The 70992-nt window shown below is 52.3% G+C and overlaps 1 pseudogene; it reads left to right on the top strand.

Moving 5' to 3' along the window:
• The first annotated feature begins 39992 nt into the window (after nt 1–39992).
• On the top strand, nt 39993–51232 carry LOC124507281 (src substrate cortactin-like; annotated as a pseudogene).
• Nucleotides 51233–70992: the final 19760 nt, after the last annotated feature.

Below are 70992 nucleotides of genomic sequence, written 5' to 3'. Positions count from 1 at the left end.
CACACCTTTCTGGAGAAACACTGCAGGAGGTTTCCCTTGGTCCTAGCCCACACATGGTACTTACTCCTGAGGCAACCATCCTATCAGGAGATTGTGCTCGTCGCATCATTGTTTGATTTATCACATTCTCTTGTGTTAAGAAAGAACTTTGGCCTTCTCTGTATCATTCTCCATCCTGTTGCTCTTTTCCAACAAAGTTCTCCCTGTTGTCCACTCAGGGACAGTATCTCAGAGCCATTTTTTCTACTTTTAACTGGGGTGTCAGACCATATTCTTGTCACCGCGAGATCCCTTGGGCCACAGGGTCCCTCAACAATTGCCTTTCAGCACTATGTGGACAAAGGTAAGCCCAGGGGATTTCAAAGTGCTCAGCAGCAATGCTCATGTGGAGTCAGGGTCACCGATATTGGAAGGGAGCTATCCTCCCTTCTGGGATAAGAGGAATGTGGAGGTAGACATTTCTGTCCCAGCTTGATTCCATAATTTGCTGAACTGAAACACTTTGGCCCTGTTTCTAGCCATTCTGATTTCCCTGGCCATAATGATAACCATGTCTCTGGTCTCAGGCAAGGACAATGAGACTGTCCCCTGCATAGTGAGTGCTGGCGACTCCTAACCAGCTCTGAATCTGGTCTGTGCTAACCAAGAGTAATCAGTTTCTGAGATCCCAAAGGAAGGACTGCCTTCCTGAGAGTACTTGGTGTTTGGGTGGCTGATAGAAGAAATGATGGCTAGCCAACTTGTTTCCCTCCCTGGCCATTAAAGATGCTTTCACTCTGAGGAACAGTTGGTTCACCATGGGCAGTATTCTCGAGGACCTGCTTAGCACAGAAAGAGACCATTCATGAACTACTGCATGCAAGCCCTGTTCCAAACATTTGAGCTTAGCCTGCAGCACAAGCCTGTTACCTTGGAATCACTGTCTTCTCTATCCACTGATAGGATGGCAAGGGAAAACCGTGAACTCCAGAAGCTTTCCCTCACTTCTAAGGTAATAACACAGGCATCTTGCCTTTGGGTTCCCACGGTAGATGACGGAGGCTTCCCTTTGCCGTACACTTATGTGTTTCATATCCATCCATATCTTATTCCTGAGACCATCAGTTTGCCAGGGAGTTGTCCTAGTCATTGCATCCTAAGATTTATCTCATTTTCTGGACCACATGCTTCCCTGGGGAATTCCATCAGACATCTAAAGCAGTTAATATCTATGCTTCTCAAGCTGTTCCACAGAATAGAAATGGAAGGAAAACTTCCAGACTCATTCTACGAAGCCAGCGTTACTTTGATTCCCAAACCAGACAGAGACCCAGCAAAAAAAAAAAAAAAAAAAAAAAGAAAGAAAAAAAAAGACGACTACAAGACAATATGCCTGATGAATGAGAATACAAAAATTCTCAACAAGATATTGGCAAATCAAACGCACAGCATATGAAAAGAATTTTTCACCATGATCAAGTAGGATTCCTATCTGGGCTATAGGGCTGCTTCAATATTTGCAAATCAACCAATAGGATACATCACATTAAGAAAATCACAGGTAAGAACCACATGACCCTGTCAATACAGGCAGAGAAAGCATTTGAAAAAACACAGCATCCTTTCGTAATAAAAACCCTCAAGAAAGTCAGAATAGAAGGAACATATGAAAACATCATAAAAGCCACGTATGATACAAGCCCACAGCTAATATAATTCTCCTGGGGATAAACTGAAAACTTTCCCCCTGAGATCAGGAACATGACAGGCATGTCCACTGTCACCACTGTTGTTGAACATAGTTTGGCAATTCCTAGAACCAGCAATCAGACAACAAAATGAAATAAATGGCATCACAATGGCAAAGATGAAGTCAAACGTTCACTCTGCACAGACCATATTGTACTCTACCTGGAAAACCTGACAGAATCCACCAAAAGTCTCCTTGAACTGATACATCAGTTCAGCAAACTCACAGGGTACAAATCAATGTACATAAACCCATCACATTTTAATATACCAATACCAACGAAACAGAAAGAGAAGTAAAGAAACTGATCACGTTCATAGTTGCACCAGGACCATAAAATACCTATCAATAACCTAAAAATACGAATGAACCAATCCAAAGATATAAAAGTTCTGTATGCTGAAAACTACACAAGGGTTATGAAGGAAATTGAAGAAGACAAAAAGAAATGGGAAAACATTCCATGTTCATGGATTCGAAGAAGGAATATTGTTAAAATGTCAATACCACCCAAAGCAATCTACACCTTCAATGCAATCCCCATCAAAATCGTGCCTCCATTCTTTCCAAAGCTAGAACAAATAATGCTAACATGTGTATGGAAGCACCAAAGACCCCGAATATACAAAGTAGTATTCAAGAAGAAAACCAAAGCCGGAGGCATCACAGTCCAAGAATGTAGCCTCTGCTACAAACTTGTAATCATCAAGACAGTATGGAATGGGCACACAAACAGACACATAGGCCAATGGAACAGAATAGAGAACCCAGATTCAGACCCACAAATGTATGGCCCACTAATCTTCCACAAAGCATGAAAGAGTATCCAATGGAAAAAAACCAGACTCTTTAACCACTGGTGCTGGGAGAACTGGACAGCAACATGCAGAAGAATGAAACTAGATCACTTTCTTACAGCATACACAAAAATAAACTCAAAATGGATAAAGGACCTGAATGTGAGACACGAAACCTTTAAAACCCGAGAGGAGAAAGCAGGACAAAACCTCTCCGACCTCAGCTGTGGCAATTTCTTACGTGACACGTCTCCAACGGCAAGGGAGTGAAAAGCAAAAATGAACTGTAGGGACCGCATCAAGATAAAAACCTTCTGCACTGCAAAGGAAACAAGCAACATAACAAAAAGACAACACATGAAATGGGAAAAGATATTTACAAATGACGTATCAGACACAGGGCTAGTATCCAAACACCTATAAAGAACTCACCAAGCGCCACACCTGAAAACAAATAATCGGGTGATGAAATGGGCACAAGACATGAAAAGGTACTTTTCCAAAGAAGACATCCAGATGACCAAGAGACATATGACAAGATACTCAGCGTCACTCCTCATCAGAGAAATACAAATCAAAACCACACTGAGATTCCACTTCACATCGGTCAGAGTGGTGGAAATGAACAAATCAGGACAAAATAGATGCTGAAGAGGATGGGGAGAAACAGGAACCCTCTTGCATTGTTGGTGGGAAGAAAAACTGGTGCAGCCACTCTGGAAACAGTGTGGAGGCTCCTCACCATATTAAAAATAGATCTACCCTATGACGCAGCAATAGCACTGCTAGAATTCAGGGGATTCAGGAGTGCTGATGCACAGGGCACTCGTACCCCAATGTTTATAGCAGCGTTTTCAACAATAGCCACATGATGGAAAGAGCCTAAATGCCCGTCGATGGACAAATGGATAAAGAAGACGAGGTTTCTATATACAATGGAATACTACTTGGCAGTGAGAAAAGATGAAATCTGGCCATTTGTAGCAACGTGGAAGGAACTGCAGGGTGTTCTGCCAAGTGAAGTAAGTCAGGCAGAGAAAGACAGATACCATATGTTTTCATTCATATGTGGATCCTGAGAAACTTCACAGGAGACCAGAGGGGAGGGGAAAGGGGGACACGAGATGCAGAGAGGGAAGGAGGCATATTCTAAGAGACTATTAAATACTGAGAACAAACTGAGGGTTGATGGGGGGTGGGGGAGAGGGGAAAGTGGGTGATGGCCATTGAGGAGGGCACCTGTGGGGATGAGCACTGGGTGTTGAATGGAAACCAATTTGACAATAAATTATATTGAATACAAGAAAAAAGAAAAGATGCTCAAGGTGACTCCTCATCAGGGGACTACAAATCAAAACCACACTGAGATGCCACCTCACACGGATCAGAGTGTGCCTGTGGGTGGGCAGTCAGCACTGCTGCTTTGCTGGGACACAGTGTGTCCTCCAAAAGCGACAAGGGGTGGGGGGTCTCGCGCTTTGGGAAACATGGACAATCAGGAGCAGCGCGGCTCCAACGTAGCTCAGGGTGTCCCGAAGCGGGCCCAGAGGTGGCCCATCAGCGTCATTGGGGCTCTTACAGGCTCCCGAGCCCCTGTCAGTGGCCGAGGAGGGGGGTGGGGGAGGGGCTTGGAAAGAGCACAGACTTGGGTTATGATTGCACAGAGGCCCGCCCATGCATATTTTTGGGGGTGGTTTTGGCTTCTTGGCTACTTTTCTAGAGCAGTTTTAGCAAATGTGAGAGGATCCTCCAGAGATTTCACACACATACCTGCCCTTACTGAGGCACAGCCTCTCCCCTGAGCAGGTATCCGAAACCCCCACCAGGGCGAGGCCTTTGTCACAGCCCCAAACCTGTGCTGATGTGTGTGCATCGCCCAAGGTCCGCAGCTGAGATCGGGTTCGCCTCTGACGTTGTACCCCAGTGCGTCCGGGAGGGTGCGTGTTGAGGAGTCTCTGCGGTGCAGCGTCCCACCCGGTGGTCTTTCCGCCCTGACGCAGTAGTTTCCGTTGGTGCTGGCGCCACAGCGCATTTGCCAGGCGGAGAGGTGGGCGGGAGGCCGGCGGCTCTTGTCGTCGGTAGGAGCCCGCATGCGCTGTGGAGGGCGAGGGAGGTGCTCTTCTGAGCATCCGGCTTCTCCCTTGCTAGAAGTCTTCCACCTACGAGGATGTCGTCGTGGGGCCCCTGTTTCTCGGAAGACCGTCCCGATCGAGGCAGGTGAGTTCTGGTGGACCCAGCGCCGCTCGGACTCCCGCAGAGGCCCCAGTGCCAGCCGTGGGAGGCCGGAAGGCTCGGGGCGCCCTGGTTCTGCTCACTTGGGGGACGGCATTTGGCCACCCTCGGGCGGAAGGCCGGCCTGTCCGTGTGGACGCCCGCAGGCTCCCGTGAGTCGTGGTGGCCGTTCTGTGGCGGCGGGGTGTGTGTGGGGGCGCCTCCCGTGGCAGTGCTGGCTTGACCGCTCGGCAGGCGGTAAGGGCCCTTCTCCCTGCCGATAGTGGCTTCTGGGAGGTTCTCCGGGTGCCCGCCTCAGCCGCGGCTGTCGTGTAAGGAGTGTGCCGCCCGCCCTCGCAGAGGCTGTCGGAGACCTTCCCGCCTTGTCCGTCCCCTGACCCCGCACAGGCCGCACACGTTCTGTCCCCCGAGGCGGCTGCCACGAACAAAGGCCGCCTTAGGCCCTTGCGTCCTGTGGGCCAGGCCCTAGAGAGTCTGGTGAGCTGGGGAAACCCTACAGAAATTGGCAAGTTGACGAGAAGAAGGGGAGAGTGCCCTTTGTTCCCTGGGTCAGTGTTTCTCAGACTCGGTGGTGTCGGGACACTTGGACATCAGGGGATTATTGAGGGCCCCAGAGAGCCTTCGAGTGTGGGGGCTGTGTCTCTTGATCTCTACTGTGGTGAGGTTAAACGAGAATTGAAGCGGGCACCTGGGTGGCTCTCTGTGTTAAGGGTTCGACTCTGGCTCAGGTGGTGATCTCACAGTTGATGGTTTAGAGCCCCATGTGGGGCCCTGTGCTGCCAGCTGCCAGCCTGGACTTGTCTCCGAATCTCTGTGTCCCTCTCCCTCTGCCCCTCCCCACACGTGCCCCGTGTCTCTCTCTCAAAAACAAACATTAAGGAAACCAAACCAAATCCGAGCATCTCAGGTGTGATGAATTCACTTAAAGACAAGAAATTAGTACATATTTTTGATACCTTTCATGCCAAAAATACATACATTTTCAGAACAACACTGTGTAGAAGCATGGCATTGGCATTGGCATTGGCTTAGTGCAAGATCTTTATTCTTCCAGCCGCTTCTGCATTCAGTGTCTTGTGGCCAATTATGTTCAGGAAGGTGATGTGGACACCCCCAGATGAACAGCTGGAGGCGAGGAGGGTGTGGCGGTAGCTCCTGGGGTGTCTGAATGCTCTTTCCTGATTCCGCACTCAGATGGGTGGGGCTTCCTTGCTTCTCTTGGGGGTTAGGGGCCCGCACAGAGCTGCATTTTTGTGTGGCACGCGGTGGACGTTTGGAACATCCTAGGCCACTACTTTCAGCTGATCTTCCATATCTTTCACTCAGCGAACCCATTCTTGGAACCACCACCTGGATGAAGAAATGGAACCTTACCGTGCTTCCTACCTCCTACTGACTCCCACCGAACGTCCCCCAAAGGTAACCACGGTCTTGACTTTCACCAGCGATGGCTTTGGCTTGTTCTTCGCTTCACGTTGAGCCAACCTTTGAGCGCTGTGTGGGCGCAATGCACCTGCTTTCCTTGCGTGGCTGTGCTGGTCCTCCCCTGCTGTCAAAGGCCCAGTGTGTGAGCATAGCACGGTTTATTCTTTCTCCTGTGGGTGCTCCGGTTTGTGCAGAGGCTGCCTGCAGATCCACATGCATCGTATTGGGTTGCCTTGGAGGAGCAGGGCGTGAGTGGTGGCACGTGTCTGTTCCCCACGAGCAACAGCGTGCGGGAGCTCAGGGCTGGCTGATGCCTGGTATTGCCTCTTCTCGTGTGTTAGCTGGTTGCTGGGGCTCAGGTGCTGGGAGGGATGGTGTATTCGTGGGACCCGCCCCTGTGTGTGTCTTGGCCACTTACCTGTTTCTTTTGTGAAATAATTGCCTTTTGGAAGCCACTTTGTGATTAGGTTGTGTGTTTTGGTTTTTGTTGATTTGAATGAGTTCTTTCTATGTGTGTGGAATACATCTGTGAATGGCAGAGGTTTTCACATTCTTGTGTATGTCTGCCTTACATTCTCTGTGTTGCCTTGTGGTAAGTTTCTTTCTTTTTCTTTCCAATAGTCTAACCATTTGTATGTTTCTTGCCTTGGATTGGCTAGGGCCTCCAGTACTGTGTTGAATGGAAGTGGTGAGAGTAGGTGTCCTTGTCTCCTTCCAGATACGAGGGAGAAGGGTTTCATAATTTTTTGTATACTTAATATTTTTTAAAGTTTCTTTCTTTATTGATTTTGAGAGCGTGCATGGGAAGGGGAGTGAGAGATGGGAAAGCGAGTGGATCCCAAGCAGACTCCGCCCTGTCAGCACAGAGTCTGATGCGAGGCTTGAACTCATGAACCGTGAGATCATGGCCTGAGCTGAAATCAAGGGTCAGACGCTTCACCGACTAGAAGCCACTCAGGTGCCCCAAAGGGTTCAGTATTTTACCACTACATATGACACCTGCCGTTGCGTTACTGGTAGATAGTTGTATCAAAACATGAAAATTCGGGGCGCCTGGGTGGCGCAGTCGGTTAAGCGTCCGACTTCAGCCAGGTCATGATCTCGCGGTCCGGGAGTTCGAGCCCCGCGTCGGGCTCTGGGCTGATGGCTCAGAGCCTGGAGCCTGTTTCCGATTCTGTGTCTCCCTCTCTCTCTGCCCCTCCTCCGTTCATGCTCTGTCTCTCTCTGTCCCAAAAATAAATAAACGTTGAAAAAAAAAAAACATGAAAATTCTCCTCTATTTTTAGTTTGCTCTGATTTTTTAACACTCATCAAAGAAATAATAATACTAAATTTTCTGAAATGTGTTTTGTGCATTTTGGGGACAAGTGATTTGTTTCAATGTTGTGGTTTTACTTAAAACAACTTTTGCCCGTCGAGAATAATCCAAACCTGATGTCTATGCATTCTCTTTTCACTGGATTCCATTTGTAAATAGTGTGCTTTGCATTCTTGCATGTGTATTCAAGAGAGAGGTGGGTGTTCCCTCACACCCTCTTGTGCTGTCCATGCTGGGGTTTGGGATTAAGGTCGTGCTGGCCTCCTAAAACAACGTAGGAAGAAGCACTCCTTGTGCTTTCCCAGAAGAGTTTTTGTGTGTGTTCTTTACTTTTGGGAAGAAGTGCTAGGCCCACAGCTGGTGTAGGGTTTTCCTTGTGAGAAGGGTTTTCATTGCAGATTCCTTTCTTAAGTGGAAATAGGATTTTTCTGATTTCCCATATCTTCTTGTGTCTATTTAGATAAGGCATTTTGTTTTCTTGTAATTTGCTCAGACCTCCCAAACTTTCCAAGGAGTAAGTGTCAACTGGTTTCTAATATCCCTCCTATCTGCAGCATCTGGTGTGATATTTGCTTTAGAACTTCTTGATATTGGTACTTTGTGCTTTGTTTCTTTTTCATAGAACCAACTTGGGCTTTTTTTTTTTTATTTCTGTCATTTACTATTTGTTTCCTGCAGCACTGATTTCTGCCCTTTTGTTTTCCATCTACTTGGTGATTGTTTGCTGTCCCATCTTGTAGTTCTTGAACTAAATCCTTCATTTGATTTGTAGCCTTTGTTCTTTTCCAGTATGTGTATTGTATTTATTTGCTTCTTAGTGTGTTGATTCATTTTAGAATGAGAGCATGAGCAGGGCAGAGGGGCAGAGGGAGAGAGAGAGAGAGAGAGAGAGACAGAGAGAGAGAGAATCTCAAGCAGGCTCCTCACTCAGTGTGGAGCCTGGCTGGGGATCAACCTTGTGGCCGTGGGATCATACCCTGAGCCAAAATGAAGTGTTGGTCACCAAGCAACTGAGCTATCCCTATGATATATGTATTCTAAAGGCATGAGTCTCCCTTTAAGCACACCTTTACCAATCTCACAAGTTTTGATAAGCTAAATGTTTATTATCTTTTATGTGAAACTAGTTTCTAACTTTCATTGTGGCATCTTTTTCTTAATTCATCACAACGTTTAGGAGCATAACACATCTTGATGTTTCGGGGGATTTTCTCGTTCTCTTTGTGCGGATTTCTAGCTTCATTCCATGAAGGTATCTGTCTCAGTGTTTTTGGGTGATTGTAACAAAATTCCATAGACTGGCTGCCTAATAAGCACAGAAGCTTCTTTCCTATAGTTGAGGAGACTGGGAAGTTCTCAAGATCAAGCATCTGCAGATTCAGGGTCAGGTGAGAGTCAGCTTCCTGGTTCATCAACAGCCTGCTTCTCCCTGTCCTCAAGTGGTGGCAGGGGTGATGGTGCTCTCTCAGCCGCCCAGGACTGGTCATCACCGGAAGTCTCCCTGTCTTCATCCCATCACTGTGGGCGTGATGAATTGTTGGGGTAAATGAACTGTGAATCTAATGCAATCCCTAAATATGCCCTGCAGTATTTCAGTCCTTTCAGATGAGTTCACTTTCCTAATGGCCTGGCATATATTCGTTTTCATGAACTGTTCCTTGGCCACGTGCAAATAATGTGTATTGGGGGGGATGCAGTATTCTCTGTTTATATGTTAGATGAAGTTTGTTAATGACAGAATTCAGATTTTAGTAACCACTTTAAACCAAGTAAGGAATAGGCGAGAACGAGTTTCCTAATATTACTAACAGGTATATCCAAAATATCATTTCAGTGTATAGCCAGCGTGAGAAAAACTAATGAATGATTTTGCATTCTCTTTTATCACATTGTCTTTAAAATGTGGTGTGCATTATATACTTTCCACACGTCGCACTTTGAGGAGCCGCATTGCAAGTACTTGCAATAAAGCACGTGACCGCATATTGGACAGCCCCGTCCCACTCCTTTGATTTGTCTGTTGTCGTCAGTTCTGTCAGATACTGAGAGATGTATCGTCAAGTCTCCCATCGTGCTTATGGATGTGGCTCTTTTTCCTTTTCTATGTCAATTTTTCTGTATTTTGAGATTGCGTTATTAGGTATATGCAAGTTTAGAAGTGTTGTGTTCTTGGTTAATGGAACTTCCATCGTGAAATGTTCCTCTCGGTCTCTATTAGAGCTTTTTGCTATAGAGGTTACTTTCTTGGAGGGTCCCAGTGGCCACATCAGTTTTCTGTTCGGTAGGGTTTGCCTGGGGATCTTTTTTTTTTTTTTTTTTTTTTTTAAATTTTTTTTTTTCAACGTTTATTTATTTTTGGGACAGAGAGAGACAGAGCATGAACGGGGGAGGGGCAGAGAGAGAGGGAGACACAGAATCGGAAACAGGCTCCAGGCTCTGAGCCATCAGCCCAGAGCCCGACGCGGGACTCGAACTCACGGACCGCGAGATCGTGACCTGGCTGAAGTCGGACGCTTAACCGACTGCGCCACCCAGGCGCCCCAATGCCTGGGGATCTTTTACTTCCACCTGTCTGTGATCTTACGTTTTAGGGTGTACCTTTGTGACCAGCGTATGCTTAGTTTCCTTCTAATGAATTTGACACTCAAACTTTTCCTTGGAGTGTTTGTGCACATGTAATGACTGATAGGTTAGTTTACACGTACCGTATTAGTAGTTTCTTGTTTGTCCCACCTGTTGTGTGTTCTTTTGGTCTCTAGCCTTCCTTTAGAAGTAGGAGAGAGTTTTTAATTGTACACTGATGTGTTAGGTAATTGGAATATATCTATTTCTAGAGGCACGTGCATTTTAAACTGACCCCTGCCTGATTCAGGTCTTGTGCTGCTTCCCTGACACTGCTCTCTCCTTTTATCTTTTCTTTGTTTTAAGATTTATTTGTTCTTTGAAAGAGACATAATACAATCGGGTGAGGGGCAGAGCAGAAAGGGAGACACAGAATCTGATGCAGGCTCCAGGCTCTCAGCCATCCGCACAGACTCTGATGCAGGGCTCCAACTCACAAAACGTGACATCGTGACCTGAGCAATGTCGGACACTCAACTGACTGAGCTACCCAGGCGCCCCTGCTCTTTTCTTTGACACTTGAAGCACACTGAACTCCTCTTCACCTTTTGTTGCCTAATATTTTTACGTCTTAGATGGATTTTGGCGTTGTTGTCATTGTTTCGTGCACTTAATGCTTGTTAAGGTTTGTTCTCATAGTTACCCTTTCTGTTGTGACGTTGTTCTGCAAGCCTTGTTTTTTCATATTTCTGTCAGAGACTACATTTCTTCTTTGCAACGAGCTGCTTTAATATTGCTTTTAGTTTGTGTCTGTAGTTGATGTGTAGTCATGGTTTTTGTGTGTGTGTGTGTGTGTGTGTGTTGTTTTTGTTGTTCTGTTTTTATTTTTGCTTCTGTTTTGCCTGAAAAACATCTTTCCTTTGCCTTCACTGTGAAGAATGTTTCTGTTAGGTAAAGACTTTCAGGTTGGTGGCTATTTTAGTTCACCTTTCATACATGCCATTCCATCATCTGGCTTCATTTGCTTTTCTTGAAGAGTCAGCTGGTAGTGTTGTTGTTGTCCCATGGAAGGCGGTATCTTTGTCCTCTCAAGATTGGTCACATCTTTTTGCCTGAGGTGTTCTTTGTGGAGTCACTGTCACGGTTCTTTTATCAGTTTTGGAATAGTTTTGATTCTTATCTTTGTAGGGATGTGTTAATATCCATTCTGTGTTTCCTCTACTTTGAGGGTTCCCATTGGACCTTTTTACCGTATCTTCTGTGTCTTTTGGGCTTCTGTATTTTCTGGACGTTTTCTCTGTGTATGGTCTAGATATATTTTTATCTACCTATCTTTCAGTTCACTGAGTCTATTCACCTGTGTGTAGTCTGATGTGAAGCCCATAGACTGAGTTCTTAATGCTTTTAACAAGATTTTTTACACTTTTATTTATGTTGGAGAGCTAGACAGGTTGTGAGTAAGGGAAGAACAGGGAGAGAGGGAGACACAGATGCCGAAGCAGGCTCTCGGCTCTGCACTATCAGCACAGAGCCCAACACGAGGGCTCAAACTCCCGAATCATGAGATCATGACCTGAGCTAAAGTCAGATGCTTAAGCAAATGAGCCACTCAGGCACCTGGAGACCCTAATTTTAGCTCCGATAATTTGCAGTTTGAGAATCTGTTTTGAGTCTCTGAAAATTTTCCATTTGTCAAGAATGGTTTTTGGACAGTTGACTTTTGCATCCAGTAATTCCAGTCTATGTGTCTCTTCTTGGTCTGTTTCTCTTCTTTCTTCTCTGGGTCGCTATGATACAAAACCTGTTTTTTTTTATGTTTATTTATTTATTTTGAGGGAGAAAGAAAGTGAGAGCAGGGGTGGGGGTAGAGAATGGGGGAGAGAGAGACACTCTTGAGCAGATGCTCTTTTCTGTCAGTAGAGAGCCCAACACAGGGCTCAAACTCACAAACGTGAGCCGAAACCAAGTGTTGGTCACTTAAACGAGTAGACTGAGCTATCCAGGTACCTCTCTGTTTTTGTTTGCTTGTTTGTTTCTTTCCTTTTCTTATTAAAAGAATATTTTTTTCGTTCATATTTGAGAGAGAGAGGGGTAGAGACAAAACTTGAGCAGGGGAGGGGGAGATAAAGTGGGAGACACAGAATCCAAAGCAGACTCCAGGCTCTTCACTGTCAGCACGGAGCCCAACACCGGACTCAAACCATAAACCATGAGATCATGACCTGAACCGAATTGGGATGCTTACCCGACTGAGTCACCCAGACATTCCTTTTCTTTTCTTTTCTTTTCTTTTCTTTTCTTTTCTTTTCTTTTTCTTTTCTTTCCTTTTTTCTTTTCTTTTCTTTTCTTTTTCTTTTTCTTTTCTTTTCTTTTCTTCTCTTTCCTTTCCTTTTTTCTTCTCTTCTCTTCTCTTCTCTTCTTTCTTTCTTTTTCTTTTCTTCTTTGTTTTTAATTTTGTGTTGGACATTATGTAGAAGCATAGAGGCTCTTTGTGTGGTTGTATTTCTTCAGCATTTCATCCCACACACCTCGAGTTCGGAGGTTATTGGGCTCAGTTAGGCGTGAGTGACCTGAGACTGGGGCTCAGTCTTTGTAAGGTGCAGTGTGAGCTGGGCTCACGCTGTCCCCCACCCCCATGTAGTCCTCCAGTGTCTCCATCTTGAGGCCGGGAGTATTTCCAAGGACCCCTTCTTGGGGCTATGTCCCAAAGCCCAGTTATTTTCTCCGCAGCACAATGAGATCATTGAAGTGTCAGCTTCTCAGACAGTGCTTGTCGAGTGCCGGGCTCATTTTCTGTGCCTCCCTGTGCTGTCCAGAGCTCGGTTAGCTGCGACTTTCTGCTTGCCTTTCTGTTAGGTTTCCTTTGCAGCTCGTTGGTATCTTGCCTCCAATCCCTGAGGAAATTCAGAATCCTCACATGTCTTGAGGGAGAGAGAGGACTCTGAACATTAGAGTTGGCTCAGCGGGCTTCCCTTTTGTTGGGGTCTCAGTCCTTCCAGTTGTGACTGCCTCAGTGTCTCCTTGATGCCTTCAAACACTGCTTAAAATTGAACTCATCTTTCCTAGTTCATGATGGGTTGACTAACAGACTACTCACACGTATAAGAGCAAGCCGGAAAAGAGTGAGAAGTCATAGTGAACATTTTGGTCATCAGCATTTGTTACAGGAGAAAACGAAACCCAGTAGTCCTTGCCTAGTACCCATCGTTCTTCTAAAATGACCATCCAGTTTGCCCACGCTCAGCCAGCGTCCATGGGGTGGTGATGGTGTCAGCGTCCCAGCCCCACCCCCCTACACCACCGCTCTCTTCCCCTGTCAGGTGCCTGCCCAGGGCGGGCTTTGTGGTGCCAGGCTGGCTGTGGCAGGGCAGGCAGAGGAAGTGGATGGCTTAAGTGACACTTACTCTTTGAGTGTTTGATCAGTGTTCATTGTTTTCTAATTTTCGTAATGTTTATTTACTTTTTAGAGAGACAGAGAGTGTGGCCAGGGTAGGGGCAGATGGAGGGACCCAGAATCTGAAGCAGGCTGGGGACGGGATGCACTTCAAGCGTACAGTGCAAACCCCACAACAAGGGTTTCTGTATTGGTGCACCGGAACCATCTGCAGAGACACAAACACCCACCTTTGTGGCTCCCCTTTGTGACTCTGCACAATTGTGGTCGCCAGGCTCTGGCGTCTGTGCTCCTCGGAGATGGTGGTGGAGGCACATCTGAAAGAGTGAAGGGGTTAGGAGGAAATGTCGCTCCCTTGCGCACTGTGGTTCCGGAAAGGCCTTTTCCAGAGAGGTCGCTCGGGAGCTGAGGCTGACCGAGCACTCTCCCAGCAGCCCGACTCCGAGGCCAAGGGCCGGGGTCAAGGAGGAGCTTGGCTTTGTTGTGAGCGATGGAAGGGGAAGCGGAGCCAGGTGAGGCACCAGGCAGCTGGTGTTGGGACAGAACCTACCCCGTCAGGAGTTGGGTTTTCAGATAAGGGCCTGGGGTCGTTGTGTCCTCAGGGGGAAGGACTGGCATGATGTTGTTGAATTTTTTAAAAGCTGGTGCTGGTTCTGCGTGGATAGTGGGTTGGGGGAGGAGACAAGAATGGATGCAGTGTAGACGTCATTGGGCAGAGTGGCTCCTTCTAATGCGTGGGTTGAGCTCTAAGATTCGTGCTTTAGGCAACAGGTACAAGCCCCTCACATCACCCATCACAGAAAGCACAGCACAGTGTACGTCTTTATATCCTATACACAAGTACGTAATGTTTAAAAGCAACGTGTGTAATTTTACTTGTGTGGGTACAAGGCGTACACTAAAGTATTTACCTGTTCTGGAGTGCGTGGCAGGCACTGTACTAGGTGCTGAACACTGAGTATGTGCTGCAGGTACCTCGCCCCGAGACGTATGTGGTTTTACGGAGAGCAATAGAAGGGCATGGGAGTGTGTGGTTCGGTGGAATAGGGGGAACGTGTGCACAGTGCGGCTGCAGGATGGCCGTTTTGTCTCATGGGTTGGCGTGGGTCAGACTCGGGGAGGCGGTTTTCCTTGGGAGGTTCGGCTGCCCTGTGTTCTCCTTCATGCACCCCACTCTGTCTCCCGGACGCCTTTCCAAGCACCTCGTAGTGAAGCTCCATCTGGGCGGACTGTGGGCTCTTTGAGTTCCACACGGGCCACCACCCTCCTCCCCACACCTGTGCCTCCTCCTGGGAACAGAGCAGCTTGCTCCCTGGTCCGGTGGTCAGAAGCCAGGGAGATGGCTTTGCCTCTTTCTTGCTCTTCCCTCTCCCTGCTGCTCCGTGGGTCCTGTGGCATGGAGCTTGCCTGTCTCAGAGGCCATCTGTGAGGTCCCTGAAGATCTATACCCTGTCTTCACTCGGGTGGACTCGGGGAGGGGCCGAGTCCTGCAGTCTTCCCTGTTCCTGCCGCAATTGCCTGCCAGCATCTTGGCTGTGGAGGGGGGGGGGGCGGTGCCTCCTGCTGTGCAGAGATGCTGGCTTCCTGCCCCATCCGTGTACATTATGCCATGCTCTCTGAGAAGACGGCCTTTCTTCCTGAACCTGTGTCCTGCCTGCTGGCTCTTAGTGCTTGGTGTTGCTGAGCAACTTGGTAACTACGTGGTTTGGGGAAACAAGTTTGCCCTGCGTACAAGGACCCTCCAAACTGCTCCTATTCTGCTCCTGGGTGGCTCAGTCGGTTAAGTGACCGACTTCACCTCGGGTCATGATCTTTGTGTTGGAGAGGTAACCCCCGATTCGGGCTCTGTGCTGACAGCCCAGAGCCTGGAGTGTAGTTTGAATTCCTTGTCTCCCTCTCTCGCTGCCCCTCCCCTGCTAGTTTCTGTCTCTGTCTCTAAGAAATAAAGAATGACATTAAAAAATTAAAACGGAAAATCTATTTCTATTTGACTCTTTTCTGTTGTTGACAATGGTCGTGCTTGCTTCGTTCTTCCCCAAGGATGAGTAGAGCTGACCGTAGAACAACTTGGTGTTTGGGGTTCCACCCTGCCCACAATTGAAAATCCATGTATAACTTTTGCGTCCCCAGAACACTTAACTGTTCAAACTCTCCTGTCGTCCAGAAACCTTAGTAGAAACACAAACAGTGCATTAGCACCTGTATCTTGTATGTGTCATATGCTATATTCTTCGAGTCAAGTAAGCTAGAGAAACAGTTTTACGTCACAGGGAAATAGGTGCACAGCTCTGCGCTGTATTGATCCCTAAGTTTATTCTCCGTTTGTTTCTAGAATGAATTGTCTATCAGAACCCACATCAGTGCCGGCTTAGGTGACACACTACGCTGTTGTTACGCGTATCATTAGCACTATGCATCAGAAATGGGAGGAATTGGAAAGATTCCTGTGTATTTACGGGTGTCACAATTCATGCATTACCAATGAAGGGTGAATGCTTCATGATGGCCTGGTGTAATCAGTACGATTGCTTCCTCATGGCCTAGGAGATACACGGGTGAATGCATGGTTACAAAGCTTGTCTAGCCTGCAGTTTTACAGCCATATTCCTAATACAGTCTGGACACATTGTGACATTACAAAAACGGCCTGTGATAGTAGGCTGAGAGGCATTTTCTCTGGGCGGGGACAGAGAGAGGCATGCTACAAGGTAATGTCACTTTTTGAAACCCATGTTATGGAATGACACGTTATTCGTTTTATGTCAGATCTTATCCCCTTATGCCCATGTGAGGATAGGCTGTCCAAGTGCACACAAGTCTCGCACACGATGTTCCTCCTGATGAACGCTTAGGTGGTGGTGACACACATGCGTCCCAGGTGGCCTGGCTGCATGCTCCCTCGATTTTCACGCACAAACGTGTGCATGGCAGGTGAAGTGATTCACTGAGCACCTTGGTGAGGATTTGCTGTCTGGAAAGTGGGGGTGGGTCCTCACATATGTCCTGATGTGCAGACCTGCATGGGGGGGGACCCGCTTGATGGGGCAGTCTTGGGCCTTGGGGCCTGGCGGTATGGGGGTGGAGGCGGGCACTGCACTGTCTGTGCAGCTTTCCAGAAGGGCCTTTCTGTTCCTGGCCAATGTTTCCATAGACGGCTGGCTGGCTTTCGTCCCAGCGCCCTTGTCATGGAAGGGTCCATGTGGGAAAGGAGCCGAGACTCCGCCGGATCACTCCTGGTGGCAGCGTGCTTTCCAGCGATGCCACTTCCATGCCGCCTTCCTCGCCCTCCGTCTGCTTCGCCAGATCTCCTCTCTGTGCTGTCTTCTTCTGTGACCTCCTCTGGGCTTTTCTCTGTGCTCGTGACCTTCTGTAGGATATGCATTTTGAATCCCTGCATCCCCCAACTCTTTTTCTTTTTCTTTTTCTTTTTTTTCTTTTTGCCATATGCACAGTCTCATTCATGAGTTTCCTGATTGGCTGTGTCATAGGTCCTGGAAATCCCGCACGTCGTATGGACAGTCATCTCTAGCAGGGATTTCTTGATTGTGTTGGGCTTGATGGTTTCCCCAGAGTTTTTTGTAACGTCCCTTGGCATCTTCCTGACTTTCATAATGTTCCCTCTGTGGCGGTTCTCTTTGGTAGCTTTGGCTGTCCTTGTAAAGTGCCTGTGTCATGAGCCTCACAGGTCCTCGTGGCCCCTGGTCCGCAGGCTGACTTAGACCCGCTACGCTCCGGAGCGAGTGAGCCGCCAAGACACGTTTGGTGGTGACCCGTGGGGTTCTGGGTGGCCAGGACATTGTCCAATGTCAGAAGAACTTTGGAGGACAGTCCCTTGCTTTCAGCGTACTTCCTGAGTTGAGGGACAGAGCCGGGATGGAACTGGTCCAGGGCAAGGGCTCTGGTTGTGCAGCAGACCACTGGCCACTGGGACTTGTTGTCTTCAGGACACTAGGGTGAGCTTCCTACACAGGGCCAGCCACCCTGCTCACACCCCCGCCTGTATCCGCTCAGTCGGTAGCTGCTTCACCCCTTCCTACCCAACATCTTGCTGCTCACTTGTCTTTCTCGTGAATAAATGTCGTTTGTGGCATTTTCCCCCCGACAGGGCACCTCCTTCTGCATGAAAAACCTGTGCAGGCAGCCATGGTCTCCTCAACTGATTTTCTTGGGTTTTCACTTTTTGTGTTGGAGTGGTTGACATGCGGTGGATGGTAGTTCCTGCTTCTCTGCAATCTTCTCTGGGGCGTCTGGGAAACCGTGTGCTTCCTCTTCATGGTAGAAGCTGCTTCTCCTATCGTCTGGACCATTTTCAAAGCCAACCCCTTTCTAAAATCACCAAGCTATCCTGTGCCTGCATTGAAATGTGCCAGTTTTCGATCCTCCCCTTCCTTCTGCCTTACGTCGTGATGTCAGGTCTTCACTTGTCTTGCAGTTTGAGTTGAGTCTGCAGGTGTGCCCGTCTCACAGCAGTCCTACATCCACAGAGATGCCACATCTTCCACACGAGACACAACGATGTCTCACCAATAGCACCAGGTTTTTGCATGTGCTGGGGTAGCCGCAGCGAGAGCTTCGAGAATTTCCCTTTCTTTGTGCCTCCATGGTCCTCACGCTGGCCGGCTGGCAGCTGCAGCTGTGGACCTCATTACATGTCAGGCCTTTCAGCCTTTTCTTGTCATGCCATGAGTCTTCTCTGCATCGCGGGAGCACGTCCAGCATCCCTGGGGACACTTCAAACGGGTCCCAGGCTGTAATTAAGGTTCATGGTATTGCCCTTAACACGGTGAAAATGACGCAGGAACCCTGAGAAATCACTTCTCCTGTGGTGCTTGATTTACTGGAGAAAGGAAGTGCTTCCCAAGAGCTGAGTAGCAGATTCGTGGATTCGTGCAACACTTGAGGGGACCTCAATAGCAACAGGAGGTGGTGCACCCTTCCCCCAGAGGACAGCGTCTGCTACAGCTCGTGTTATGCGGGTAGGACTTAATCCTGCATGTCCACATTTGTTTGCCTTTCTCTTGCCTGCAGATGGCACCATGTAGGTACGTCAGTTTCTGTGTGCAAAATGATACGTTTTATCTTGTTACACTAGGTTTGTGTATGTTTTCGGAGAGGAAATGCTCTAATAGCCTAGTATCTGCGTATATTTCATGCACTCGTGGCCGCCCTTTTACTTACTAGTTTTGATACTTCGTAGCTGCTCAGCTCATCTGCCAGTCTTTCCAAACGTCACACATCTCCAGAGAAGTTTCCAATGTATTTATTGGAACAAAAATGCCCACATAGAAATGGGCCTGCACAGTCCTACATCAAGGATCAGATAGGCTTCTGTGGGTTCACCTTGTCAAGTCAGATTGCAAGGAACGTGGTCAGTTCTGTGGTGACATTCCCGTTGATTTGGAAAGGGCTAATTTATGAAAGAAATTGAAGTAGGTCACCAGTTTGTACTTGGATTTTCTAGAATTGCTGAAATCAACATCTCTCTTTATTTGGAATGTCAGTTGTTAAGTGAACGTTTATCCCCTCGTTTGTCCTACAGAGACAAAAGCTCTGGGGCGCCTGGGTGTCTCAGGGCGTTAAGCGTCTGACTCTTGGTTTCAGCTCAGGTCATGAGGTCATGGTTCAGGGATTGAGCCCTGCACCGGGCTCTGCGCTCGCCTGACTGGAGAGTGTGCGTCCACCTCCTTGGAGCCCACCTGTATGCCATGTCCTTGGCGGGCGCCCAGTATTGGCGGGAGAGAAGCCCCACGCGGGGTGGTGGGCCCTGGCATCACTCTCCTCAGAAACCCTTCCTCCATAATATTTCCTGCTTGACTAAGGAAAGAAGTCGTAAACTCGCCCTTTCGTCAAGAGTCCTACCATCATTTTTGAAAAGTCCATCGGGTATGGTTGAGTCTGATTGAGCCAGGGGTTCAGGCTAAGACAGCAGCTTTTGAGTACCGTCAGCCTTTCCCCACTGCCGCTCCACAAGCCTGCTTGCCAGACGAGGCCAGAGGCTGGGGATGGGCAGGAGGCTTCTCGGCCTGTTGCTCCCGAGTCAGCAGAGTTCCTGAGTCCTAGACCTGCCAGGCACCTGAAAATGTCGGTCCCCTCGAGTGTCGGTCCCTCCGAAAATCCCCGGGACTCCTGTGGGTGGTGAGGAGGGGACTGGTGTGTGTGATGCTACTTGAGGCTGGTGGGTGCTGGGACTCTGGAGGGCCACGGAGGCCTGGTGTGCTCTGGTAAAGACCCCCTGTGTCTCTCCACTTTTGTCCCCTCTCCGCCCCCAGGAGTGTGCAGCTCTCGCCGCAGAGCTCCACACCTGCAGGGAGCAGCTCGTGCAGAGAGAGGAGGAGATCGCCAACCTGAAGGCGGAGAGAAACAACACCAGGGTCAGTAGGCGCACTGCCAGTGTCTTTAAACACAGGACACCATTCACTCCCCTTGTCCACATGTCCCCATGGAGTTGGCTGGGACCTATTGTTCTCAAACCTTGTTTGATCCGTGAGGAGGAGTAAGGCTATTTTAACACATTCGAGGGGGTGGCTCCCTACCTGGGAACTGAATTGAAGGGATTCAGACTTGGTTTTGCATTTGGTGAACTTGAGGCCCGGAATTGAAGGTGTTCTTGACACACGGTTTTCCTTTTGCCTCTCCCGCCAGCTGCTGCTGGAACATTTGGAGTTCCTCGTCTCCAGGCACGAGAGAGCTCTTCAAAAAACCGTGAAACGGCGACAGGCGAAGACTCCGGCCGGCGTGTCCAGTGAGGCGGAGGTGCTCAAGGTCCTCAACTCCATATTGGAGAAGGACAAAACAGAGGATGAAACGGTGTGCCTAGCCACGGCGGTTCTCAGTTTGTGCACATGCTGTGTGTTCTAGGCACGCTTTGTGTGCTTGTGTGACTGGACTTGCCATTTCATCTTCTTGAATTCTTGTAAGAAGACAGGTCTGTATTGTGAAAAAGCAATAGTTGGTGGAAATGTTGTGTGTATCATTTGGCTAGTACAAATTGCATAATGTAATTTATTTCAGGGAAGATTTGTCTTGAATGTAAAATTGAAAGCGGTTAACAACCAATTTTGTCAACACGAGCATCCGTGAAAAACCTTACCAGCATTCTGTCATGTTATTTGAGGCGAAGGGGATGTTAGGGTAACTGTATAGTAAGGACTAATGAAACACCTCTGCGTACAAATTCAATCCCTTTGTTTCCAGGTGAGAGAGCAGCTACGTGTGGCACTGGAGGGGTGTAGTTTCGTAGAAGAAGAATTCGGGGCCACACGCAGAGTTCAGCTCCAGACATCATCCCAGGATTTGATTGGAGGGGGTTTCCTTTTTATCCATTGTTTTTAAAACAACATATGAAGACTAGCAGTGGGGGCCCTCACATGTTGCTTCCCTTTCTGAGTTTCAAAGGTGCAGAGCCAGATGAAAGAGCTCCTGGCTACCCTGTGCACTCTCGTGGCCAAGCTGGAAGAGGACCTAGACATCTCAAGGAAAGACCTCATCCTTTCTGAAGCAATGAACACCATATTACAAAGAGATGTCCGTGAAGTGAGTGTCGGTTGAAATGGCCACGCCGTCGTCGAGCCAAACGTGGGGTGTTTGGTTCGGCCTTGCCCCGTGTGTCCTTCGTCTCCCACGGGTTTTGAACTTCTGGAGTTGGTAGAAGTAGCAGCAGAACGGGACGTGACTCTGGGGCCTGGGCCGGCTGCCTCCCCGTATGCGTGGTGGAATCTGTCCTCCCTGGGCTCTCCCCTGCCGAGGCCTGGCGGGGAGGCGACGGAGTGGCCTCGGGTGTGGAGTGTGGGCCACCTGAGCTTGGCCCATGCCATGCTCTCGGTCCGTTTTGGAAATACACTCGGCACGTAGGAACCAGCGTGGTGCTGCCAGGTCGCTTCCGGGGGCACGACCGTGCGAGGGCGGCTCTGCCGAGGGGCCCTCACGGCCGCCTCTGCCGCCCTGCCCTCCTCCCAGGGGTTCCGTGCTCCTGGTCGTGGCGGTCAGAGTGAGCGAGGGGCAGCCCGCTGGTCCTGGTGTAAGGTCATGGAGGAGTGCGGCCGCTTCTGCACGTGTGGTCGTCGATGGGAATCTGATCATTGTCACAGAAACTAGTAAGGGTAGGATGGTTTCTCTGTGCCTCCTCCTGTCACTGTGAGCTGCCCTTTGCGGACAGTCCCCGCACACCCCACCCCCAGCCCGGCAATGCCACCTCGGGAAGACCCTGTCAGACCCTCGAGGGTGTACGTGCACGAGCAGTCTGTTTAGTACCTTAGTGTGGGTGAGGTCGTGTCAGAATTTAAAACAAAAGTATTTGCAGAAATTATATAACCTGTTCAGTGAAGTTGTTGTTTGGCAGAGGTGGGGAGAGACCCCTCAGCAGAGTTGAATATGCAGAGAATTTAGAAAATCCTTTCTTAGGACTCATCACTTTCACTCTTGAGACTGCTGACAGAAATTGCTTAGTAAACACGGAGGGCTGGAAGAGGAATCTTTCGGGTGTTGGACAAGAAACGCAGGGCAGGACGTTCTGGTTCCATTTGCAGTGTCAGATACCATGGGATACAATGTTGTTACAGGGTTAGGCTATAGAAGATGGCTTCCAGTTATATGAAAGGTGGAGTTTGGCTTCCATTTGTTAACACTGCGGCTTCAACTTTGTGGTAATTGGATGAGATTTCATCCGCCTTTTCCCCGGAAAAAGGATGGTTGTCTCATGGTGTGTGCCTCCAGAGGCAAGTCGCCGTTCTGTGGAAAGCTCAACGGTGTCCGGAGGCAACCGAGGTTGTGACTTCCGGGAGACTTTATTATCCGTTTGTCTTTGAACACATGGGAAAGAATAAGCCTGGGTAACTGGTCAGAATCCCGAGCAGCCTCCGCACTGTCGGCACAGAGCCTGACGCGGGGCGCCAGCTCACAGAGCGACACCGGCTGAGCCACCCAGGTGCCCCGAGGATGCTACTTTTCTGTTTGTTCGGAAAATGAGGATTTCGCCCGGTTTTTGTGTCTGCAGTGTGTTAATGTGTCGTACGCTGATTCTTTCCCTGTGTTCCCTCTGAAATACCTGCTGTAGGCCATGGCCCAGAAGGAAGACATGCAAGACAGGATCACTACCCTTGAGAAGCGCTGCCTCAGGGCACAGCACGAAGCCACCTCTCTGCACGACCTCAAGGATAAACTTGAATACGAGATCGCAAAGAAGGACTCTCTGCATCGACAGGTCGTTGGTTTCGTTGAACTTCATTCCACTTTTATTAATTACAAGTCAAGTTAAGGACCAAGTGTCAATGTCAGGGTTTTAGGATCTTAGAATCTTGTGTTGACCGGTGGGGTTACTTCAACGTCCAGGGTTTAATTCTTTTGAATTTTTTTTTTTTATTTTTTTTATTTTTATTTTTTTTTTAATTTTTTTTTTTTCAACGTTTATTTATTTTTGGGACAGAGAGAGACAGAGCATGAACGGGGGAGGGGCAGAGAGAGGGAGACACAGAATCGGAAACAGGCTCCAGGCTCCGAGCCATCAGCCCAGAGCCCGACGCGGGGCTCGAACTCACGGACCGCGAGATCGTGACCTGGCTGAAGTCGGACGCTTAACCGACTGCGCCACCCAGGCGCCCCTAATTCTTTTGAATTTTATGGAAGCATGTTATGGGGCTCCCGTCCTTGATTCCTTCTTTGTCTTGTCTTACATGCAGGTTACTCTGTTGCCTGTTAGCCCTGTTTCCAAAGGAGCAGGGAGTGGCCGGGAATGTGTAGGCAGCTGGCCATTTTGGTTAGTACCTGAGATTGGGGGGAATGGCAGGTGCAGAAGCGTAGTCTGGCGTAAGGATGTGAGACCCTGTGTATTGGGAAGCAGCACGTCTCTTCCTTGGTTGTCTCAGGTCATCCGGCATTGAACAGGAAAACCACATCCACCTTCTTGGAAACAGAGTGAGTTTGCCTGGTGTGTTTGTCAAATGTGTCAGTCGACCCAAAATGATAATCAAAGTGAAATACTAGGAAGCCATTAAAATGACATGGAGGAATGCTATTTGAGAGCACGTAACATGTTCCAAATCATGAGTGTAAAGGGCAGATCGCGAAGTACTATGTGTACAGCATGTGATTTTTTTTTTGAGGGTTTTAAAGCATGATACGCGGTCTGTATATACACACAGAGCTATATGCACACAGAAGATGGAAGGATCTGTGGGAACAAAGGTTAACCTTGCAAAAACCTCACCTTGTACATGATTTTTAAAATGACTTTATATATTTTTAATGCTTATTTATTTTTGAGAGAGGGGGCCAGAGTGAGAGAGAGACAGAGAGAGAGCAAGCATGAGCAGTGGAGGGCAAGAGAGGGAGAGAGGGAGACACAGAATCCAAAGCAGGCTCCAGGCTCTGAGCTGTCAGCACAGAGCACGCGGCAGGGTTGACCCCATGAGCTATGAGATCATGACCTGAGCCGAAGGTGGACGCTTAACCGACTGAGCCACCTCGGCTTCCCTAAAAGTCCTTTAACAAAAAATCTCGTGTCTAAGATTTCCACGTTGAAGTTTTCCACGTTTTTGGTCAAGAGGGAGAGTGTTTTTGTTGAATCATGGTACACTTCCAAAAAGAACTCAACTGGCATCAGGCATGCTCTCAGAAGCTCTGTGCTGGCTGATGTGCCCACCTCCGAGTGTCCTATGTAGCGAGCCCTCGGACCACAGTATAAATATGTTTACGAAGGGTTAGGACCGAACCCTTCTCTCCTTAACTGGTCAGGAAGAGCGAGCAAGCTCCTCCAGAAGATGGGTTTTCTTTCATGTGTGGGAACTTTGTCTTTGGAAAGACTCCTTTGAAGATCCTGAAGAAGAGCAAAGAGGTTGGCAAGACATGTTTTGCGTAGTGAAAGGAGGACCAAGGCAGTGGGTGACTCCTTGCAGAAAGGAAAGGTTTACTCTGAAGCACCTGCCAAACTGTTGGCTTCAGTCAGAACTATCAGTAGATCTCTGCATTTAGATTTTGTTTCACTTTATTAAAAATGGAAACGGAGACGGGGCGCCTGGGTGGCGCAGTCGGTTAAGCGTCCAACTTCGGCCAGGTCACGATCTCGCGGTCTGTGAGTTCGAGCCCCGCATCAGGCTCTGGGCTGATGGCTCAGAGCCTGGAGCCTGTTTCTGATTCTGTGTCCCCCTCTCTCTCTACCCCTCCCCCGTTCATGCTCTGTCTCTCTCTGTCCCAAAAATAAATAAACGTTGAAAAAAAAATAAAAAAAAAATGGAAACGGAGAGAAGACTTGCTACACTTTGATGCTTTGCCTTCATTTCCTAGACTGCGGATCAAAACCGCCAGTTGCAAGAGCGCCTGGAGGTGGCGGAGCGGAAGCTGCAGCAGATCCCGAGGAAGGCCAAGTCGCTGCCCGAGGTGGCAGCCGAGCCGGCCCAGAGGGTGGCCACCCTCTGCAAGGTGGGGCCCCCGTTTCCTTCTGGGTCCCATGGTGGGAATGTCATTTTCAAGGCGGTCCGTTCTTGTATGTCATTTCTCACCGGTAACGTCGGCGGGCCAAAGTCCGCGAACCAGCTGAGATCTGTTTTCGGTGCTACTGTGTCTGAGATTGGAATGCTTTCCAAACGGCAGGCATCATCCCCAGGTTTGTTCCCTCCGGTTTTGTCCGACGTGTGCTGTTTGCCGTTGGCTGCATCTAAGACTCACTGCTTTTCAGAGTTAAGTCAGCGACTCAAAGCTCAAGATAGTAGCCTTGGGTACGAGAAGGACAGGGGTGCCTGGCCGGCTCAGTCAGTGGAGCTTGGGACTCTTGATCTCAGGGTCATGAGTCTGAGCTCCCCGTTGGGTGTAGAGCTTACCGACAGAAAAAAAAACAAAAAGGCATAGAATTTTTCCGAGAAATGAGAAAATCCTATCCTCTTTTAAACACAATCGTTTTTATTTAAAAAATTCTTAAATGTTCATTTATTTGAGACAGACAGAGAGGGCAAGCCTGGGCACATACCTGAGCAGGGGAGGGGCAGAAAGAAGGAGATAGAATGCCAAGTAGGCTCCATGCTATCAGCACAGAGCCTGACACAGGGCTCGAATGCCCAAACCTTGAGTTCATGACCTGAGCTGAAGCCAAGAGTCAGAACCCGACTGACTGAGCCACCCAGACACCCCTGTAAGAAATAAATCTTTAAGGAATTCACTCGCAGGTTCCACAAATAGAGTCGAGGAACGTGCCAGATACAGTCCCTGCCCTCCCAGCTCTCACAGCCGTCACCACCCACAGAGGAAGGCAGCAGTTGAAAAGGTAGTTTCCAGACATGATGTGGTCTAAACTAAACAAAGAGACTAACAAACGTTTGTCAGGCACAATTGACAAGCTCTTTTCCGAATCTGACGAGAGTCTTCAGCGTCATCTGAAAGAGAGAATGGCTGCTGCGGAAGATAAGGTAGGACATGAGAGACAGCGGCTGAGTGCCCCCGTCGTCACAGAGGAGACGCTCACGTTGTGATCCTGAGGAGCAGCGTGGAGCAGAGGCTAACAGCCAGTGTAGAAAGTAGAAATGATTCTTTCACGCGGAAAAACTGCAGGCTGTTACCCACTGCCTACGTTAAGTTCCCAGTGTCTTGTCCCTGCCCGACGTATGTGTGTGGGAAGGTGCGTCTCACTGTCTAGAAGAGGAGTATGGTCTGGGGAGGGCCCGAGAGTAAGTATTTTAGGCTTTTACTAACTGAGACGTAAGGAGTAAGCTAGCTTCATGCTAATCCAAGATGGGCACAGAAACAGCCATATAACTAAGGGGAGGGGCCGTGTGCCGATACCCCTTTGTGGATAGGACCCGGCGGTGGCTGGATGTGGTCGGCAGGCCCTCGTTTGCCACCCCTGTGCTGGAACCTTCAGCCAGGTTCTTGTCTGGGGAGCTAATTTCTACCTCTTTTGTCCAGACGGACCGGTAGGAGTGCGCAGTTCTGTCAAGCATTTGACCAGCTGAAAACAGAGTATCTCCTGTTCCTTCTCCTGCCTTCCCTCTTTTCATCTGGGTTGGTAAGAGTCTAAGCCTGGACTCTTACACCATCATAACGGATACACTTGAGGTGTTAACGGGAGGGAAGCAGTATCATGGGATCTCTGTGAGAGAAGTTCTGGTGGTGACAGTTGGATGCGGACCTGATACTACCGGTTCTGGTTACACCTGTGTCCCTGTAGATGAGCCCAGAATCTGCCCTAAGATTGGCACTGGGAGACACCAGTGAGCAATGCTAATTACACGACACACTTGTTTTGGGTAAAACCCATTATGAGGTGTTATTACACCCCACGTGAGGTTCTACCTTGATCACTGGGGCCAGCCTTTCGGTAGAATAGTTGTATGTGAGATTGGAAGTATATGTACGAAACTTAGGTCAGGTTTCCCAAGTGACTGAGGCATCACAGACCCTAAAAGCTAGTACAAACCAGTGTACCTGCTGCAAGTAAACTTAGGAACTTGTCATATTTACAGTCAGACAGTGATCCGTGAAGAAATTGTACATGGACAAAGTATGAGTAAAGGCTGTTACTGCAGTTTCACAGACAGCATTTCACTCTGTGGTCATGTGACCCTGTTCATTGGTATGGCCATCTGCTCCATGCCTTGTCTGTGGTGCTGTGTTATTGTAAAAGGAAACGTCGGCATGGTCTAGCATGTGGAACGTTTGAAAGAATCAACACTAAAGGACTGTGTGTACCTTTCTCAGAAGTCTCCGTTAGGAGAAGTTGGCAATCTGAAAAAACAGTTAGAAGAAATGCAACGTGAGAAGGTACTTCCATCTCTCACTCATTCAGTGATGGGTTCAGACTGGAAAGGAGCAGGTGACCTCTGGGGCTCACACTTCCTCCAAGGCGAGCCACCAATGTGCTTTCGAGCGGCCCCACGCTCGCAAGTCTGAATGGCACGCATGTGGCGGAGTTGGAGCCGAGCAGCCTATGGGGTTCAGATTTCTGAGTCCCTTCGGGGGTTCGCTTGAAAGCTAAAATGTTCGCGTAAACCGTTCGTTGAGTGCAGCGTTGCTCAGCAGGAAGGTAACAGGTGACTCGGGTGTCATCCCAAGGGTTCTCGCGGCTGCATTTGAAATGGTCAAACAGACGGGTGATGTTAGTTTTCATGTAGCCCGATGCAGGCAACATGTTATTGTATCATGTAAATAGTGTAGACATGAAGGAGCTACTCTACAATGTTTTTCCACATTCAGTCCTTGCAACCCACGGGGCGTCTCACAGTTCCATCCCCTGTGGTCGGGACCAGCCCCATTTTGGGCGCTCAGTTAGCCACGTGCGGCGGTGTCTCCGGCCTGGGACGGCACTCCCTAGGGGGTTGTTGTGTGACCGAAGCTCCTCGTCGGTTTTGCTCCCTGGCACTGCGTGTGCAGATGTGAGGCTGGGCTGCAGAGGGTCCACGACGGAGCACGTGCCTATGGCACAGAAGGGCTATTCCCCCACCGCCCAGAAAGTCCTGCTCCTCTCTATATAATTAGGAAGAAGTCCTAGTGGCTCGGTGTTTCTCCTCTGTAACCTTGCTATGCCTGAGACCTAACTGTTGAGTAGGGTTTAGGACGTTCACTTGGTGATCCGGGTGTTTACTGGAGGACTCTTGGAGAGAATGGTCTTGGGGTTTGTAACTGCTGAATTTACCCATCGTGGTTATGATGGTCAGCATTTCAGCACACTTGATGCAAGGAGTGTTTTCCATTTTTTCTTGAATTCTAATGAACCTACAGTGTTGTGTCAGTTTCAAGTAGACAGCACACCGTTTCAACTATTGCACACGTGAGTCTGTGCTCGTCACCATCACTGTGGTCACCGTGTGTCACCATACAGAGTCCTTAGGGTATCACGGACCGTATTCCCTGTACTGTGCTTTTCATCCCCGAGACACCTTTATTTGATATCTGGATGCTGATGCCTGATAATCACCATCATCTCTTTTGCCCACTGCCCCTACTCGCCTCTCCTCTGGCCACTACCAGTTTGTGCTCTGTGTTGATGCAAAGACTAGTTAACCTTGCTTGCAGTGAGTGTCGTTGTCATTTGCTGCTTTGTAGGATCGGCTGCTACAGAAAATGGAAGCACTGAGGGCCGTATTGAAGCTGGCAAGATTGAGAGGCTCTTCGCTTCACCATGGGTATGACACTTCCCGGTTCACAGATCTGTTTGAGATGCGGCTGGGGGCGGCTTCCCTCTGTCACCAGTATGACCTGAACCAGCTCATGGTTCCAAAGTAGAACTGTGGGTGTGCTATGGTATGACCCGAACCGGATCACAGTGACACACAATAACCCTGAGTGTGTAGTAGTCTGACGCGATCCATTTCCCAGGTACCAATTAACTGATGATGGGGCGGGGCTGGGGCGACACTGCCCTTCACCGTACCTAACATGAACCACCTCACAAACACATATGTTAGCACCTGCTGTGTATCTTGCAGAGGAATCCTTTGGCCGAATGGGCAGAGTGACTGGATGTAGCTCGGGGAGCCGGTAGCTTAGTAGTTGGCAAGAGGGAGAAGTAAAACCTCATTCCAGAGGTTAGGTTTGGAATCTCAGGAGACCGGGAGGCATGACAGAGCTCGCAGCCATGGGAGGAGGAGTGGAAGTTAGGGAAAGTTCTGTTCGTGTTTGGGTGGGTTTATTTGCGGCCTCCCTCCACCGAGTGTGGCGGTGATGGTGTGGGGCTAGGAGGGGTCCAGCGTGCCAGGTTCGGCCCAGCATCCCTGGAAGCTATGGTCCCTTCCGCAACGCCAGTGGGGTCACCATGGGAGTGGACACGTGGCCATGGTGGTGAAGGTCACCTTGACATTGGTGGGGTTAGCGCAGTGCTCACAGTTTCTTATATTTTTGAAAAGACTGGAGAATGACATGTAATCGCTGTAAGTCTGTTGGGACGTTGGTGAGTCACCTGTGAGGGAGTGGGTCAGCCGGCTTGTGAGCTGCATCCGGCAGACAGTAATTGTCAGCAAGGTATGAAAAGGTTTGCTTGCTTCTTTGTAGGAAATGGGTACCATGTGAGAGTCATTCTGGTGTGACAGTGCCTCGAGTAGCTGACTGGGCCCCCTTAGGTGCAGGAAGCAGGCTCCTGCTCCAAAGGCAGGCCCACTCAGGCCTCACTGGGGTCTGTGCGGCTGCCGACGGGGGCTCTCGGGAGAGTCGAGGGTGTGCTGTGGCTGTCCTTGTTGAGCCTGCTTGTAGGAGAGAGAAGTCAGTGCAGGTAGAGTCACAAGCGGCCCTCCCTGTCCACGGAACTCCTGGTGGCACAGCGAATGTGTGTCCGGAGAGAGAAGCACACAGGAAGATCCGGGCACAGAGCAGCCTCTTGGTTGGCTGACGGAGATCCTCGCCAGCAAGACACCAGTGTGCTGAGTGTCACCATTCCAGGGCTTGAAGACGGGTATGTGTGAGGAGGCCAAGGGAGCAATCAGTGGATGCGGTGCAGGCCACTCGAGTGCATGTTGGAGTTCTCAAGGGAAGGGGCTGTGCAGGCCCCTGGAGGGTGGCACCCTGGGGCAGTTGCCATAAGAGGGACGTCCACGCCCGTCACCTGCCTGAGGTGAGCTGGCCAAGGAGAAGGATAGAGAGGATCGCAGTGCTCCCGTGGTTGCGGAGGCATTGGCTGCGGTCACAGGTGGCCTTGTGGTCAGAAGACCCCGGACAGGAGACCGGCTGAGGAACAGGGTCTGTTTGAAGCCGTCTCACAAAGTGCTCTCTCGTGTGGTGGCAGAAGAGAGGCTGGTGGGAGCTGTGTCACCGTGAGCGGCCGGGGGCCGTGGGGACGAGGCTGAGAAGGCGGCAGGCAGGCTGGACAGCTGAGCCCTCCTGGCACGACCTCACAGCCACGTCTTCTGTTTGTGTCCTCCTCTAGCAAGATGACATGGTCTGGGTTGCAGAGGAAAAGAAAGGTGACATACCAACTTCCACACCCAGGCAGGGCAGATGGGAAAGAGCTCTGGGATAGGACTGGGTGCAGCGTGGTGGGGTCGGGAGCCAGGAAGCCTGAGATAGGGTGTCAGAGTCAGGGGACACACGTGAACCTCGGAGGAGCCACGAACCTTCCCAGGTCCCATGCGGGGTGGCGTGTGTGGCTCTCCCCGATTGGCGATGTGTCGTGGCCCCACAGCAGTGAAGCTAGACCACCTGAGCACAGGTGAGCAGTTGTTCTGGGAATGGGGAGACCAGAGGAGGGGAAGATGGTTGTGGCCAGCGGGCAGTTCTGACTTGGCTGTCTTAGAAACAATCAGTACCCTGAGGCAGCACGTGTCAATGACGTTTCTCAAAAGGCCGCAGAGAAGAACTTGAGGCACCACAGAGGAGACGCCCTGTCGTGGTGGCTCTGTCTCCAGGCCACAAGGGGTGACGCCAGGGGCCCCCTCTTTAGTTGATGTGAATCAGACGGGCGTGTTCTGTCTCCCGAGACCATAAGGATTTGTGAAATGGAAGGCAGCCTCTCTTCTTTTCCAGAGAGCAAGGAGCCACTGGACTCCCGTGCAGGGTTCAAGTGTGGAGGGTGACCCGTGGCTGAGGCCGGGCACGTGGGCTGGCGGGTGCTCCTTCACAGCTGCTGACCGCTTCGTGCCCAGAGCCTTTGCTGAGGGGAGCAGCTGACAGCCCAATTAAGTGACTCCACCCTAGGGGCTCGGGGCTCCATGGAACTTTTCTGGAGACTTCTGAGGCCAAGGGGGACGTTTGTCTGTTAGTCTAACTGCACAGAGGCCAGAGACGCTTTTGCCTTGGAAACACCGGGCGCATTGCCACCTCCTGTGTACGGGAGCTGCGAGGTGTGGTTCCCGAGGATCCTGCTGCGACTGCCCCTGGGGCGCCCGATAGTGGCTGGTGGAGGAAAACCTGGGGTCACCTGGCATCACAGCAAGGGCCTTGGCACACGTGGGCCGATGGCAGGTGAAGGCCAGAGGGACGTATAGGAGTGCTTCCCGGGCAGTTGGGCAGGAGGTGGTGCAGACACGCAGGACGACAGCTTGACTGGGGGCAGGTGCTGGTCCACCTCGGGGACGTCTGGGCCGCGGGGATGCGTTGCACCTGCTGGGCCCGGGAGACCCTGTCTGCACAGGGCCCGGCTAGCGGGCTTGCACTGGAGCCAGGGGCAAGGAGACCTTTTTCTGTGACCTCATTTTCCCAATTGACGGGACGGGGCCTTGAGCCAGGGCAGAACTCAGTGGGCTCTGTGATACACTGGAGAGCAAGCAAGGCATGTGGCCACTCTTCAGTGCCCCTAGTGCCTGCGAGGTTTGGAGTGGGGTGCCTCATGTCCACACTGGGCCCACAGAGCCCCTTCCCGTAGAGGCCGTTCCGCTTCAGCCCCCAGACTTGTCTGTTGGTTTCTTTCCATCTGCCTCAACGTAGTCTCCTTCTCAGAACTCATAATAATGATCATGACTGGCACACTGAGTTGTACTTCAGGTGAAATGCCGTTATTTCCGTTACTGCTCACAATTCCGTAGGAACCCTCAGGCTTTTGGTTCCCTGGGAATGCAAATTTGTAGAAACTGTTCAACAGTGGTCTGATTTGAATGTCCCTATGTTTGAAGTGTATAAAAGTGTTTTACAATAACTTGGATAGTTGCCACCTTGCTGTATGCAATTTGATACTGAAAGTAGACCTTTTGCTCCTGGAACCATGCTGGGAAAATTCTGTCCCTTAGATGTTGCTGATGTGTTTTCTTTCACAACCTTATACTTTCTGTAATGAAAACAGTAAGATTCGTGGTAGTGCCTTCTGGTTCTCCCACCCCACTGCTCCCCGAAATGTGTATTTTTGTAAGTTGAGAGGTAACAAAAAGTGTGGGTTGGCTGCTTTCTGCGTGGAGCCTGCTTTGGGTCCTCTTCCTCCTTTCTCTCTGCCCCTTTCTCGTCCTACACATTCGTTCTCTCTCTCTCTCTCTTTCTCAAACTCTAAAAACAGGGGCGACTGGGTGGCTCAGTCAGTGAAGCATCTGAGTCTTGGTTTCGGCACAGGTCATGTTCTCACACTTGGTGAATGTGAGCCTTGCATTGGGCGCAGAGCTGACAGTGGGGAGTTTGCTTAGGATTCTCTCTCCCCCTAACTCTCTGCCCCTGCTCCACTCTTGCTGTTTCTGTCTCTTTCAAAAATGAAAAAAAAAACAATAAAAAATAAATAAACAAACCAATTAGCTATTGAGGAACCCATAGTTTCAGAGAGATGAGGAGTTTGGTTTCTTTCCTTTTTGCTATTGGACACTGATAGTCTTCAGAAATATTTTTGAATATTGAACGTTGGTTGCAGCCTGGGAATAGAGCCTGTAAGTTGTGTTTTGGGGGTAGCCGGATATCTCACTGCAATCCAGGGCCCTGTGCTCTGGGGGAATGTTCAGTAGTTTATTTGAAAAGACACAAAACGTTGCATTCTCCTTCTACAAAACCAGGACTGATTTCCTCCCACACCACTACTTAAGACTGTCGTCATTGCCACAAGAACGAACACATGCTTGTGAGGAGAACAGGGCAAGGGCAAGGGTGCTGTGGGACTGTCCCAGCGTGTGGCACTGTCTGCAGCTCAAAGACTATTTGGAAAACGAAAAGGTAGTATCTTGTATGGCAGGAAGGTGATTTCACATAAACAGTGGAGCAGGCCCAGGCAGCCCAGGACTCTGCTGACTTGTGCCCGGTCAGGGTCCTGGCACAAGTGTGGCCCTGTCTCCCTTTACCCCCTGGGGCAGCCTTCTGGGCAGGGGGCCCGATGGCTGTCAGGAATGTGGGTAAATACCTGTAAACAAAATTGCAGAGCGAGGTCATTTTAAAGGGCTGGTAACTTTAGTATACGCTTTTGTTTTTTAATTTCCAATCAGTCTTGACTTCTGGATGATGACAAAACTTTAGGAAGGCACCTTCTTGGAGAAAACAATGTAGACCAAAGGACATTTGTGACTTAGCTGCTGGGTCAGCAGAGACTCTCCCTGCAGACTTCTGGGTCACTTCCTCTCTGTCGTCTATGCAGCCAAAGAAGATGCAGCTGGTCGTCGGTCCGTGACATGCTGACCTGCCCCAGCCCCTCGGCGACGGCGCCACGGGAGGCTCTTTGACTGGAATGTGAACAATGGTGGAGAATGGCCGACTCCGTATGTAACAAGGCTGTGGCCCGCTCAGGCTTCAATGATCTAAGATGACTCCTAACTGGATATCAAGCTTATCTGCTTGAATATTAGTGTGCTGCTCTTCCACCTACTACAGCTAGGCATCGTGGGTGTCCTCAGTGCGTGGGCTCTATCAGAGCCTAGTCCTGGGGGCCTGGGCAGCTTGCCTGGAGTGACCCGCAGAACCTGGGAGCTGAGGCCTCGGCAAGCCTGGGCGGGGGGGACCTGGGCACGTCCTCCCCCCACCCCTGCCCCATGCCCACCCTGAGCTCCCTGGCACCCGAACTCTCAGAAGACCAATCAGGAAGCGCTGGGCTCCCACCGCGGGGCAGGGTGCTGGGTGTGCACCCAGGAGGAAGGCGCGAGACCCTGGAAATTATGTAGTGCAACTCTAATAAAGGTCTTCCTGTTCTTACGGAAATCAACGTTTTACATTTCTTTTTTGAACAAGTTTCAAGAGTGGACCTCATTCTCCATTTGTAGATTTTCCTTAAGTTTTTTATGTTTATTTATTATTGAGAGACAGAGAGACAGAGCATGAGCATGGCAGGGGCAGAGACAGGAGAAGACACAGATTCCGAAGCAGCCCTCACGAGGCCACCTCAGGAGGCCCTGGCACAAGATCCCTCAAAGCTCGGGCGACTCTGGGATGGTTCCTTCCCTCCCCGCCACAGAGAGCTTATGGCCATTGGGTCAAGGGATGGACGCCCTGACCCGTGGGCCTCGTGTGGAGGGCACAGCTGACAATCGCTGGGATTTCCTCTTCCGGTACTGTCTCTCCCGCCAGGGCCGATTGTTTACTACTGTGAAGGATACATAGTTTCTTTCTGTGGAGTAAGACTTCCCTTCTCCTTTCTGTCAGGGCATAGGTCATTCTGTGTCTTCCTGTTCAGAACCTTTGCTGGCTGGTCTTTAGTTTCTGCACTTCCTAGTCCTTAGTGTGAAGTGTGAGGTTTGGAACAACAAAGTGCTTCCCTGCGTTTTACACCTAGGATTCTGTTTTTTCCCCACCAAAGCTGGGCAAGCCTTCGGCATCTGAGAGTTTCTGGAAACAGACCAATTCCCCACAGGTACATTAGGTTGCACATGGTTTATTAAAACTTGATTTGGTGAATCCAATTATGCTTAAAAAAGAAATGTCAGTTGAGAAACAGACCAAGCACCGAGCAGATGTCCGAGGGGTGTGGCCTCTCTGAGAACACGCGTCAGCCATCCTTGGCTGTGCTCGCCCCATACTGAATGTTCCGGGGCTTGCAGGCCTTTCCACAGACCCGCCAGGTCCCACCGAATACCCTTGACTCTCCTACCGCTACACGCTCCTCCTTGAGGCCACTCTACCCTCCTCACTGCTGCCCTTAAGGTCCTTTCTTGTGTGTCACGTCGAGTGTTCTGAATGTAATTGTGACTTCACACTTTCCTCCTCGCCTTTTGCTGACCGAGTCCTGCCACCTCCCAGGTGGGTGCTCCGCGGTCCCGGGAGGGGTCTGTCCCCATGGCCCCTGCACAGGGGCAGCAGGCTCATGCCCAGGAGGGGTTGTTGCCTCCTTCCTAATGATCTGGCTTCACTTGATTGTGTTTCTCAACATCTCTGACGTTCTGCTTTCTCTTACCCCCCTGTCGCTTGAGTCCTCGGTGGGAAGAAGTGGCGTGGATTCTGCTGATTCTCCTCCTTGGCTTCCTGCGGCCCCTTTCCCAGTCCTGACTTGAGGCCAGCGCTGTGTCCACACCACCCGGTGCGTGGGCAGATTTCAGCGGGAGCAGGGAGGCTCCATCCTGCCCGGCTTCGGTGCTTGCTGGCCCCCGTGCCCTGTCCCTTCTCGGTGTATCTTACCTGACTCCTCTTTTGAAGAACATTCATCCGTGTACTCCCCAGCCCCCTCCCCAGGGAGTGCAGGGTGGTCTCCAGGTCCTCCACGTAGCTGCACTCACAAAGACTGCTTTTCCAAATAAAGTCACATGCACAGGTTCCAGAGATTTGGACATAGACGGGACCACCTCCCCAGTCCACCTGTTTCTGGAGAAGGCCTGTTCTGCCCGGTCCTCCCCCGGAGGCATCAGGGTGGGGAGGACGGGCCCAACCCTCCCACGGGGAAGAGGACTCTCGGGTCACACGACAGGCCCTAGACTGTCCAGGCAGAAAGTGGAAGATGGAAAATAGTCAAGAGGACCTCTGGCGTGCATCAGGATTACTGCCGGTTGGTGTTCTCACTCGAGTGTGCTGGGCCTCTCCTAGCCACGAGCGTGCGTGTGCCTGGTGAGGGTGAGTGTTCTCTGCTTTGGTAGAAGGCACTTTCAGGGACCCCTGAGACAGGAACCACTCTGGAAAGGCACTAGGACGTGCAGGGGAGACAGCGATGCAAGAGGAAACCATCCTGCCCACACGTGAGAGGAAGCAGCATCAGGCCTGGACGCCAGGATGCCAGCCAGGCTGGGCTGTGGTGAGGGCCAGGTGCAGGGAGGCCCGTGTCCCACTGTGCCGCCTCCAAGGCCTCCGTCCGCTGTGAGCCATGGGCATGGGGGCCGCCCACAGGGTTTCGGGGCACACACACCAGAGCACATCCAGCAGTTGGAGGGTAGGTCAGCCTCTCCTGCGCAAATGGTGGCTGCCGTCCCACTTGCTTGGATCGTTTTCAGTGCGTCCGGCCAGCCATCCTTAGAGGAGGCGAACAGAACCTTTCTCCACTGGTGCTGAGGGGAGGCCCACAGCCTAGCCTCCGTGCTTCAGGGCCATGGCTCTGGTTTTCAGGCCAGGATGCTCTCGGAAAATTAAGTAAAAGCTATTTGTAAACATTTTCAGGAGAACAATAATGTCAGTTAATTTAAAATTTTTTAATTAGGGTAGCCTGGGTGGCTCAGTTGGTTGAGCGTCTGACTCTTGACCTCGGCTCAGGTGACGATCTCATGGTTTGTGGGTTTGAGGCCCGCATCGAGCCCTGGGCTGGCAGCACAGACCCTGCTTGGGATTCTCTCCCTCCCCTCCCCCACTCACGCATGTACTCTGTCTCAAAATAAGGTTATGAAAACAAAGTTACAAAAATAAAAAAAATTTTCACTCGTAATTAAAGCAGTGAGTAAGGCATTGTCACATTGCAAAAATAGAGGGCTAAGGTTGTCTTAGTCTCCAACATCTTATTTTCTTTTTTATTTATGTTAATTTTTAAACTTTAAAAATGATATCTTTTGAGAGAGAGGGACAGGGGAGGAGGGTCAGAGAGAGGGAGAGAGAGTCCCAAGCAGGCCCTCCAATGTCAGCACAAACCTGATGTGGGAACTTTTTCACCAACAGAGAGATCATGATCTGAGCTGAAATCAAGAGTCAGGTGCTTAATTGACTGAGCCACCCAGGTACTCCTAATTTCGATTTATTTTTAAAGATGTTAAGGAACTTCTGCACAGACCCACGACCCAGGTGTCAAGAGTTGTATACTCCCCTGACTGTGGCAGCTGAGTGACCCTGGTTTTTGTTTCTTTTAAATTTTTTAATGGTTATTTATTTTTGAGAGGGAGAGAGAGACACACACAGAGTGCAACTGGGGGAGGGGAAGAGAGTCAGGGAGACACAGAATCCAAAAAAGGCTCCATGCTCTGAGCTGTCACCAAACAGCCCGACCTAGGGCTTGAACTCATGAATCGTGAGATCATGACCTGAGTCGAAGTTGGACACTCAGCCAAGTGAGCCACCGAGGTGCTCCTGTTTTTCATGTTTTGCTCAAAGTGCCACCACACTCATTATTTCAGGGAAAACTGCGACTGAATTGCCCCCACCCTGGTTCTTACTCCCCTCCCTTCCCCATGCGATAGTATTCTAACCGTTTTGTCCCGTTACTTACCTGCTAACTCATGTGTGCTCAGTGTGAGCCCTGGCACATCCACTTCAGATTTACCCAGTGGCATCTAGGTAATAAAGCGATATGTATCGCTCAGCCACGTGGATTGATTGCAAGGAGGACAACAGCAAGGGCTCACGGTGCCACCTTATGCCCCGGGATTTACACGTGAATTCACCCACCCTCTGGGAATTCGACGCCCTGGGTTAGGTCAGGGTATGCATCAATGATTAAGTGACCATGTGGGTTGATACTGGTGGAAGATGGGTGATGGATTCATGAGGGTTTACTGTACATCTTCCTTTGGCATTTGTGCAGAAGTTTCTAGAATAGAAAACGTTAGTAGCTGTTTAGGGATCCCCTCCATGCGATAGACGGTCTCAGCCTGGAACGACTGCTCCCTGGCCCTCACTTTGGAACGTAAGGTAGCCCGGGTTCAAAGTTTGAGCTGCACCGGCAGCGGAGACACGTCTCCCATCACAAATCAGCGTGCAAGTCCTACACGTCGCGATTCCATCTTGACCTTGCTTTCACATTTTGATTCGTGTGACATCAGGATGCTTCCTACAAGTGGTGACGTCTTAGACCTGCTGAAACGTGGCCCATGATGACATCAAAGTCACGATGGGAGGTAGTTGCTTGTCTCCAACTCCCTTTGAGAGGTAGAGTCTAAGGCCTCCCCTTGAGCCTGGGCCGTCCTCAGTGACATGCTTGACCAAATGGATGTGTAGATGGGATGCTCGGGGAACCTGTGGTTCTTGAGTGTGACAGAGTTGCTCAGAGATGTAAGCGGTGCGTGCTTGGCACTGGCTGGTTTCTAGGGGAAGAGAGGACTTGATTTCTCTACTCTGTAATCCGTAACAATGCAGTGCCTGTCGAGGTTGGTGTATCATTTGTGGAAGTCGGTGGGGAGTCGGTGGCTTGATGAATTGGTGTCGTGGTCTCTCTGCAGTCGCAGTGACCGTTCGTGAGAAGTGCAGCTGGCTTCTCCCTTGCTCCCTGAGTCACCCTGCTCTAATCCAGACAGCCTTCCCTGTGCTGTGCTTGTCTCTCAGCTGCATCACGGTCCCTTCAGAGAGGTTTCCTTGGGTTATTTATATATTTTTTCATGTCTATTTATTTTTGAGAGAGGGAGATAGGATGTGAGAAGGGGAGGAGCAGAGAGAGAGGGAGACACAGAATCAGAAGCAGGCTTCAGGCTCCCAGCTTACAGCCCAGAGGTGGACGCAGGGCTCGAACCCACAAACCTCGAGATCATGACCTGAGTCGAAAGTTGGATGCTTAATCCGGTTAGTCACGCAGGTGGTGTGTGTGTGGGGGGGGGGGTGGGTGTGTGTGGATGTGTGTGTTTGCGTGTGTGAGTATGTGTTTAACTCACAGGAATAGATTTTTTTCACTTGTAGCAAAGTCCTCATTTACAAGGAATAAACACAGGAGGCCATGAGGAGATGTATGCTGGCAGGTTGCATTAATGATTTCTGTTAGCAGGGAGAGAAAACTTTATGCAGCTCTAAATCTTTGGAAACGTGTCATTTTCTGTATTTTCTCAATGTGTCTGAAAACCGGTTGAGCTATTTGGTTAGTCAAATGCACTTCCTCCTTCCCTCCTTCGGATTTCTTCACAAAGCCGTGTGAAGTGTGGGAGGATGTCCTGGAGTCCTGAAAAGGTCTGCACGCCTGACGACTTGCCCTGGCGGCAGACGTCCTCCTGACGTTTTTACTCTTCATCGTGTTACGCACGGATCCCTCCAGATGCCTGGGATTTCCTCAGTGGATCGCTGGGTTTCAGAGAGAGACCTGTGAACAGCCTCTCACCTTCCGCCAGGAAGAAAGGTCTGTGCCTTATCAAAATGAATGAAATCTCGCCATTTGCAGTTACATGCATGGAACTGGAGGATATTACGCGAAGTGAAATTAGTCAGTCAGAGAAAGACAAAAGTCATATGACTTCACTCATATGAGGACTTTAAGAGACAGAAGGGATGAACATATGGGAAGGGAAACAAAAATAATATAAAAACAGGGAAGGGGACAAAACAGAAGAGACTCATAAATATGAAGAACAAACTGAGGGTTACTGGAGGGGTTGTGAGAGGGGGGATGGGCTCAATGGGTAAGGGGCACTAAAGAATCTACTCCTGAAATCATTGTTGCACTATATGCTAACCAATTTGGAGGTAAATTATAAAAAAAAAAAAAAAAAAAAAAAAACAGAAAATTAAAAGAAAAAAGAAACATCTGTGCCTTGTCACCATGGTATTCCTTCCCCTCGGACCACAGCGGTGAGTCCCTGGGCAAGGATGGGGTGGGGATTCTCCCTTTGGGTGTGCGGAGATCAGGCCGGGATAGAAATTTTTTCTGGGAGGATATTTTGTTGTTTATAAGGTAAAGTCAAGAGGGCGCCCGGCTGGCTCTGTTGGAACAGCATGTGACTCTTGATCTCGGGGTCACAGGGTCGTGAGATTGAGCCCCACGTTAGGTGTAGAGATTACCTATCAATCAATCAATCAGTCAATCAATCAATATAAATGGATAACATTTAAAAAATCCAGCTCAGTTTCCAGTGTTGCCTGTGGTTTTCAAAGAGAACTCAGGAGCTGGGGAGCAGGAGCATATGGACCGTGGGCATGGCTGCCAGGCAGGATGTGAGGAATCAGGCACAGGTGCTCACCCTGCCCTCTGATGAAGCTGGCTTCCAGAAGGATCAGGAATGGTGTGGCCTTGCCGAGTTTTCCTGATGAGTCTAGAACAACAGGCAAAGCCCTCTTTCACCTTCACCTTCCGGGAGATTTAGCCTCACCGGCCCTCCCCAGAGACCCTGTCCTTTCGTGTGACAGTTTCCCCTGGTCCGAACTGCAGGCAGCTGAAGTCGTGCATGCAGTTGGGTGGCCTCTTTCCAGCTCGGGGCCATGGGGCACACTTGGCTGGAGAGGCAGAGACTGTGTACAAATCACACAACTTTCGTTCTGCCATTGTTTCGTTTGCGAATGGGCGCCCCGGCGAGACACTGCCTGGTTTCCCCTCCCAGGACTGAGATTTGAGGCTGATGTTTAACACTGCGTCCACAGTAGATGGCATCTGGGAAATTCGTGCCAGGCTTAGGATACCTAGAGAGAGGGGAGCGAGATTTGAGGTGGCCTTGAAGGGACAGTGTGGATCCTGCCTTACCTGCTAGCAAACTGTTGCCCTTTCAGGGCACAGTGACAGGGGTCGCATCTGGGCACTTGAGAGCTGTGCCCTGATTTGCCCCTCGCTGCCATCCCGGATTTGGACTTGAGGCCCAGTAGAGCTGGAGGGGGTGGGTCCACACAGGCTTTTGTTCTGGCTGAATTCAAGCCGCAGGAGCACCCCAGTGTGGCAACCCAAAAAGCACCCACTGGGTGTCCCCAGTTCAGACACATGGGTGGAGTTTCCCCTTGATCGACTTCAAATGGTGTTTCATTTGCTTCCTGGCCCAGGTGAAATTTTACTAGTACTGGTGTGGAAAACGAGTCGGGTCTCATACATAGTTTTCTCTTGAAACCTGTAAAAGTTCGAGTTTACATTTGCGGGTGGGAAAAGTCTTGTCCCGTTCAGGTGTGAGTCTGCTGCCCTTGGTCTCGGTGCCAGATGGACCCTTCTAGCACTGATGTGCTGGAGGTGGAGGGGACAGCACATCCTCTGAGATTCCCAGTAGGAGAAAAGTCCACATTGTACCGGCCAGATAGTTCCCCCGCGAGGTTTCGTGAAGCAGCCCTCTAAGAAATCACTTGAAAAAATGGACACAATTGTCAGAGCCTGAGTTAGGGATGTCACTATTACCCTTCCAGGAAGTACTTGAAATCGAAATGATTCCTGTTGTTTCTTTGAAGTGAGAAAGTCCACGGAACCTAGGAATCGCTCACGTTGTTGGGCTCCTTCGTGTTGGGACAACACTGTTGTCATGACTTAGTGAAGGCATGTTTTCTTGCTTGCTTGCTTGCTTTCTTGCTTTCTTTTCTTTATTGGTGTTTATTAATGAGAGAGAGAGAGAGAGAGAGAGAGAGAGAGAGAGAGAGAGAGAGCGCCACAACGGGGGAGGGGCAGGGAGCGAGGGAGACAGAGGATCCAAAGTGGGTTCTGCACTGACAGCACAGACCCAATGTGAGGCTGGGACTCACGAGCGGCAATATAATGACCTCAGCCAAAGTCAGACGCTTAACAGACTGAGGCCCCCAGGTGCCCCTGGAAGGGTGTATTCTTAATGGATGACTTAAATGCATGGGTGACTTTTTGTTTTCCAGAACATTGTCTCAATCGAATTGAAGCCGGAACGTTTCTGATGGTGTAAGATGCCCTTTGAGAGCAGTGTTAGAAATCCCACATGATGTTTCTTTTGTGTCTGATGTAGTCATTCCTGCACGGGGCTGTGGGTGGGCATTTGGTGGCCCGGCTGCCCAGCCCCCCCAAGCTGAGAGCTGTCACACTGTGGCCAGAGAGCTTGTTGGGTGGCCTCTGAGAGCCGTTCTCCCAGGCGTCCCTGACCCCGGGCCCTGCTCTTTCACATGTGGAATCTTAGGAAGGCCACACCATGTCCATTCCCCAGGATGAGGGGGTGCTGATGAGACCCATGGGAGACCGACCCTATTTTGTGGTATGAGTCACCAGTGTCCTTCTGTCTCCCTTTTCCCAAAGGTGATTTTCCTCTTGTTTTCATTTGGCTTGTCTGTGTTTCTTACAATCCCCTGTGTGGGCTTCACTCCTCATTGACTACACTTTTCTGAATGATGTAAGTGGCAAAGAGCAGAGATGGGGGCCAAGACCGTGAAAGTTTCTGGGCACCATGAGCACATCAAGGAAGAGACTATCTTAATGCTGGTGTGAAATTGGTCTTTTGAAAGGCAGAGACACAGACCAGGGGGACACAGCTTTCCTGTGAACCCACACGGGCACGACTTGGTCTGTCTTGGGAGCTGATGTTCCCACAACACGTAACTCCATGCTTCTATACATGTGTTTGCATAGGTACGTGGTGGCTTAGAATCTCCCATCACAAACAGTTCCTGTATTGATGATTCTAGCATCTTGTCTTCAAGAGCGGAGATTTCATCAAGGGACTCGGTCACCTACGCTCTCTGCAAGTGGGCGTTCCTGCCACACACCATGTCTTTGAATACTTTCGACCTTAAACTCCCCTCCACGACTCTAATTTTCCTGCTTTGTCACTGCGCGTGGGGTATACTGGGGAGCTGCTTTCTAAGTCCCATATTCTCATGAAAAGCCCCAAATAGGAGAGCCGAGGGATTGTCCCGTGGGAGAGCGGGCCCTGCACCTGACTCGGCATGGCCTTATGCTGCCACCTCTCCCGGTGGTGTTTCCTAGTCAGGAAGTGTAGGTAAAAGGATCCTTGAAACCGTGCTCAGACTTTTCTTTAGGATGCACCGGCTTCCGATTGGACCTTCCCGTCCCTACTGTGAGGGACCATCCCTCTGATCTGTTTGGGTCCCCTGCGGTGCTTGACTTCCTCGGCCCCAATATCTTTCAGGAAAATGAGGCTGTTCTTGGCTGAGGCAGTGCCAGGAAATCATCCCCAAAAGAGGGTGAAGTCTGTAGTGTGGGTATTTTAGACACAAGTGTAGGTTCCTCCCTGACTTGCTGAGCCCACACCTTCCACAGAAGCCACGTGAGGATGTCGAGGCCCTGGGAGCCGACTCCCGAGCCGGTGAAGTCACCATTGCTCTCCTCGTCGTTTCTGTTCCCGTGGCTTTGAAACATGCTGGATGTTGGGAGAACCCCTGGGACGGTTGTGGGCACCCTGTGGCCGTTCCAGGTGTTGGAGCCGGTTCTACCCCCGTCACCATTCCCAAGGACACTGGGCAGTGGCCAGGGCTGGTTTGCTTTTTCGCTATACTCTGGGATTGCCATCCAGATGTGTGGACGTGGTGACCCCTGGACAGCCCTGTGGGGTGGCCTTTGTGCCATTTTGTGGTCCCCTGATTGTGACAGCTCTAAAGGCTTCTTGACCTGCCATATTTTGACCACAGCTTGTGATCTGCTTCACTATTCCCGGTGTTAAATGTAGAAAGGGGCTTTCGATGATAAATTCTGATAGTGTCTTGTGTCACCTTCGAATGTGTAAGAATATGTGAAAGCAGTAGTACTTCAAGTAAAGAGATGCTGTCTAAACGTTTTGCCTCACTGTCTTTGACGAGCGTCCTCAGAGTCTCTGCGATGTGGGATTGTTGACTTGGTTTCCACCTCTGCTATGAGCTGAGGCTTGCAAAAGTACTTCTCCTAATCCCACTACCTGATGAAAGGGAACCTTTTCTCCATATGAATATAGAAAATTCCCATTTTAGGTCAGCTACTCTTGGATTTGGGGTGACTCACTGGCCCGGAGCACATTAGTTTCTGTTTTCCCTGTAAACTTGACTCTGAGCTCTACTGACAAGATGGGCCTGGCAGACTAAGGGGAGACTGGCAAAGGCAGGGACTGGGGGTGTGGAGGAATGGGGCCTAGTGGTGTAGAGATCCCACCACGTGACCTCACGTGTCATCTTAGAAGGCACCGACGCCCTCCCACCATTCCCAGTTCTTTCCCTTCCTTTCCCTTCCCTTCCCTCCCCTTCCCTTCCCTTCCCTTCCCTTCCCTTCCCTTCCCTTCCCTTCCTTCCCTTCAAGCATACACAAGTTGAGAGAGAATGATTTTTAAAGAACACCAGACCCTCAAGGAAAAGAGCTTGAAAGAGGAACAAAAGCCTCTCATGGTTATGGCAGGAAGTTTGGCATGTGGCAGGACCGGATGGACAAGGTCGGTGTTCGCAGAATGTGCCGGTTCACTGTGGGCACAGAGTTGGCGAAGGAGGGGCTCAGACTTCTTGCAGAAGAGCTTTGAGTCCATGCGGTGAAGGTGAGATCCTCCTCTGTTGACTGACCTTTCTCATGAGGTGTTCCTGCGTTTTAGAAGCTCTTTTAGGATTCTCATGTGTGCCGGGGTGTGGGCAATGTGGCAGAAGGCCTTACTGGGGGGCGGTGGGGGGCTCTGGGTGGAGGACAGAAGCCCAGAAGCATCTTGAGTGTGGGTGTTGGTGTCACGGCTGCCCCCAGTTCACCACGAGCCTAATCTGAGCCAGTCTGTAGACCAGAACCAGATCAGAGACTCTCCTTCACGGCGCAGGCGAGCCTTCAGCCAGCTGGCGCCAGAACCAGATCTGGGGCTGTCCTTCAGTGCGCAGGCGATGCTTCAGCCACCAGGTGCTTTGCTGTCCTTCAGGCATTGACGACCTTGACACAACAGTCCAACATGGCCCTGTGTGTAGAGTCACTTCCCGTGAGTCCGGGAGAGAGCACTCTCTGAGGACAGTGGGCGACCTTCCTCTGCCATCCAGCTATAGGGTTCAGCATGGTTGACTGCACACATCAGCCTTTGGTGGCACTTTGCATCCTCTGTCCTGAGACACCCGGAGCTCGGCCGCTCTATTCCACGCCCCACGCAAGAGACTACGGTGTAGGGGGTGGTGTGTTACATGTTTCTCCAGGGAGGTACCTGTGTACATTCTGCAGACCTCCCTGTAGAGGTGAATTTCCCAGTTTGAGCAGTGTCTCTCATTCTGACCCAACAGATGTCTGCCTCTGCTCTGCATAGACGGGAAGCCATCAGCTGATACGGAATTTCTGGTCTATAATTCTAACCTGTGCCTTGTAATTCCAGATGCTGCTCAGATCGGGCTCAGTGTTGAGCCAAGTGCAGAACTGCACCACCGGGTCACAGTGAGCCACGCTGAACTGTGTTCACACAGAGCAGATGTTTGGGGGGTCCTCGGGGCACCACACACCAGGTCTGGAATTTGCCTACGCTGGGGTTGGACCAAGAGTGAGCTACAGGAAACAGACAGGGACGTTTCCTGGTGTGACTGTCATTCCCGGAGATATCTAGACAGGCAGAGTGGGGAGTGGAATCATCTTTGGATTCTACAAAGTTGCCTGGTTGCCTTTTGCAGTACAGACAACCCGTCACCCCCGTGTGCTTCGGACAGTGAGAGAAACAGGTAGAGGCCTTTCCTTCCTGAAACAAAGCCTGTGCCCATGGGGTTGTAGGGATTTGAAACGGAGAGACATTCATGGTCTGTCTGGGTCTCTAGCTCTGGGTTGGCAAAATGACACATTGGGGCAAACAATGAATCTATCAAGGAGAAGCTTGATGGCAGTAACAACAAAGCTGTCACTGCTGGCTTCTCTGCTTCTGTCGTCCTCTCAACACCTTGGGCTCTGGCCTTACTAGGCCCCGAAGCTTCCCTGAGGAGCCCTCCTTCCCGCCAGCCTGTCTGCAGCTGCCTTTCCCCCGTGTCTTCTGCCTGTGGTCCTTCACTCACCCTGGACATTACTGTATTTCCGTGGAGGCTCTCTGGGGCTGGGACCTGTCCTCCTTACCTCGTGCCTGGCCTGGCACCGTGCAGGCGCTCAGCGATATCTCACGAGTTACCAGCCGGTGCAGTGATGGTACCCGGACAGCTGACGGAAATGCTCAGGTGTCTACGCCTGGTATAGTGGGGAGACTGCCCTTACAGATGAATTTGGTGGGGTGCTGCCATGGGCTCACAGCCCCTCTCCCCGTGCCTCCCTACACCTGTAGGCAAGCTTGGCTTCCAGCTCTTCCAGATTGGACCAACTTGTCAGAAATCTAGGTGGCTCAGTCTATTATGTGTCTGACTCCTGGTTTCGGCTCGGGTCCTGATCTCACGGTTCCTGGGTTCGAGCACTGCATCGGGCTGTCTAATGTCAGTGCAGAGCCTCCTAGGGATTCTCTCTCTCTCAATATCTCTGCCCTCCCTGAAATGCTCTGTGTTTGTCTCACTCAAAATAAAAAATAAAGATAAAAAATGAGACTCAAAAACGCATAACTCTGCAGTTATTTGTAACCTGTCCCCTCTGAGTTGGAAAGAGCCCTGAGATCCCTGTGTTAAGATTTGAGGAGAAAGTGATGGAGTCTTGGAGAGCAAAACTCTGCTCGGGCAGGCACGTGTTTGCATGAGTGTGGCCTGGGCAGGTGTGGTAGCCGCCAGGCCCCAGTCTGCACTGCTGTCTGGCATCCTGCCCTTGTCTGCAGGGGAGCCGGTGAGGCGGACCTCATTCCTGCTCTCGCTCCTGGGCTCGTTCCTGGCCTTGGCCCAACCCCCTGCCTGGAGCATGAGACTAGGCTTTCAGACCACGTCCCGCCCGGTGCTGATGCCTAGTTATACGCATGATTTTCTCAGTCGGATCGACCTGTTTTGATTAAAAAAAAAAAAAAACTTGGGAAAATTGCCACTCTGCATCTCTGGCAGTACTCTTAGAGAAACTCTCTTACAACTTCTTTCTGCTAAGTTTTGTGCTGGGGAGTCCCTTCCGCAGGCTGTCCTCCAGGGGAGCTTTGTCAGCACTTTCGAGTGGACGCCTGGAGGCCGTGGGAGGCCAGTGTGCCTCAGGTCTCCAGGCAGGATGGACATCAGAGCAGAGCCGGGGAGGGGAGAGAGTGGCAGGGCTCCGACGTTTGGAATAAGCCTCGCCGCTCTCTCCCTTGAACTGTGCTGAGAAGGGCCTCCTGATTTCCTCTTCCTCCCGGCTCCTCCTGACCCAGGTATCTTGTAGGGCCCTGGAGAGACCAGGTGGAGGGGTGTCTATGCGCCGTGTCCCAGGCAGTAAGAGGGAAGGTTCAGATGCCCGCACTGGGTCACTCGTCTGGGCCGTCCACACTGGGGACAGAGCCTGGTGCTGGGAGGCCAGGCAGGGCCGGGGGCTGCCTGGGAGCTCGGTAGTCCATATTTTCAGCTTTGGAGGATGTGGCACATCTGGCATTTACTGAATTTGCTGGGCAGATCTCAGAACCGGGCTTATATATAAATGCTCGGTGGGGGCTGCCTTCCAGAAGCTTTGTTTGCAAAGTGCTGTGGTGCCCGGTGTGGCACGGAGGCTATGGGTGGCTGACCCCGCCGAGGCCAGAGTGGCGGGAAGCCTAGACTTTGCTGCGTGGCAGACCCTGTATGCGGATAGAGCGGGCGTTGCAATTGCAGTTTCTGTGTAGAGTGGTGGAGTGCATGGTGTCACCAAGAGCGTGAGTCTGTCTCCGCCTGTCGCCGCAAATCTCTGGTCCTCATTCCTACGCCACACGGTAGGCAAGTGCCTCGCTTTACAGAGCTAGTGATTGTATCGCCATCTGTGGGTGCCAGGTGTCAGACTCGGCTGTGGATGGTCCCGGCCTCGTGGCCCTTTCCCCACGCCCCTCAGATCACAAGCCCCACCTGGTAGGGTCTTGGGTGGCTTCGGGGATCCCTCCTCCACCAGCTTGCACACAGAGCCTGTTCCCAGGAGGAGCCCTGGTGTGGACAAAGGTGGGGGCCTGTTCCCCGAGGACCATGCCCGGGGGTGTGTGATACAGCTGCTATGCCCGGCAGCTGACACCTTTGCTCTGCGACCTGTTTCAGTCAGCTGTCGGCCACGAGTATCAGTCGAAGCTCTCCAAGCACTCGTCCCAGGTCCACTCCCTCAGGGTCATTCGAGGCAAGTTTGGTGTCCAGGTGGACAGCGTTGACCAGGTGAGTGAGGCGTCATGGGAACCAGAGTGCAGGTGATGGAGCCCCTCCCTCTAGACCAGGGTATGCACTGGGCCTCTCGAGACAGCGCCTCGACTCAGGCCTGTGGGGTGGCCGTCCAGGTGCAGAGCTTTTAGAAGCCCCCCACCCCAGCCCCTGACTCTGAGATGATTTGCCAGGTTAAGAAGTGAGAAGAGGAACACTGTTTCTTGTAGAAATCCCCCACATTGGTATCTAGAGATCAGATAGACCAGGGACAGACAGCCTTCCACTGCCTAAGACTGTGCCCGTGGGGACCATTTCTAGCCAGCCTCCCTGCATGGGTATCACTGTGACCCGGTGGTGTTCAGGGCAGACATGGCAGAGTGCCGCACACGTGCCCGTTTCCAGGGCTAAGGCCCGGTGTCCTGGCACCTCTGGGCCTCAGTCTCTCAGTCTCTGACTGAGGGCCGTGTATACCCTGTTTTACATCACAGCAGTTGGGTTTTGGAGTTAACCCTCTGTCTGCATTCAGGCTTTACTACATGTCAGCTGCGGTTCTGCGCTAACTGCCTGTAAAACGGGGCGACGGGGATTCCTGTCTCCTAGGGCCGTGTGCGCAGATGCCCCCCCCACCATGCCCGTTGTCGTTACTGACGATAGTATTGTTCTTGGAAGAGCTCATGGAAAAGCAGGTGTGCGTGTGGCGGGAGGGGGTCGCCGAGGGTTGGCATTGGGGGGCTGAAGTCCACGAGCACAACTTGCCGTGCAGGGCCTGCGGGTGGCTACCGGTCCACCCGCACTGCCTACTGGGCGTTGCAGAATGTTTCATGGCCGAAAGTTTCCATCCCCAGAGCTTTGGGCGTGAGGTAGGCCTGCCCATGGCTTAGGAAGGCAGAGGTCAAAAAATAACACGGTTTGCGGTTTCAAACCTTTCACATGCATTCTGGGATCAGATGACCTGTTTGGAGACCTCTAAAAACGTGTTTCCCTTCTTGTGGTAATTGCACTCTGCTGTGGGCTTTGAATAGCAGGGGAAAACTGAGAAACACGCCTCTCAGAAAGGTAAGGCCTGAGGCCAGTCGAGCAGGGGGAGAGGCCAATGTCCCCGGAGGTGGTTTCCTGGCGAGTGCGGTGTCTCCTCTGGGGAAGACTGTGCTCTCCGGGTGTGTGGGTCCTGTGTCACCGCCACGGAAGCTGTCTTTCTGAGCAGTGTTCCCTGGACAGTCGTCTCTGGGGCCCGGTCAGTGAAGAGCTAACTTCCCCCCCAACAATGTAAACCCGAGCCTTTCAAGTAATGATGGTTCACTTTTTTAGAGACACGGGTGCTCTCTAATACGTCACTGGCTGACCTTTCAGTTGTGCCCATGTTTTAGAACCATTTTTACCAATGAAAGAGTGTCACCTTCTCAGAGGACTTGATGTGTCTTGAGCAAGCCGGTTACTTCCGCCTCTTGCTTGTCATCAGATGAGCCAGGGCGCGGGTGCTGTGGCCAGGTGTGGACATTTCCTGTCCCTTTGGAAAGGGATGGTAAGTGCGTAGCTTCCAAAGGGTTACTTTCCCGAGTGGGAACGCGGCTCGTTTCTGCCCCAGGAAGCAGGTGCCCATCACAGGCTTGGGGTCCTCGCTGCCCAGTGCACAAGTTGTAGGCCGAGGCCGGCTCCCTGGTGTGTGACCGTGGGTGGTGTTTTCAAACGTGTGCGTCATGTCCTGGTGACTCCTAATTCCGGAATGTTGCTGTCGTGAGTGATTGACGAGAGACCAGTCCATCGTCGGTCTCTGTCCCCGACCCCTGTCCAGTCCCCTCAAATTACTCGATTGACTTTGGCATCAAGTACAGCCTGAAGGCAAAGCACGTGGACAAGAGTGTCGTGGACTTCAATTTCCAGGGCCTGACTGAGAAACACGAGTCACAGAAAGGTCAGCCTGTGGCAGCACGTCCTCACCGCTTGGGACCCCCTCGTGGGGGACACCTCCTGCATCCCCATAACAGGACCCGGGTAGACAGGCCCACATTGCACTCACGCAGCCTTTTTACCTGAACGTGTGAGAGCACTCCTGTCTCTTCCGTGGGTTTAGGGGGATTGTCGTCCTTCGGGTGGCAGCTCAGCCCCAGTCCTGTGAAGGGCCCAAGTCTCCCAAGCTACTTCCTTCTTCTCTGGACCATGGGATCCGGCGCTATGCAGTTTTTGAAGTTAAAAATCTTGTTCTCTTGTGTCATAGACATAAGTGATTATTAAGAAGCGTAAATTTCTAGAAAAGGAATTGCCGGGTCACAGAAGGTGGAATGTAAAATTTTGGTGGATGCTGCCAGATTGTCCTTGCAGGCCCTGCTGGTTTTCCTGTCCCTCGTTAAAACCCCTGCCAGGCATCAGTTATACACTGATGTGTGCATGCGAGGTGTGTTAGAGACGCAGTACCCTCCCGCAGAGGCTGCAGATTGTTGGCTCTTTTGCAATGTTTTATTTCGCGTGCGTGTTAAAAATGTTCGTAAAGATTTTATCTTTTTTAAGTCATCCGTACACACGTGTGCTGCTCAAACATACAACCCCTATATCACAGGTCAATAGCTCGCACGACTGAGTCACCAGGAGTCCATGCACGTTTAAATTTTTGTGTGATTTTATTGGTTTATTTGTTTGTTTATTTATTTATTCATTTATGTATGTATGTGTGTGTGTATTCATGCGTTTATTTATTTACTTATAATAAACTGGGAAGCGGCAGAAAGAGGGAGAGAGAGATTTCCAAGGAGTGTCCACACTGTCAGTGCAGAGCCTGACGCGGGGCTTAAACTAGCGGGCCACGAGATCATGACTTGAGTGAAACCAGGAGTCTGATGTTTCACCAAATGAGCCACCCAGGTGCCCGTGCACGTTTCAGATTTTGAGAATCACTGGCAACCGTTAACAATAGAGAGCTCACGTACTAATTAAAAACCCAGAGATCTTTAAAAGATGAAATTAAACCCCACGACTGCAAACACCACCAGCTCGGCATTTCCCCAGGGAAGCTGCAGGTGCTCCCGCGGGACACTTCCTGTCACTGGCCTGTCCGTCTGTCGTCAGGCGGTGGACTTGGGCCTGGAGTGCGCATCCCCTGCCTGCTACCCATGCCCCTCTGCCCGCCGCGCACCCTGCTGATCAGGGCCTTCTCTTGGATCTTCTTCAGTGCTGTTCGGACTCTCTCCCCGACGTGGCATGTAGGAGTAGAAACCGCCTGTGTAAAATACACCACACTATTTCACTGCATTGTTTCTGACAATGAGTGGAAGCTGGGCTTGCTGCCTTGGTTGGCTATGCTGTTCTGTAGCAGACAGTCATTCGAAAGACACGGCAATAGCAGCATCAAAGGTCTGTAGGGCAGGAACCACACAAGCTGCCTGAACCTCTTGGGCACAGACGGCAGGCACACTGGGCTGGAGTCAAAATGAGGCTCATAAGAGAGCCCCAGTCCAGGCCCACATGGAGTAAGTACCACAAGTATTTTTTAAAAGTGCCCGTGGTAAAAGGGCTGTGATGGACATGCAGCTGAACCGATTGTTGCAATTCTTTTGCTATTGGAAAGAGCAGGCCTTCATGGACCTATTGCCCATGTTGCTTGACGACGGAAACAGAGGAATTGACCAGCCTTATGGGGTTCCTTCGTGTGTTCTCTTTTGCATGGGGGCGAGGACTTTGTCAGAACTGGTCGGTGAGGTTTTTAGAGGCTCCACGTCCTCCCACCCTTTGGAGGGAGGGAGAGTATCTCTCGTCTGCAAAGGCACCAAAGGCACAGGCTGACTGTCAAAAAGCTCAGGTCTTTCCTCTATTCGGGGTAATTTGACATCTGTATAGACATCCTGTGAACTCAAGGGGAGAGGGGCAGTGTCAACACTGGACCAAGCGAGGATGACCTCAGGGGGAATGTTACCCCCTCAGAATGCCCAGCTTTAAGTGTTTTCCCTACTTGTTCCCAATTGTTAAGACCACAATTTCCTTGTGTGGGGAACCAAGGGCAGTGTTGCTGGGTAATCATTAATAATGTAAGGAGTGCTTTCTGATTGACAATAGTGTCCACCAAATTTTCCAATGTCTGTAAAATACAAATGTATTGTTCCTGTTGTGGGGAGAGACGGTTTTCCATAGTGAATTTCTCAAAAGTCCATGGCAGCGAATCCTAATAGAGTTTTGCTTCATCCCTTACCTTTTTTCCTTTGCTTTTTGTTTCTTCAATTCCATATATGAGTGAAATTATTGCATGGTATTTGTCTTTCTCTGACAGACTTATGTCAATTAGCATCATACTATCTACTTCAAACATGTCCTTGCAAATGGAAAGGATCCATTCCTTCTTTTGGGTTATGTGTGTGTGTGTGTGTGGGTGTGTGTGTATGTGTGTGTGAGTGTGTGTGTGTGTGTATGGATATGTATGTATATCTATATCTATCTATCTATATACATGAATGTATATCCATCTGTATATGTTCATGTCAACATATATAAATATATATCCATAAAACTATATCCATATATCAATATATATAAACATATATTTATCTATATATCAATATGTATCCCCTTATATACATACTCATACATATATATATATATATATATACATACACACACACATACATGTGTGTGTGTATGTATATATATATATATATCTACCTATCTATATATCTATATCTATATAGGAGACGGATGGAGGTACAGAGTATGATGTTAAGTGAAATAAGTCAATCAGAAAAAGGCAAATACCATGCAATAATTTTCCTCATATGTTGAAGTAACAAACAAGCAAATGGAAAAAATGAGAGAGAGAGAGAGAAAGAACAGACAATCAAGAAACAGACTCTTAAGATTAGAGAACAATCTGATAGTATCAGAGGGGTGGTGGATGGCACTGGGGGGTGGTGAAATCGGTGATGCGGTTGAAACGGTGTCCTCGTCATAAGGAGCACAGAGTGATCTATGGAATAGTAGACCGGAAAGTAATATAATTCTTCATATAAACTAACTGGAATTTAGAAACAAAATAAGAAAAGACACTGTGAAAAAGAAAGAAAATTAAATGAGGACCTATCCACTCATTGACTAGGTGAATTACATGAGAACTTAGTTATGACACTCTTGCCATGCCTCCAGTGGGTTGAGAGCTACCTTGGAGGAAGTGACAGTGTCTTCTAAGGCACATAGGACTTTGACACTGCTATTGTGGTGTCTTTGGAATGACCGTCGGCTGCAGGGCAGTATTCCCAACCAAGGCAGCAAGGCCAGCTTCCAGTCATTGGCAGTCAATCAATGCCCTGAAATAGTGCAGTGTATTTTACACAGGCCATCCCTCATATAGGGACTCTTACTCTCTCTTTCATTTCTTCTCCCTATACACTCTGGCTACTCTACCTGTATGTGTGGGCTTCTCCCTCATTCATTTCCTGGATTAAGAACTATGATGATGGGAGCCAATTGTCTTGTTAGGGAAACTGGTCTGGATCACCCGGCAGAAGAACCAAGCGGCACTCGGAGCTCTTGGAAGGAAGGAGGTTTATTTTACACCAGTGGGCCCAGAGGAGATCATTCTCCAGAGATCTGAGCCCAGAGCATCAATAGAGGGGACAATGTATCGTCCTCGGTTACTTCAGCACCCCTCATGAGTAGTAATTTGGTGCCCGTGGCAAGCAGGGTAGGAAGGAAATCCCGGGAGGGTAGTCTTCAGACTAGGACTAGAATTCCCTTATCAGTCCTGTTGGCCCTCTTCTCAGAGATTGTTCCCTAACATTACACCCTTGGATGCCCCTTTAAACAGACCTAGTCTCTATTAGAGGGCATCATCTTCATTTCTTATGGGCTGGTTCCGTTTCTTAGTTCCCTGACTTTGGTTGTGACTATGCCTGACTGATTTACAAAATAACAGCATTTTCTTTCCCAAGGAAGATGCAGGTGTCCCCTTTATCGGCAGTGAGGAGGCCAAGTGCCCATCTGTTCTAGAGGGCAACTCCTGCCACGGATCTTAATTTTCTCTGTAATGACGCTAAGGAGTCGGCCACTGGTTAGTCCCACAGAAGCGCCTGTGACTCCTATGCCAGTCCTCTCCCCGTGGCTATTCCTGACCCTCGGCAGATGGGTAGTAACACAGATCATTTAGCCTAGGCCTTAAGGCTGAACATTATTCTAAGCATCAACTTTTATCCTGAAAATCATTTAATCTCTTTTTTCCAAAGCTTGAGGCACATACGTCAGTGTAAACACTTCCTAAAGTGGCATTGGCCACCTCCTTACTGGCAGGCAAACTAGCATACCCAAAGAGTAACCTTTTAAATCTCCCAGAGTCTTCCATTCAGTGTACCCCATACTTCCAAATGGGGCCCAGATTAAAGGAAATCAATACCAACAAAATGTCCTATCCATAAGAGGAAAGTGAGTGCGGATGGGAACATCTCTCTATTTCCCCAGCTTTCTGGGGCAACCTCTGCCAACCCGATGGCAAGGAGTAACACAGTCTACTGATTTTATCAGACTGGCGATTCCTCGAGCTTCTGCCATGCACAGACCAGCCAGCTTCCGGGGTGTGGCTGGAGCAGGGCTGAAGATCTAAGAATGTAGGATTCTCCGAAAGGTCACTCTGAGTGGGTTCGTCGGACATGGGTCAGTCTTCCAAGTCAGGGGCTCCTCGGGATTGGCCCTCTTGACTCTGGAGGGGTGGTCCCATGGAGTGATACCCGTAAATGGCCCTGTCTACTGTCTATTGAGAGGGCCTTTTGCAGTCTTTGACACCGGGCAAGTCCCCTGGTGAGAGGGGGTGTAGACGTGCAGGCAGCCCCACAGCACAAAGTGCAGTCTTACATCCTGGTCACCTTGGTGGGTGATGATGTTGCCCGCTGTGGCATGATGGGGAAAGACATGGCTGTTGAGGAGGGAGTGGCCACTGGCTCCCCTGCAGGTTCAGGTAGTAGGGCTCCAGTGAGGTCATGCTGGCCATGATTCTCCCTTGGCTCCTCGATAGCTGAGGCACTGACCACCTGCTTGGAGCCATGCACAGGGCTGGTTCGGTCCAGGAGGCCAGGGCCAGGGAAGAGGCGCAGGGGCTGGATCCCGTGGCTGAAGAGCTCATCGGTCAGACCCAGGTGGTTGTGAAGTGCCAGAAAGGTTTCCCACTGTAACCTCACCAGGATGATCTGCCCCACCTGCACCAAGCTCTCGGGGTACTTGGTGGACACGGCAGAGAAGGCCTCCACTGGCGGTTGCAGCACGTTGAAGTCTCAGGCCACCTGGGCAGACAGTGCCCTGGGGGTGCTGGTGGCTGGTGATGATGTCCAAGATGCTCAGGAGGCTGTTGATGCTGTCCCCGGGACCGTTTCCTTCACACACATTCCTTCCCATCAGGCCCCCACCGAAAGGGCTCCAGAAGCCCATCCTGCACCACATAGTTACTGGCATCCGTCTGGCCTGGCCAGTAGACGTAGTCACCCTGGCTGAGCTGCTGGAAGAACACGTGTCAGCAGAGCTCCAGGAAGAGCAGCTGCTCGACGCGGCCCAGCACCCGGACATGCTTGAGCATGTAGAGCACCTTGGGGGGCAGGTGGGAGTTATTCGGATCACCCTCATCAAGTCAGCTTCAAGCACCATGGGTGGGTGCTCCTTCTGGGGCAGTGTTGGCGCCTCCTTCTGGATGCCAGGATCCATAATAGCTGGGGCCATCCGGAGCTGGGGATTCCTCAACTCATTCCCAGTCTGCATTCCAGCAGGATGAATACGGCTGTGACCATTACCTCGAGTCCATCCCCAATCGTCATGTCCAGCACCTCCTTATTAGCTGCTTTCTTAGCGGCTCTGTCGGCCAGACGTTTTCCTTGTGCTGTAATGTTGTCTGCATTCTGGTGTCCTTTGCAGTGTAGAACTGTAACTTCTTTGGGAAGCCAGACAGCCTCGAGGAGCTTTCTTCCCTGCCTCGGCAAGGCCCTTTCCTTTGTAGGTTGCTTTCTCTTGGTGTGTGTGCAGTAGCAAAGGTGTACTGGGAGTCGGTTGAGTCACTTGTCCTTGCGAATGGTGAGGGCTCAGATTAAGGCATGTCACTGCGTACCCTGCCTTTTGAACGCCCTGCCCTCTGTGATGAAACTTCTACCATCACTGAACCGGGTGAGGTCTGGGTTCTGTCCAGCCTGCTCACGCAGATCTGAGCAGCTTGCAAATATTTTCTTGGCCACCTCAGAACAGTCATGAACTGGTTACCCTTCCTCAGAAGGTAGGAAAGTTGCAGGGTTCTGCATCTGCACCGTTCTAAGAGTGACCAGTGGATTCTCACAGAGGAGCCCCTGGTACTGTGCTAGCCAAGAGTTGAAGAAGCATGAGTTTCTTCTCATGCACAAAGAGATTCTACACTGAAACAGTCTGTAGCCAGCCAAAACCTGCTGGCAAGGGGCCCTCAAGGATGCCCAGAGGTACATCGAACTCGTCACCTAGAATCTGAGAGCAGCAAGCCCCCCACCAACCTACTACACAACTGTCTATCAACTCTCCTCCTCCCCCAGGATGAGCCCAGTTCTGGCTCTGCAGACATTGGCAGCAATCGGTGAGAGTCCCTGGGCCTCTGTGGCCTTCCTTTTTTTTTCTTTTTTTTTCACCCAGGGCTGAGAGCTGCCACCTCTCCCAGGCTGAGTCACAACAAAGCTCTCTTAAATGAACACCAAAGCATAAATCCACTCTGTCATCAAGAGTCACCTTAGGGCACAGTCTCAGCCTCCTCCTTGGGGCTTCTGAAACATACATCTCTGTGACCCAAGCAGGTAATGAGATACGACTTCACAGAATGAATCAAGCTCTCAGTCATCCATCACATGGTGTGCCTGTGGGCCGAGAGGCATCCACACCTTGGCTGTAGCTGTTGATGTAGGAAAATGCAGGAGCAAGGGGCAGGGGGCAAAGAAGAAAGTGGTTGTACCACCTTTTCTGAAAGTCACTTTAAAAGGCTTTTCTATATTCGGCAGGCCAAGGGCTGATGCCTGCCCCCAGGCAGCATTTATGTCTGGGAAGGCAGCTTTGGCCTCTGTCCAGCCAGGGAATTCTCGATCTGGCCCTACCAAGAGATTATAGAGGGGTCTTGCTATTGCTGAGAATCTGGGAATCCAGATTTGGTAGAATCCTGCACCCCCAGGAACTCTCATAGCCCCCTCTTAGTTTGGGGCTAGGGTAAGGAAGTGATTACCACCTTCTTCTTCGTCTTTTTTTTTTCCTGCCCTAGTGCTCTTTTTCCATGAGAACCTGAGTTTTCCGTGATATCCTGAGTCTGACAGGAGTTGGAGGAGGGCCCCTGTGTCCTCTGAACAATTCTCTTGGGTATTGTTGGCAAAGAGGAGGTCCTCCACACACTGAAGAAGGGTGCAGCATGTGGCCTCCCATGGGAAGCTGATGAGGTTCCTGGCCACTACCTCTCCAAAGAGGGCAGGCTAGTTTTAGTCCCCTGTGGGAGGCGCATCTAAGTCAGTTGCATCTGAGGCCCTGTGTCTGGTTCGGTCCACTTGAAGATAAACAAGGCTTGGCTCAGGGGGCCAAACAGAGGCAGAAGGAGGCATCCCTTCAGTCTAGGCGGGTAAACCAGCTGGCAGAGACAGGGATCAGGCTGAGGAGTGTGTACGGGTTAGGGACCACCGAGTGCAAGACTTGAACTGGTCAGTACCCTCCTCTCGGCTTCCTGACTGGCAAGAGTGGGGTTTGCCAGGGTGCTTGGCATTCAACCAGAATGCCTGATTTCCTGGCTACGATGACGGGGGCCCGGCTGTGGGCAAGTCTGGGGTGGGGGATTGTCCTCAGCCCATACACTGGGGAAGGCAGTCCTGAATTCGGGAAGGCCGCTTCATGGTGTACTGTGGCTCCTGAATTCACATAGAAGTCATAGTTTGGCCTCCTACTTTGATTTTGACCGTGGGCTCTTTGGGGCCAAGAAGAAGCGAGCCTGGTTCCCCTCAATCTGAATATATTCCTACTTTAATGTCCTTTCTCCTTGCAGCAGGCACGTTGTTCTTTGGCGAAGGAGGTTTTGCCCCCCCCCCCTTTGGGGGCTGAACCTTCCTAATCCTACCCCACTCAGTATCTTAGTAAATTACAAGGAAAAGGCAATGTATCAGCAGCCTAATCTCCAGAAACTTATCTACTCAGTTTCCTGGTGCCCCAACGTCACCCTCGTCTCCATAGTGATGTGGGGAACAAAGTCGAGAAGGAGATGGCAGATAATATAGAATTTCCTGGGGTGCCTGGGTGGCTCAGTGAGTTAAGCTTCCAACTTTGGCTCAGGTCACCATCTCAGGGTTCCTGAGTTCCAGCCCCATGTCGCGTTCTGTGCTGAAAGCTCAGAGCCTAGCGCCTGCTTCACATTCTCTCTCCCTTTCTCTCTCTCTGCCCCTTCCAGACTCATTCTCTCCTCTCTCTCTCTCTGTCTCTCTGTCTCTCCAAAATAAATAAACATTCAAAACATTAAATTTGAATATTTTGTAACCGGTAGCTAATTGACAAGTATTTGACTTCTTACCTTTTTTAGTAGGAACCTGAAAGATCTCAGATACCTGTATTTGTCCTAAAAGTCCTTTTTGTGAATCTCCTAGAAGATGAAATATGTTCTGTGACAGAATCAGAACAATTCCAAGTGATAAAATCTCAGAAATGGACATGGTTAAAGATCTGATGAGACTTCAGGTTGACACGATTGACAAGCGAATTGGGTTATTTCTGTGGCACATAACACTTTGATACAAAGAATATCAAGGGAGGACCTTAGAGCAGAACAAATTAAAACTTTAGGAACTGCATATACCTTTGAGCAGTTACAGCATTAACCCATGCAACAGTATCTAAGGTTTACCATTGCTTGACAATGCTTCTCCAAGTAACTTAGCATACATGCCACATAAAAAGGCCTACTTGGCCAAAAGACTTCATTGACAATTGAAATCTTGGGAAAGTTTGTTCAAGCTTTAGGAAGCGATGGAGCACACTGTAAATAGGATTCCAGATCATTACAAATGTTAAACTTTAAATTACTTATTTACCCCAGATGGCAAGAAGAGAGTCCAAAGGCAAGTATGGAAAATTATATAGTTGTTAGCAAAACCTAGCTCCTTTACCGTTGAGAAGTTTTCACTTTAAGTCATCAAAGTCTTGACAAAGACCACACCTAAAGCTTTGGTTTTCCTGGCAGACAAAAGAGAAAGGAAAACACCAACAAAAGAACAAAATGTTGTGTACATATCTTATCAAGACCAGATCAACAATCCAAGAAAACATGGTCTTTCCAAAAGAGAGGAAAGCAGGATGATTATCTTATACCAGTGTAGATGTAAAATCCATCCATGGCAACCTTAGTCCATCCTTACCACCCATAAAATTCCTTTCCAACGATTTCCCTTCGTGAAACTACTACAACTTTCCTTTCCTTCAGATTTTGTCCCAAGTCATTTCTCTCCAAACAACCCATCTAAGACAGCACAAAGTTACTTTCCTTTACCCTCCACGAAATATATATTTCCGTTCTTTGTATCTTTCTTACATACCTCCTATTTTCCAACATACAGAGCTGCTTTCCTTATTTCCATCCATCTTAAGTACACTTAGCAGAATTTTAACGTTTAGAACCTTAGTCTCCAATGAAAACTTAGTAACCAGTGGCGAACTGTTCACACTAGAATTCGTTAGATGGCAAATTAATGAACCGGTGAAGCACCAAGCAGGGTTTCCGATAGGCCCAAATAGCCTTAGTTTGTCTGCATTAAGAAGTTAAAACCACACATCTATGCTCAGAAGCCAAAGCTTTGCCCTGCATTCTGTTTGGAAAAGTCCTAGAGGTCCCATGAATGTCATCTCACTCGCGGTGCAAACTTGAAAGCATATCTTTCAAGTCTCAGGTTTCCAAAGGCTTTGAAAGCTATCTTCACAATTACCCAAGAACACTTGGAGACAGTCGAAATTAACCATTATTTCAAGTCCTCGTTATGCTAACAAACTGCAACTGAGATCAAATGAGCTTTTTTGACCTTTAATAAACCTTGGTAGAATAAAAGTTTCGCACTGAATGCTGATAACTCTAAAGACACGTCTGTCTTTATTAAACAAGCAAACTGAATTTAGTTTAAACACGGAATTGTTTCACCTACAGCCACTTAAAAGACTTACATCCATTTGTTCCACCATTATCAGTTTTTACCTGAGATGCCTGCCAGTGGGCCCCAGGAATCTGAAGTGGGTGGTCCAAGGGGGTGCTCTTTGTTCCTTGACATTTAGGGTGGGAAGAGGGGCCGATGGTGCCTGAGGCGCTGAGGGTGGTGAGGGAACCAGTTCTATGGGCCCCACCCAAGGTGGTGCAGAAACAGGTGGAGGGGGAGGGGAAGGCAGAAGAGGTGAGGTGCCAGCAGAAGGCAGAGAAGGAAAACTTCCCGGGTCTAATCTTGTCAGCTGGGACAGAGGAGCAGACGCCATGTCTTTTGTCCCAGCAAAGTGGAATTAGGCAGTTCAGGTCAGGCCGGAGAAGACAGGGAATGTCCCCGAAACAAGTGGACTTTCGGCAGCTGCTTGGGAATTTTCCTTAAAGTCTCCATCCTGAGGTAGACTGAGCACAGTTGGCTCCAGTTATAGCCCTTAACCCACGAAAAAGGAATGAGGGAGAGGCCATCACATCTATCAGGCAGAGGAACAGAGAGGAAGAGTCAGCGTCCCCTTTTCAGGGATGGCCTGTGTTTCCTTCAGTGACCGAGCTTTCTCAGGAGGAGGCCTGTTTAGACATTTGTCATCCAACATATCCGCGGGGAGCTCACCGGCCTGGTTACTGACCAAACGCATCCTGCACGAGGCCCCTGGGCCCGGGTAGCCCTGAAGGGCTGAACCTAGGCTAACGGCCGTCCATTTGCCCTGTTTAGTAAGGCCATGCAGTGTTACAGGATCAGTCCTTTCCACATTTTGCAAACCCACCTGTTTCCAGTGGGTTCAAATGGCATCCTGAGGGAGAATCCTTGCGGACCAAAGAGGAACTCCCACGTTCCACCTAGAGAGAAAAGGAGAGAGAGAGAGAGAAGGTCCATTACCCCTAGAATCCATCCCGACTCCCCAGTAGCATCCCCCACACAGGATACGTGAGGGGTTCCCGAGGTGTCAAAGCGACCCGAGGCATCCCTTGAACAAAATCACTATGACTGCCAACCAGGTGGCGAAGGGCTCCTGAAGGAGGGATGCTAGCCTCCCCACCCCCACCGGCTTCCCCATTGCATTCTAGACAACAGATGGGTGCCTGACTTACAGACCGGCGTCTCCCTTGCTGAGAAGGCAGAGAAGAAACTGCCATTTTCAACCCATGGAAAATACTAGAAGAGTTTGACAAGGGGAAATGACCCAATTTTAAGTAGTAGTTAGTAGAGGACATTGAGGGAAAACAGAAAAGAGAGAAAGCCATCATGATATAAGTGACATTCCAACCCGCATAGTCTTCACAGCGAACCTCCCTAGGAAATGGCGCCCTGTTGGGTTTGAATTCAGTCAGGTACTGGTTTCGGCCAGCTCTCAGTGGAGATCTGGCATGCAGAAGAGGCTAGCCCAGAGATACGGAGGGGGTCACATTAGACCAATGAGGAGGAATCCTCACACACGGGAGTCTTAAGATTGGCAGACGTGGTAGTCACTTAGGTGGCTGTCCACTGCCCAAGACAGACAACTTTAGACACGGAAAGGAATAAAGAGAGGGCATCAAGTTTCTGCATCTCACTACCATTCTGGCCAAGGTCCTAACTTCCAACCAAAAGGCAGGCTTTCTCCTCCCCGTAGAGTCGCCACAGGCTAGAGGATTGCAGCCAGAGCAATCCCCAGAAAAGTGTTCCCATAAGACCCTACTTCTCAAAAATCCCCTGAAATGAGAGTAAATGAAAGAGAAAACATACTCCCCAAATTGACACTGAAGCACAGAGTCAAGGTGAGAAGATTCGAAGCCCCACATTCGGACGCCAAAATGGTGATGTTTGGGGACGATGGTGGACTGGTCCACAGCTGATGACCAACACAGAATTCTGGAAGACGTCTTTGGTGCAAAAAGGTGGTTGTCTTAATGCCTGGAAGAGCTGTGCTGGGGTCCTACAACTAACTCATCATTATATTCCCTCAGGTTGGCAGGAGGTCAGGGATGGAATAAGTCTCTAAGGAATTTTGGAAGCAAGGTTTCCAGCACCTTCAGGGGCTAACTGTTACTAGGGAAACACTATTTATGACTCCTTAATAAAACATGAGGCGTGAGATCCTTTAAATGTAGATCAGGGGCCATAAGCTTGGAGGATGATTGCCCGCATGTATCTTGGCGAAACTGAGACAAAGGAAGTGGACTTACAGGGTCCTGGAGGTTGGGGTAATGTTAAGCTACAGTTCTCTTCTGCCCCCAGCAAAGAGCCATCATCTAGGCAGCTGAGCTCTTAGAGGGAGGTCATTGTGCTGGTTTCAAGGAGTTGTCAATGGCCTATGGGCATTAAGGGAATTTAATTTTTCCTGTGCCTTAGTTTCCCACATTAGCACGGCAAGGGCTTAAGCCCCTTTCCTTTGTTCTTGAGTAGCTGTGGTGCCCAGGGGATATCCCTCAGATCCACCATGGGGTGGCAAGGGGGGTTCTAACTTGCACTTTACCCTCAGCCTGGCTCATGCTCCCCCGTCATAATTCTCACCATGCCAACTGCAGCCTTTTGAGCCCCAAGTGATAAGGGACAGGAGGTCAATGGATCCTTTTGTAAATCAGCAAATGATTGCTTTCAGGTAGCGTGGGAGGAGAGTGGGAGCACGATTCCCCAGGGAAGCTTGGTGTCCTATGACTATGGACAATCCGTGGGTTATAGGGAAATGGAACATATTTTAGCTACACCTAGGAGCCTGAATGTACCAAAAGAAACCCTACATCTGTCAACACACACTGTAGGGGGGTGGGAGCACTTGCCATCTTTGCAGCTTTTCCTGTCCGTAGGTAAAAACATCGTTGATCTGGAGGGCAGAGTCCCAATACGAGCTCATGCCCAAGTGTGTAGGACTGGGTTCTGATTCTGTTTAGTTTTTTTGAGTCGCTTCTTTGACGTTCACCTGCTGGCGAAACGACTGGGCATGCAATATCCCTGAGAGTCTCCGAAAGCAGGATGCTGAGGCAGTCTGTGGCGGGGGCAAAGAGCACAGTAATAGTCACTGCACAAACAAGAGACTTCAATGCCCCAGGTTTTGAGGAGCACAACATGTTTTCGTTGACATCAGAAATTAGTTGTTGGTGGGGGTCGAAAACAACCTTCACGTATGCTCACTGCGAGTAAATCGGCCCTATGTGCAATGAGAAAGAATGAAATCATGTCATTGGCAGCAATGTGGATGGAACGGGAAGGTGGTAAGCTGAGAGAAATCAGTCAGTCACAGAAACACCCCACCCACACCTGCACAGAGGGAAAGTGCGGCCGGGACCGGGGGCTGGGGACTAGGGCTGGAGGCTGGGGGTTGGGAGCTTGGGGCTGGAGAGTGGTGGCTAGGGGCTGCGGTGGAGGGTGTGGGCTGGAGTGCCTGGATACGAGGACAAAGAAGGGGCGGTAGGGACAGAGAGACCCCACACTCCAACTATGCCACAGGCCAGGGCTGCCTGGGTCTGGGCCTCTTCCCTCCCTCGGAGCCCTCATCCCTAGCGCCCCTGGCAATTCACAAGGCCCAGCTAGGGCAGCGGGCTTGGGCTGGTGATGTTCTCTGGGGACGCTCGGGGCTCTGGCTTGCATTTGTGCCAGGTGGGTCAGACAGGAAGGAAAGGCCAGGTGGGGGGTGCCGTAAGAGGGGGAAGAGGCGCTGAGAATCCGACGGGCCCCTAAGGCCTGACCGGGCGGACGCTGCTGCTCGCTCCCACCCATTTCCCAGAGAGCAGCTGGACATGGTGTGGTGTACTGTGCTTTGGTGTGGTGTGCTGTGGGGTGGTGTGGTGCGGTGCTGCGAGGCGCCGTGCCATGAGGTGCGGTGAGGTGTGGGATGGAGGCGGAGGTGGGCGTGGAACCGAGCCTGGGGCAGCCTGCCAGAGTCCCGGGATCAGAGAGCGCCTCAGCTTGCGCCACTACGGGGTGCCAGGGGCCTGTCGCGCGGCCTCGGCCACCCATCCGGGCCCCACGGAGGACTGTGGTGGGAGGCAGGCAGGGGAGCAGGCGGGCAGGCGGGCACGCAGGTGCACGGGTGAAGCGGGGCACACGAGCTGGGCTTGGGAGGTGAGGACCAGGCTCTTGAGGCGCCCAGCGACAATCGGTAGTGTATACGGACATAATACCCTGAACGCTCCAGATCTATTCTGATCTCCGAAGGTAAGCAGGGTCGGGCCTGGTGAGTATTTGGATGGGAGACCAACTGGGAACACCGGCTGCTGTTGGCTTTTGCCTTTTGCCTTTAATTCCTTGACCTCTCCTTTGGCACCTGCCCACACCGCCACCCTCCCTGACCCGAGAGCAGCGCTACTGGGGCCGAACACACCCCAGACACGGTTCCGTCAGCCCCTGACCGGTCAGCCCAGCAGCCTGGCCTACCTTGCACACCCCACCAAACGTCACAAGGGACCCACTCCCCGCTCCTCCCTCCCCGCACCAGGCCAAATCCCACTGCACAGGCTTGAAGCCACACCCCAGCTTTGCACCTTCCCTTACACAACACCCACACCCACACAGAGTGCAGGCGGGACTGGGTTCCAGGGTGCAGGGGCAGGGGGCTGGGAGCTAGGGCTGGAGGGTGGGGGCTGGGGCCTGGGGCCTGGGGCTGGAGGGTGGGGGCTGGGGTGCGTGGATGCGAGGACAAAGAAGGGGCGGGAGGGACACAGAGACACCACACTCCGACTATGCCACAGGCCTGCGCTGCCTGGGCCCTGGGCCTCTTCCCTCCCTCGGAGCCCTCATCCCCAGAGCCCCTGGAATTCACAAGGCCCAGCTAGGGCAGCGGGCTTGGGCTGGTGATGTTCTCTGGGGACGCTGGGGCTCCGGTTGGCGTTTGAGCCACATGGGGCAGAAGTGAGGGAAAGGCCGGGTGGGAGGATGCCCGAGGGTGGGGAGGAGGCGCTGACAATCCGGGGGGCCCCTAAGGCCTGGCCCGGCGGGCGCTGCTGCTCCCTCCCACCCATTTCCCAGTGAGCAGCGGGACGTGGTGTGGTGTTTTGTGTTTTGGTGTGGTTTGGTGTGGTGTGGTGCGGTGCGGTGAGGTGTGGGGTGGTATGGCGTGGTGTGGGGTGGTGTGGTCTGCTGAGGTGCTGCGAGATGCTGTGATGTGCGGTGCGGGAAGGCGTGGGATGGAGGCGGTGGTGGGCGTGGGACCAAGCCAGAGCATCCTGTGAGAGTACCGGGATCAGAGAGCGCCAGGGCTTGTGGCACTCCGGGGTGCCAGGGGCCGGGTGCTTGGCCCCCGCCACCGACCCGGAGCCCGCGGAGGACGGCGGCGGCAGGAGGCAGGCAGTCCAGCAGGCAGGCAGGCTGGCAGGCAGGTTCATGGGTGAATGGGGGCACATGCTGGGCTTGGGAGGCGAGGACCAGACTCTTTAGGCGCCCAAGGGAAGCAGATAGACTTTAGGGACATACTGCCCTGAACGCGCCGGACCTCCTTGGGTCTTGGAAGATATGCAGGGTCCGGCCTGGTTAGTACGTGGATGGGAGATCTTCTGGGAATACCGGGCGCTGAAGGCTTTTCCCTTTTGCCTTTGAGGTCCTTGACCCTTTCTTTGGCGACAGCCGACCCGCCCACCCTCCCTGACCAGTGAGGGGCACTCCTGGGGCCAAATTCAACCCAGCCAGGGTTCCCTCATCCCCTCCCAGTTCAGCCCAGCGGCCTGGCCTGCCTTACACACCCCACCCCACGTCACAAGGGGCCCGCTCCCCTTTCCCCACTCCCCGCACCAGGCCAAATCCCACCGCACGGGCCTGAAAACACACCCCAGCTTTGCACCTTCCCTGACACACCACCAACACCCGCACGGAGTGCACAGTGCACGCGGGACCGGTTTCCGGAGTTGGGGGTCCGGGGTGCGGGGTCCTGGGGAACGGCACTGGCAAGTGGGGGCTGGGGCCTGGGTTGGAGGGTGGGGGCTGGGGTGCGTAGACGTGAGGACAAAAATGGGGCGGAGGGACACAGAGACACCACACTCCGTCTATGCCACAGGCCTGGGCTGCCTGGGTGCTGGGCCTCTTCCCTCCCTCGGAGCCCTCAACCCCTGAGCCCCTGGCAATTCACAAGACCCAGCTAGGTGAGCGGGCTTTGTCTGGTGATGTTGTCTGGGGACGCTGGAGCTCCGGTTGGCGTTTGAGCCAGTTGGGGCAGAAGGGAGGGAATGGCCAGGTGGGGGGCTGGCAGGCAGGCAGGCAGGCAGGCAGGCAAACAGGTGCATGGGTGAAGCGCGGCACCGGCTGGGCTTGGGACGCTTGGAGCAGGCTCTTGAAGCGCACAGCGGCAGCCCTTGGCGTCTTTGGCCATAGCAGCCTGAACGCTCCCGACCCCGTCTTCTGTCCGCAGCTAAGCAGGGTCGGGCCTGCTTAGGACTTGGATGGGAGACCGCCTGGGAACACCGGGTGCTGTAGGCTTTTGCCTTTTGCCTTGGCCTCCTTGACCTCTCCTTTGGCGCCCGCCGCCCCCCCCTCCCTCCCTGTGTCCCTGTCTCCCCAATGAGCGCCGCTGTTGGGGCCAAACACACGCCAGCCTCTGCTCTCTCAGCCCGTCCCGGGCCAACGAGGTGGCCATTCCTGGCCCAGCCACGCGCCGCCTCGCCCCCGTGCCCGCACACCCCAGGGCACTTCAAAGGGGCAAGCTCCCCGCTCCCGGCACCCGGCCAAATCCCACTGGAGCCACTGGAAGCCACAGCCCAGCTTTGCACCTCTCCTGACACACCACCCAGACCCGCACCCGGACGGAGGGGGGGGGGGTGGTGCGGTGTGGGGGAACCAGAGGCTGGAGCATGGGGGCTGGAGGGTGGGCGCTGGGTGGGTGGATCCAAGAACCCAGGAGCGGGCGGGAGGGGCAGCGCGACCCCAGACTCCACATCTGCCACAGGCCTGGGCTCCCTGGGTCCTGGACCTCTTCCCTCCCTCGAGCCCTCATCCCCAGGGCCCGTGGCATTTCACGAGACCAAGCTAGGGCAGCGTACTCGGGCTGCTGTTGGTCTCTGGGGGCGCTGGGGGCTCCGGGGTAGGTTTGCACCGGGTGGGGCAGACGGGAGGGAACGGCCCCGGCCCCATGGCTGGCTGCGCTCGCCCTAGGGCTTGGGAGGAGGCGCTGAGAAGCCGGCGGGGCGGGCCCCGAAGGCACGAGCTGCCTGATGCCCCACGCTCGCTTCCACCCTCTTCCCACTGAGCAGCCCATCGTGGTGTGGTGCGGTGCGGTGCGGTGCGCTGCGGGATGGAAGCGGAGGCGGGCGTGGGGCCAAGCAGGGAGCAGCCTGCAAGAGTCCCGGGATTAGACAAGGCCGGGGCTTGCGCCACATCCCGTTGCCAGGGTCCTCTTGCGCGGCCTCCTCCACCCGCCCCGGGGCCCGCGGCGAAGGGCGGCTGCGGCGGCGGGCGGCGGGGGCGGCCGAGGCGGCGGCGGCGGCGGCGGCGGCGGCGGCGGCGGCGGCGGGCGGCGTCTGCGGCGGCGTCGGAGGGCGGCGTCTGCGGCGGCGTCGGAGGTCGCCGGCGGCGGCGGCGGCGGCGGCGACGGCCGAGGCGGCGGCGGCGATCGGCGGCGGCGGCGGGGGCGGTCGAGACGGCGGGGGCGGCCGAGACGGCGGCGGCGGCCGAGGCGGCGGCGGCGGCGGAGCCCGGCGGCGGCGGCGGCAGGCAGGCTGGCAGGCAGGCTAGCCGACAGGCAGGAAGGCAGGCAGGTGGGCAGGCAGGCGCGTGCATGGCAGAAGCGCGGCACCCGCTGGGCTTGGGACCCGTGGAGCCTTCTCTTGGAGCGCTCAGCAGCAGCAGCCGCTGGCGTCTTGGGCCATAGCAGCCTGAACGCGCCCCGCCCGGTCTTCTCTCCGCAGCGAAGCAGGGTCGGGCCTGGTTAGCACTTGGATGGGAGACCGCCTGGGAACACCGGGTGCTGTAGGCTTTTGCCTTTGGCCTCCTTGACCTCTCTTCTGGCATCCATCTGCCACACCCCCTCCCTCCCTGTATCCTTCTCTCCCCAGGGAGCGGGGCTCCTGGGGCCAAACACACCCCAGCCACTGCTCCCTCAGCCCCTCCCGGGCCAGCAAAGCGGCCTGGCAGGGCCTGGCTCCGCCCTGACCCTCCCCACCCCCCCAGGGGCCCGCACTCCCCACCGCACTTCCCAAGGGGCACGCTCCCCGCTCCCCACACCCGGCCAAATCCCACTGCTGGGGCTTGAAGCCACACCCCAGCTTGGCACCTTCCCTGACACACCACCTACACCGGCACTGAGGGCAGGCGGGACCGGTCCCGGGATCCGGGATCCGGGATCCGGGGGCTGGGGCCTGGGGCCTGGGGGCTGGGGGCTCGGGGCTGGAGGGTGGGGACTGGGGTGCGTGGACGCGAGGACAGAGGAGGGGCGGGAGGGACACAGAGACACCACACTCCGACTATGCCACAGGCCTGGGCTCCCTGGGTCCTGGACCTCTTCTCTCCCTCGAGCCCTCATCCCAAGGGCCCGTGGCATTTCACGACGCCCAGCTAGGGCACCGGACTCGGGCTGGTGATGTTGTCTGGGGGCGCCGGGGGCTCCGGGGTGGGTTTGCACCAGGTGGGGCAGACGGGAGGGAAGGGCCCCGTGGCCGGCTGCGCTCGCCCTAGGGCTGGGGAGGAGGCGCTGAGAACGCGGCGGGGCGGGCCCGGAAGGCACGAGCGGCCTGATGCCCCACGCTCGCTTCCACCCTCTTCCCAGTGAGCAGCCCAACGTGGTGTGGTGCGGGTCTGCGAAGTGCCTTGCTGTGCGGGATGGAAGCGGAGGCGGGCGTGGGGCCAAGCCGGGAGCAGCCTGCAAGAGTCCCGGGATTGGAGGACGCCGGGGCTTGCGCCAGCGCGTTGCCAGGGTCCTCTTGCCCGGCCTCTGCCACCCGCCCGGGACCCGGTACCCGGGGCGGAGGGCGGCGGCAGGCAAGCAGGCAGGCAGGCAGTCAGGCGCGTGCATGGGTGATGCACGGGCGAAGCGCGGCACCCGCTTGGCTTGGGACACGTGGAGCCGGCTCATGAAGCGCCCAGCGGTAGCCGCCGGCCTCTTAGGCCATAGCAGCCTGAACGCTGCCGACCCCGTCTTCTGTGGGAGGCTAAGCAGGGTCGGGCCTGGTTAGCACTTGGATGGGAGACCGCCTAGGAACACCGGGTGCTGTCGGCTTTTGCCTTTTGCCTTTGGCCTCCTTCCCCTCCCCTTTGGCGCCCGCCTTCCCCCCCACCCCGCCGCCTGTGTCCCTGTCTCCCCAATGAGCGCCGCTGTTGGGGCCAAACACACGCCAGCCTCTGCTCTCTCAGCCCGTCCCGGGCCAACGAGGTGGCCATTCCTGGCCCAGCCACGCGCCGCCTCGCCCCCGTGCCCGCACACCCCAGGGCACTTCAAAGGGGCAAGCTCCCCGCTCCCGGCACCCGGCCAAATCCCACTGGAGCCACTGGAAGCCACAGCCCAGCTTTGCACCTCTCCTGACACACCACCCAGACCCGCACCCGGACGGAGGGGGGGGGGTGGTGCGGTGTGGGGGAACCAGAGGCTGGAGCATGGGGGCTGGAGGGTGGGCGCTGGGTGGGTGGATCCAAGAACCCAGGAGCGGGCGGGAGGGGCAGCGCGACCCCAGACTCCACATCTGCCACAGGCCTGGGCTCCCTGGGTCCTGGACCTCTTCCCTCCCTCGAGCCCTCATCCCCAGGGCCCGTGGCATTTCACGAGACCAAGCTAGGGCAGCGTACTCGGGCTGCTGTTGGTCTCTGGGGGCGCTGGGGGCTCCGGGGTAGGTTTGCACCGGGTGGGGCAGACGGGAGGGAACGGCCCCGGCCCCATGGCTGGCTGCGCTCGCCCTAGGGCTTGGGAGGAGGCGCTGAGAAGCCGGCGGGGCGGGCCCCGAAGGCACGAGCTGCCTGATGCCCCACGCTCGCTTCCACCCTCTTCCCACTGAGCAGCCCATCGTGGTGTGGTGCGGTGCGGTGCGGTGCGCTGCGGGATGGAAGCGGAGGCGGGCGTGGGGCCAAGCAGGGAGCAGCCTGCAAGAGTCCCGGGATTAGACAAGGCCGGGGCTTGCGCCACATCCCGTTGCCAGGGTCCTCTTGCGCGGCCTCCTCCACCCGCCCCGGGGCCCGCGGCGAAGGGCGGCTGCGGCGGCGGGCGGCGGGGGCGGCCGAGGCGGCGGCGGCGGCGGCGGCGGCGGCGGCGGCGGCGGCGGGCGGCGTCTGCGGCGGCGTCGGAGGGCGGCGTCTGCGGCGGCGTCGGAGGTCGCCGGCGGCGGCGGCGGCGGCGGCGACGGCCGAGGCGGCGGCGGCGATCGGCGGCGGCGGCGGGGGCGGTCGAGACGGCGGGGGCGGCCGAGACGGCGGCGGCGGCCGAGGCGGCGGCGGCGGCGGAGCCCGGCGGCGGCGGCGGCAGGCAGGCTGGCAGGCAGGCTAGCCGACAGGCAGGAAGGCAGGCAGGTGGGCAGGCAGGCGCGTGCATGGCAGAAGCGCGGCACCCGCTGGGCTTGGGACCCGTGGAGCCTTCTCTTGGAGCGCTCAGCAGCAGCAGCCGCTGGCGTCTTGGGCCATAGCAGCCTGAACGCGCCCCGCCCGGTCTTCTCTCCGCAGCGAAGCAGGGTCGGGCCTGGTTAGCACTTGGATGGGAGACCGCCTGGGAACACCGGGTGCTGTAGGCTTTTGCCTTTGGCCTCCTTGACCTCTCTTCTGGCATCCATCTGCCACACCCCCTCCCTCCCTGTATCCTTCTCTCCCCAGGGAGCGGGGCTCCTGGGGCCAAACACACCCCAGCCACTGCTCCCTCAGCCCCTCCCGGGCCAGCAAAGCGGCCTGGCAGGGCCTGGCTCCGCCCTGACCCTCCCCACCCCCCCAGGGGCCCGCACTCCCCACCGCACTTCCCAAGGGGCACGCTCCCCGCTCCCCACACCCGGCCAAATCCCACTGCTGGGGCTTGAAGCCACACCCCAGCTTGGCACCTTCCCTGACACACCACCTACACCGGCACTGAGGGCAGGCGGGAC

The sequence above is a fragment of the Lynx rufus genome, unplaced genomic scaffold (genome assembly GCF_022079265.1).
Source record: "Lynx rufus isolate CCGP_SWC_20201006 ecotype Redwood Valley unplaced genomic scaffold, mLynRuf1.p SCAF_11, whole genome shotgun sequence".
Classification (NCBI taxonomy): domain Eukaryota; kingdom Metazoa; phylum Chordata; class Mammalia; order Carnivora; family Felidae; genus Lynx; species Lynx rufus.
This window is presented reverse-complemented; position numbering and strand designations above follow the sequence as displayed.